Genomic DNA, 53,381 nt, shown 5'->3' on the forward strand with positions numbered 1-53,381 from the left:
TGCAAACAAGAGCAAACCCTACTATTAGCACCACGTTCTAATCAACTGTGCCAGATGAGCAAGACCTACTATTACCCCCAAGCCCATCCTTTGGTTGGGAACAGGGTCTAGAGACTTCTGGCCCCAGAGGGTGGCTTTATTCTGCTGGATGTTTCTGCAAGTGACTTAGGAAATCACTCTTCTTGGGACCCTCTCAGGCTACTTGGAATGTGTCTGCAAGACTCTATTTCTGGCTTGCAAGGCCTCTTCTTAATGACTTGCTCTGAACTTGTGTTCAGAGTGTTTCTGATGGATTTCCAGAGTCTAAGAAGGTTGGTTATCTGGAGGCTGTTAACAGAAAGCATCTTCAAATACAGAAACCCAATCTCTTTCTTTCTTTCTTTCTTTCTTTCTTTCTTTCTTTCTTTCTTTTTTTCTTTCTTTCTTTCTCTCTCTCTCTCTCTCTCTCTCTCTCTCTCTCTCTCCCCCTCTCTCTTTCTCTCTGTTTCTTTATTTTTCATTCCTTCCTTTCTTTTTTTAATTGTGAGATATTTATCCAGAGAAACAGAAAATGTGTATTTAAAAGTAGCTATAAAGCCAATACTTGTACTCCCTTCACACAGGTCAGGGAGTAGGATATTGCAGCCCCTCAACAACTTTCTACATTGTCCTCTCTAGTCACTTTGTGTGGGAGTTGCAGATAAGATTTCCTTTCCTAAGCAAGTCTGGAAAGTATTTGTTCTAGTGGGTTCTTTCCTGACACATACAGGCATGGATAGTGCTGTCTTCACTCTGAACCTCTCAAATCATTCTCTCCTTTTATCTGTGTTCCGTTAGTCCCCTTTATCCTTTTCTTCCTCATTATTAGTCCCCGTCATGTGTACAACACATTCCCTCCTGTAGATGCGTCATTAATTATAGACACACACACCAGTTACCACATCCCAGAATCCATGACATATAGGAGGAATTTAAATACATATTTGTTGATGAATGGGTTTCTTGGATTCATCTTTATTACTCTGCCCTAGAATTATCTTCCCATGGACCTATCAGATCCCTAGCTATTCCTTGTTTCTCCTTGTTGGCTAACCTACACATCCTCTATTCCTCTTGGCCTCTCTGGGTGGCCGTACAGTTCAGAGTCTAGTTGGTAGCAGAGACAATACTAGGAGGTGAGGGAATCTGATACAAAGACCTAATGACAGGAATTTATCCTCTAGAGAAAAGGATAGGGGAAAACTCTGCAATGTCATGGAAGCTGCCACCCTAGGAAGCTATCACTCCCCTAGGCTAGAGGAACAAGGGAGAAAGTCTACATTGTCAAAACTCAGAAACATTGAGGAGGGGGGCCACTGAGCTGAGGAGGGGTCTCAATTCTGGTGTCTCTGATGCTAGTATCTCTGATCTTGGAGAAGGGGGTTACAGACATCTGAAAAGAGGCTGGTGTTAGGGTTTCAACGGGGGAAGGGTGTATGAATGATTGTGTCTTGGGGAAACTCAGCTGGGTTCATTGGGTGCCATGAGAAGGAATTGCTACTGTGATTACAGAATGAGGTGGGAGGCTGGGAGTGCTTGTAGGATGGGAACCAGTCCCATAGCAAGCGGCAAGCGGATGGGGGAAGAGGTGAATCTCTTTCCGAACTCTAGGACTGTGGTGTTCTGCATTTGAACTGCATTTCATAGGGTAGAACCAACTGAGCAAGGCGGATGCAGCTGGGCAAGGAAAGAGTTCTTGCCCAGTGTGGTAAGATCAGGGCACTGAATATGGGGCTGAGGGGTAGATTTTATAGACTGGCACAAATGACCATCAGGGTAACCCAAGACCAGCCCTCCCCAGACCACTAGCTTGGATCATATCTTCTCTGCTTCCGCTCACACAGACCAAACATTTCTCCAAGTCTAGAGAGGGGGAGATGCCTTCAGGGACTTACAACTTGTCATCAGAGGACATATGTGCTCAGACCACTATGGTGCCAGTTGCATGTGAAACATGCTCTTCATTCATGTGAAGTATGTCCCAGTTAAAGTCACCCATCTCCCCACCAAAGAATTGCTCTATTTTAGAAAGAGTGATCTGAGAGACCCCTACAGAGGAGAAATAGACTTTCAAGTAGTTCTGAAGACTGGGAAGCAATCAGCCATATAAAGGCCATATGGTAGACTGTGACATTCATGTATGTTTGTTCTCTGAGAATGGTACCTGCCAGGCCCATGTGAGAAAGATCAGGAAGGTGACATGTTTGAAAAAACAAGGGAGAGGCTGAAGGCCAGAGAAGATGGAGAAGTCAGTAGGTCCTAGGCAAGCATGGCCCAGAAGCCTTATGAAATGTGTGGAGTTGAGCCGGTAGGATAGGTGAGTAGAAGCACTTCACACTCAAGTCTGGTGGTCTCTGATTGACCCATGGAACCCATTTTATAAGGATAGACCAACTCCTGAAAGATATCCTCTGCTCTTCCCATGAATGCTATGGCCTGTACACACACACACACACACACACACACACACACACACACACACACACACTCACATTAAATACAAGTTTGGATTTTGTTCCAAGTGGGATGAGAAACCCTGGAAATGTTTTAGGCACGGAACAGAAGTGATCTGACTTATGCTAAGAAATAAAGAAACAGAAATTCAAGCAAGCAAACAAAAATGGTTGCTCTATGGAGAAGCAAAGTGGGGGTAGGAAGAGTAAGGCTTGGAAGTGTGTGCACATTCATCATCTCAGGCAAATCCCTCAATGACCCTCAATAACCATGTGGAAGGCTGTTGTTATTTTCACCCTCCAAATGAGGAAAGCGAGACTTAGAATGTCGTCTACCTGGTCAGACCGAGATTCCAGCCTGAACCCCGAGGATACATTTTCTCTGTGCCCCTGTCCTAGGCTGGTCTTCTTCTGCTACTAGGTTCTAGAGGGATGGAGGGATACCTTTCCCCAGAGTTATTTAAATTCTTTAAAAATTAATTAATTAATACATTCATTCATTGTGGGTGTTCATGTGATTGCCGTGATGTATGTGTGGAGGTCAGAGGACAACTTACAGGAATTGGTTCTCTCCCGTGGGTCCTGAGGATCAAACTCAGCTCATCAGGCTTGGTGGAAAGCACCTTTACCTGATGAGCCATCTTGCCAGCCCTCGTGTGAGTTATTGAGAAGCCAGATAGACTGTGAGGAGACCAAAACAAAGGTTTAAATCTAAAATGCTCCCACGGGTTCCTGTTTGGAAAGCTTGTTCAGCAGCTGGCAGCACTATTTTGAAGGCTGTGGAACATCCAGGAGGCTGGGCCAGGCTGGTAGAAGTAGACCACCAGGGGCGGGACTGGAAGGTTACAACTGATCTCCAGCTCTGCTTCCTGGTCTCCGGGGATATCTTCCACTAACTCCCCACCCATGAGCTGAGTTTCTCTGACATGAGATGGTTGGCAAAACCCCACAAAACTGTGTTCTAAAATAAACCTGTTTTTATTTCTGTCAGATATTTTGTCACAGTGAGACAAAAGTAACTAGGACAGAGAGGGCTAAGATCCCCTGACAGCAGACAGTAACCCCGCAGAAACCAGATGCATTCAGTCCCCGGTAATGACAAATTGCAAAGTGAAGATATTGACCGAATTAATACAGCTCTGCAGAAAATAAGAGAGGAGAAGCAGCTCAGACCACAGGTGGCCCCTTTGTATTCTTTACCGTTTCCTTCTTCCTTGTCTCTGGAATTTGCGGGGTATGAATACAGCCTCGATGATGGGTACTCCTTTTGAACTGGTTTATTTATTTATTCTTTTTTTTTTTTTTTTTTTTTTTGGTTTTTTGAGACAGGGTTTCTCTGTGTAGCTTTGGAGCCTGTCCTGGAACTCACTCTGTAGACCAGGCTGGCTTTGAAAACCGAGATCTGCATGCTTCTGCCTCCCAAGTGCTGGGATTAAAGGCGTGCACCAGCAACACCCTGCTCTGTTGTTCTGTTCTTGGTCCCAAAGTGTAAAGTTTCCCTCTTCCTCCATCCCTTATTGTGTCAGCCTCTCTGTCAATCTCTTTCTGTAATTGTCATCAGTGCTGTTGTGATTGTCATCATCACCACCACTACCATTCCTCCCCCCCCCCACTTCTCTACTCCATCTTTGTTGTTCTGCCTCTGTCTCTCCCTTCTTAAACAAAGGGGGCCTTTATTAATTAATACACTGGAGGGCTGAGGTGGAGACGGGTTTGGGTGTGTGTATGATCATACTAAACACCAATATCTGTGTCTCTGCTGTCTTTGGTGGCTTCTGTCTTGGGCTGAACCTGCTTACACATTGAGGCAAATAAGTCCAGGCTTGTTTTCGCCTTCTGAGCTAGCAAACCAGTGTGGGGGAAAGTGTCTTTTATCTAAGACTTCCAGTAAGTCTGGGAGCTAATCTGATGCTCATGGGCAGCCTTGGCAACACGCCCATTGCTGTAGTCACTGTGGCGTTATCACCAGCCAGACCTGAGTCACTTGCTATCCTCTGGGGGAAGGGGGATGTGGGTGGTGAGGTCAGTCTCATGTGAACCACATGATGTTATTAAAAGTGTTTATCCGTAGGAGAATAGGGGTGTTGATATCTGAAGTGGATGCTTGGCAAACCAGTACAGCAGCTATCTGCAACAGCATTTGAGATGGACCTGAGTAGCAGAAAGGAAGAGCACTCTGAGAGGACACGAGAAAAGCACAAGGTGTGGGCTGGTCTAGCAGCCTGGTCCCTTGGGGCTTCAGGATGGCAAAGAGGGAGAGGAGCTTTCTTTGCTCCTTTCAGAATAGCATATGTTGCAGCTCTTACTGTCATTTGGCCATTCTTGTCATCTTTTTAGTTTCATGATGGAAGACTTTCTCTTTTTTTTAAAATTTAATCTTTATTTAATGTGCATTGGGGTGAACTTATAAGATCCCCTGGAACTAGAGTTACAGATAATTGTAAGCTGCCATGTGGGTGCTGGGAATTGAACCCAGGTCCTCTGGAAGAAGAGTCAGTGCTCTTAACCACTGAGCCATCTTTTCAGTCCCTCATGATGGAAGACTTTCAACAAACCCAAAGACAAAACAGACCAGATAACCAACCCACCCGAGCCTGCCACACAGCTTTGCAATTATGAATGTTCTGCCAATTTTAAGTTGCTGATCTTCCCTCATGGAGTGCTTTAAAACAACCCCCAGACACAACATCATGTTTTCTCTAAACCTGGCCGGTATTATGTCAGTCAGTTTTCTTTCTGGTGACATAGTATCTGAGACAAACAGTTTAAGAAAAAAGAACTTTACTCTGGTTTGCAGATCCAGATGTGGTTGTTCCTGGTCACCCAGAAGTGTGTTCCTAGGCTGGTAAGAGGACATGGTGGAGGAAAGCTTCTTATCTGATGGCAGCCAGGAAGCAGGGAGGGCAGCATGAGCCAACAGGGACAAATATGTCTTTCCAGTATGTAGTTATTACTTTTCTCATTGCTGTGGCAAATCATCTGACAATGTAAACATGAAGGAAGATCTCAGTTTGGCCCATAGTTTGGGAATACAATCCCTCATGGCAGGTAGGAATGGCATAGTGGCAGGAGCACGAGGTAGTTGGTTACATTTCATCTATAGTCAGGAAACAGAGATATGGACACCGGTAGTCAGCTGTTTTCCTTCTTTTTCTCTGTTGGGACCCCAGTCTGTTGAATGGCACTGCCCACAGTCAGGTGAGTTTTCTACCTTCAGTTAAACCTCACTGGAAACACCCTTATGAACACACCAAGATGTGTGTCTCCCAGGTGATTCCAAATCTAGCCAAGTTGAAAATTAAGTTTAACCATTACTTGGGGGATGACCCTTGAGACTCACTTCTTCCAATGAGAACCTACTTTTCATAATTCTACCACCCCACATAGCACAGTCCATTAAGCCAGGCATGGTAGCTCATGCCTTTAATCCCAGCACTGAGAGACAGAAGCAGGTGGATCTCTATGAGTCTGACACCATAGTGAGTTCCAGAACACGGCCCGAACAACACAGTAAGACCCTATCTCAAAAAAAAAAAAAAAATCTGTCAAGTTACATCTTTTTGAGTCACTGGCCAAAGGGGTCCCATAAATACCCTCAAACATCACAGATTATTGTCAAGGCTGTTGGTTACTTTTCATAACCTGATGATAAGGCCCTATTGTTGAAGATATGATTTACTTATGTCTTTGAACATAGATAAATCAAGCTGGTACCCAATTAGAAGCTTCACCTTTGCTGACCAGCATTCATAGTGTGCATACACTGGAGGAGAAAAATAAGTGTCAATATCACCCATTTACAAATTCTGTGATCTACAACAGAGAGCCACCTGCAAGATATATTGGTACAATAATCGCAAAACTGTTATAGGAGTAACCAACCACTTTTTAAAATTGGATTTAAGGCCTGCTCTATCAGGTGGTACACAGCCCTGACACCGCTAAAGTGGCCAAGAAGCTGAGACTAGGCCTGGGGGAACCTACTACTATTATTCTGATAAAAGAACATAGCAATAAAATGACTCCCAATGACATATTGCAAAATCCATGGTTAGTTACACCACTCAACTCTCATCAGAGAAGCTTCTTCTTGCATTAGAAGAAATACACCACTGGACAATGTGCAAAGAGTAAGAGACTTAGGATAAACTCATCCCAGAATGGGATGTCTTCATCAGATCCCTTCCTTCTATGCGGAAGAGGAGGCAGAAAGATTGTAAGAGCTAGAAGTTGTGGATGACTCCAAAGACATAGAGTCTTCTACACACAACAGAACCAACACACATATGAATTCATATTGACTGGGACAGCACACATAAGATCTGTACAGGCTCAAACCAGACAAAATCCCAGCACTGAGAAGGGGAAGTGGAAACAAAGCCCCACTCCTGACCAAAAAGTTATTTACAATTGACACGCACTGAGAAAGGGGGAAAACATCACTTTTCTCAAATGGCGTCTCACTAGTTATATTAATCACACTCAAGGACAGTTCCCATGTCTGGGAATATTTGGCCAGCACAAAATGGATTCTGTGAGTGTGTGTGTGTGTGGGGGGGGTGTAAAATTTTGTTTTGCTTTGGTCTTATTAGTTTTCTGTATTCTAATTTGTTAGTTTTGAATTTCATTTTGTTGTTTTGTTTTTGAGAAAGAGCAAAAGAACTTGAAGTTAGATAGACAGAGAGGTGGGGAAGGTCTGAGAGAAGTTGGAAAGGGGAAAGAATATTATCAAAATATATTGTATAAAAATACTAAATTAAACTCACAAATGGATTAATCCATTCACGAAGACAGAGGCCTCAAGATAGAATCACTTTTCTAAGGCCCCATCTCTGCATCTCAATCCTTCATTAACTACTACAAATGTCTCTCTAAAATACAGAGACATTTAAAATCCATAGTCATGCTACATCACCTCATTTAGCACTACTTTTAATTTTCTCTAATAATAAATTTGCATTCAAATTTATTTCATTTTTCTCAAAAAACTTTTATAAGTTGGTTTGTTTGAAGTAAAGTCCAAACCCTGGCCACGTGTTGTATTTGTTGACATGTTTTTAAGTTCTTTATTTTCAATAGACTTCTATAACACTCTTCTTATCTTCAGTGCCATTTATTTGTTGAAGAAACTGGATCTTTCTGGGTTTGGTTGGCCATCATCTCAATAATATGAAGATGTGATTTAACATATGAAGAGAGACTAATCAATTTGAGCTTGTGACTCTGTCAGGCCTTTCCCCAATTCCCTCTGCTTTGCTAAAAACTGTTAGATTACATTCTTGAAGCTAGCTACCAAGGCCTATTCCCTTATTTGATCAATTCTTCCTCTTGAGATTGACTACCAAGGTCTAGCTATCAAAGTATTAAAGTCTAGCTATCAAAAGCCCCCTTTGGCTCACCTAAATTAGCATGCCCAATTAAAATAAGACACCTCATCCTGACACAGGCCTTCCTCTTTTACCTTTACAAACCACCATTTTCCTATGTGCCACATCTGCCTCTGTCAAAGGCAGCCCTTTGACTCTCTGGGACAAATACTCCTTCCCCTCTCCCTGGTTCCATTCACCTTCTCTCTCTTCCTCTATCTCCTGTCTCTGTCCCTTATTTCCTGCCTTTGTCCCTCTGGGGCAAATAAATGTCCTTTGTGCTGAAAACTTGGTCTTAGTGGTTCTGAGTCAATATCAACCCTTTCAACACATTTCTGTCTTTGGATGTTGGTTGTAAACTGGAGGATGGTATAGATGCTCCATTACCTTTTGGGCCCATTTTCTCTTCTTCCTTGTTTTGTCAAGTTGCTTTCACAGTGACATGTTTGCTATGGTGTCCTAGCAAAACACCCAAGGTCTTGATCTTTTAAAGGGAACAATTTCCACTTTTTTGTTAAAATAGTTTCCAGGTCAGGTCCTTAGCTTACTAAGCCTTGTTTTTGTATCTATCTATTTTATTTTCTGATTTTGGAAAATGTTTTCTTTCTTTCCTCATAGAACAAGCCAGGAAACTGCGCCCAACTTTTCCTGTTCTCTGGGAGAGTTTGTGTTGGATTGCAACATTGTCTTTGAGTGTTTTGGTAGGGTTTGCCTGTACCTCTTTCTCCACAGACCTGCTGTTTTTCTTATGGGGGCATTTTAAACCACTTAAGTGGTTTCAGACCTTTTAGGATTTTTTTTACTTCTTGAATTTACTTGGTGAGTTAAATTTTTTATAAATTTGTTTATTTCATTTGAGTTTTCAAAGTTATTGGCATTGAATTTTCATAATTCCTCCTAATTCCACCTTTCCATGCTAACTCTCCCTTCCTATTTATGCCTTCATGCTCTTCAATGCTTCAGATACTGGTCAACATTGCCTAGAGCAGTGGTTTCTCAACCTGTGGGTCACTACTCCTTTGGGGGGCGTCAAATGACTTTTCACAAAGGTCACCTAAGACCATCAGAAAAGCTATTTACATTATGATTCATTGTAGGGAGCTGCAGAAAACCGCACCCAAAAGATGGCGCCGGTTTCCTACCTCTGCCAGCCCGACGGCGTGCGCTCTCTGTGGTAAACAACTCCAAATTAGGCAAAGGTCATGTATCCTCTTAATTCTGCTTGGAGACAACCTATCCTGGCGCGCCACGTAGGGTTAGGTGATTGGTAGATGTAGACTATATCAAGCCCCGTCTCCCTCGGCCCGGGCCGCCGCCGCCATTATACATTGTACAAAGCAAAGAGGTTCCCGATTAAACTGTGTTTGAAGAAGATTCCTCGGTGTGGCGTCTTTCTTGCTGGTCAAGGGTGGACGCCGCAATTCATAACAGTAGCAAAATTACAGTTATGAAGTAGCAATGAAAATAATTTTATCGTTGGGGGTCATCATAACATGAAGAACTGTACTACAGGTTTGCAGCATTAGGAAGGTTGAGAACCGGGGCTGGAGAGATGGCTCAGAGGTTAAGAGCACCGACTGCTCTTCCAGAGGTCCTGAGTTCAATTCCCAGCAACCACAGGGTGGCTCACAACCATCCCTTATGAGATCTGGTGCCCTCTTCTGGTGAGCATATATACATGGAAGCAGAATGTTGCATACTAAATAAATAAATGAATAAAATAAAAAAAGAAGGTTGAAAATCACTGCCTAATATTTGACTTTGTTGACCCTCTTTATTCCAAACTTTCTTCTTAGGAACTGGGCTTGGTGGCACATGCTTATAATCTCAGTACTCAGGATGTGGAGATAGGAGGATCACAGTTAGAGACCACCCTCCACTATGAAGTGAGTTCAAGGCTACCCTGGCATACAGGAAACAGTCTCAAAAATAAATCCCAGACTTTCTTCTTTACATTTTTAATCTCTCTGTCATATTAGTTCTTTCTTTTGAGTTTGCTGTGTTCTGGTTTACTTTTCTATCCTTCTTAAGGGGGCATCCTAGCTTTCTTCTTCATCTAAAATAATATTTCATGGCTACTATTTTTATCTTGCTTCAGCTATATTCCTAAACTTCTGATATAGGCTCCTCATTACAAAATAGCTTGAAAATATATCCTATATTTATTCAAACTAATTTCTATTATAATTTCTTTTTGGAAATGAATTGTTGTCTTATTATTCTTTTTAACCAGTGAGTTTTAACTTGTACTAAGTAGAAGGCACAGATTGTGGATCTATTTGGGCAGGTTCTAACACACATGTGTGTAAATTAAACCTCCAGCACCACAGGGATTGCTCCCATCCTTGCTATTTCTAGAAAACCCACTTGTAGTGACAATACTGATTTCCATATCATGTAGCATCTTTGCCTTTTCTAAGTCTAACCCAAGTGGAACCATATTACATGTAGTCTTTGTATTTTTTTTAACCTCATTGTAATCCGGTGTTTTGTTTGGATCTTTGTTTTGTTCATGTTGTTGCTTCTATTCTATTGTTATACCTCCTCTTATTCTTTTTGTTCTCCTTCCCTTTCCCCTTTCCCTCTCCTGACTCCCCCTCTTCTCTTTACCCTTCTTCCAAGTGCCCCGTATCACATAAATAGCATAAATTTCTCCCATGGATACGTATGTGGATTCTTTCTAGATTTGCTACTTACTTTTTCAGTTATGATAACTGCTGCAAATGTTTTCATGCAAATGTTTTTTGCAGAACTTGTTCCTATTTCTTTTGGGCAAATACTTAGGAGTGGAAATGCTGAGTCATAGGTAGGTGTGTGTTTACCTGTATAAGAAACCAAACTGCTTGCCAAAGAGGTTTTTCTAATTTCAGCTCTTACCAGAAAATCCTTACCAGCATGTGATCTCTCTTTTTTTTTTTTTTTTTTTTTTTTTGTTGTTGTTGTTTTTCGAGACAGGGTTTCTCTGTGTAGCTTTGGAGCCTGTCCTGGCACTCGCTCTGGAGACCAGGCTGGTCTCGAACTCACAGAGATCCGCCTGCCTCTGCTGCCTCCTGAGTGCTGGGATTAAAGGCATGCGCCACCAACACCCGGGTCAGCATGTGACCCTTTAAGTCCTTGAATTTTTATAACTTTAGAGAATATTCTAGTTGTATTTTTAAAAGGATCAATTATATGACATATAATTTACCTACAATCAAATGCACACATTAAAATGTATGATTAGCATGTCATGACAAATATAAAACCACCACTCCAATCACCATGTGTCCCTGTGAGGTCAAGTAAACCCCACTAACCTCATTTCTACTCTGTGTACTGTTTGTCAGTGTCGAGTTTCACACTGTGTGTGCTGTCAGCTTAGAACTTCACACTGGTGGAATCACACACTACATACTGTCTTTTGAATGGTTTGACTCAGTCAGCAACATTTTCTTTTAGGTTAACCCAAGTGTTTGTGTATAGTGGTGGCTGTTTCTTCCTTTACTGACTGTATTCCATTGTACAAATATGTGACAACTTGTCTTTCCATTCATCTGATGATGGACTTTTAGTTTTGGCTTTTATGCATACCCCTTATATGCAAAATATTTGTACAAGTATTTTGGGGTATATGATTCTATTTCTTAGATAAATTTCTAAGAAGAGAATGATTAAGCATAGGGGAAATGAATGTTTAGGTTTTGAAATAGATTTTAAAATGTATTTTTATTGTATGTATGAGTGTTTTGTCAATATGCATGGGCACCATGTGCATGCCTGGTGCCAGTGGAGGTCAAAGGGAGCATTTGGATCATTTGGAACTGGAGTTAGGGTGGTTTTGAGCCACCATGTGGGCTCTGGGAGCTGAATACAGCTCCTCTGTAAGAGCAGCAAGCACTCTTAATCAGTGAGCCATCTCTGGAGCCCCATGTTTAACCTAAGAAACCATCAACCTGTTTTCAATGTGCTTATATAATTTTACAATCCTACTAGCAGTGTATGAGCATTTCATTGCAGTAGATCTGCCAATGGTTGCTATGGCGATGCCAGTTTTAACTTTTCTAGTCTTCAGGTAGTAGTTTGCATTTGCATTTCCCTGATCACTAATGATAGTTGCCATTGTTTCCCTACTACAGTGTTCTTAGTGAACTACACCTGAACATTTCACACATTACTGCTACCTGTTATCTTCCTGTTGCTGGTTTTCAAGAGATAGTTATATATTTTATTTAATGTGTATGTGTGTGTGTAAATGAGTCACACACACACACACACACACACACACACACACACACACACACACGAGCACATGCTGAAGGAGCACAAGGAGGTCAAAAGCAGGTGTCAGATTCCTTGGAACTGAAGCTGCTGGTGGTTGTGAGCTGCTTGATGTGAATTTAAGTTACAGCTTTTCTACTGTCTCAGCTGGTGTGATTGACAAGGCTAAATTAGTCAGATTTCCAAAGAGCCTCACTACTGTGCATGCTCAGTGTGTCTGTCAGCTCAGTGTGTGCCTTGCAGAATCAACTGCTCATGGAGAGGTCTGTGCAGATTCTTCCTGCCCAGTGCCCAGTTCCAGCTGCATGGTAGCCCCAGTCCCTGACTTCTTTTTCTTCCACCTGTGGGACCACTGCTCTTTGCAGAGCAGCTGTTCTCAGGCTGTGGGTTGAGATCCCTTTTCTGGGTGTGTGAGGAGGTTTGCATATCAGATATGCCATAGATCAGACATTTACATTACGACTCATAACATTAACAACAATACAGGTATGAAGAGGCAAGAAAAATAATTTTATGGTTGGGGTCACTACAACATGAGGAATTGTACTAAAGAATCACAACATTAGGATGGTTAAGAACCACTGCTAGAAACTCTTGTTCTCTGTACAGGGGTTTGGGAAGAAGCCTTGGTCAGGAAGATGAAATGGACCAGGTGCTTTCCTCTTGCATGCCTACTGCTGATGTAGCAGCTGCTGGCAGCTGACCATTTGATGGATGTGTGAACACATTCAGTGGAGTCCTCACCCTCCCCATTAGATGTTGAAACATTTCTATTTCTAGAAGAAGAGAGCTCTTTGAGTAAGGGTGGTGATGGATGATGGGGAGCAAGTAAGTTCCAGGCAACCTGAGGGTGGGGCAGGCTTGTCTGGGGGATGGAGAAGATCTGGAATTTCTTCTGGAGAAGGAGCCATAGGTTACAAGTGTGTGAAAACCATCCCATGAAGACTCTTCCACCATTTCCTATCAGAGGCAATAGAGGTGGCTTCAGTTTGTGCTATTCAAATGACCTGATCTTTTAAAGGGATGGCATAGAATTGCGGAAAAGCCATATGAATAAGTTGCAGTGTTTAATACAATTTTCTCAGTGATGGAGTTGAGTCTGCATTTTGGTGAAGTTGGGTGATAGCTCCCATGGAGGTGGGCACATTACCCCCTTTGAGAAGTCCTCGGAATCTCATGGTAGGATGCACCCTCCTTTGTTTAGCTCCTGCAAGCCCCTTGCTCTGGTATTTTGCACAAAGCAATTGAAACTGGGAGGGCTGGCAGTACTTTATTTGGGGCCTTGTAAGTAGCTTGCTTTGAGATCTAGAGGAATCCCCTTTCTGTGGATTTAATAATCCTTCTCTGAAATACAAAGCTCACTGACTCCCCAGCCCTACCATTCTTAAAGAGACAAGCTCAGGAAATATCAGTAAAACCTCCAGACATCTGACTGCACATCTTTAAAAAAAACATTTAGTATATTTTTTTACTTATTTAAGAGTTATTATCTCTATGTGGGAATATGTGCACATAAGGGCAGGTGCCCATGGAGGTCAGATGGGGGTGTCCGATCACCTGGAACTGGAGCTACCGGCAGTTGTCAGCCCCTAACACTGGTACTGTCAACCGGATGCCTTCTACAAGAACAGTATAAGCTCTTAACCAGCCCCCATTCAACAACTTTAGGTTATATATGTTACTCATCATTTCTGAGCTTCTGTTTTCTGACCTATAACATGCCAGTGTACTGTGCTCATGAAAATGAAACAAGATAATAAACAGAAACTGAAAAACAGTGTGTTCCTTTCTTCCTCTCCTACACCTGTGGATCTCAAATTTATGAGGCATCATAATTCCCTGGGTCTTGGTCTGTAATGCACATTACCTCCTACTCCCAAATTCTCATCCGTCTCCACGGTTCTGCACCAGTGGGTTTAGGATGCAAGCACATGGCGTGCATTTTTCTCTAGGTGGTTGTACCATGGTAGGTGGTTCCCATTAGGAGGCATTGAGTAAGGCTCTAAATGTCCCCTGACCCGTAAGCACGGCTCTTGCACTTGGAAGTTTAAAAGAAAACAAAAGTAGTGGACAGGCAAAGGTCAGAAAACCAAATGGCCTATCCTTCCACAGTCAAGCAGCCCTCAAGAAGGCTGTTCAGTCACCCGTAGGGTAAGGCTTTCGGGAAAAGCCAGCCCTTGGCAGCCCAGCCCTGGTGGAAAGTTCGGTGTGGTCAGATCATGTTTTTCAGCTCTTGCTCGACTCTCCAGTGGTTCTGTTTTGACAGGTGTATCCAGGGTTGGTGCAGCAGAGGTTGCCAGCTCAGCCCTGGCCTGGGGAGGAGAGCTGGGGGAAGGGCAGGTTTGCCCAGCCCTGTCCTCTTCTGCAGGAAGAAGGGAGAGGTTGCCAGGATGATATGAGAAAGCAAGCCGGGATTTCTCAGAGGTCCTGAGAGACTGTGGCTCAGGTCTGTGGCTTCTAGGAAGCCCGGGAATAATCTCAGGGTTTTGTAAATTTTGGAATTAAAGTCACATCAACAGCAAAACCTGTGCTTTGCATGTAGTAGCTGCAATCTCACTGGCTGTCATCTCTCCATGAAGAGTCAGACTTAATTATCCTGGCTCTAGTGAGATACAGTGAAGCAATTGAATGGAACAGGAGAAAGACAGCTTGGTTAAGGCAGATAAATGTGAATCTCCAGGACCAGGGCCGTCAAGACTGCCCACTCTGTTTTCAGAGGAAGAATTTGACAGTCCAAGAGGTCTGTGCTGGGCCTATAGTCCCACAAGGAAGGAGAGACCAGCATGGTTGGAGCATGGCCTGTCCCAGCTCCATGTCTACTGATGGACCCTGTCAGGTAGCCCACCCAATCCCCAGTCTCAGACAAGTGGCATCCATTTCACAAGATCCCATGTTGAGTCATACCATTTGTTTCAGGCTTTATGGTTCCAATTGCCCATTCGTTCCTAAACCCCAGTAACTTCTTTGGAGTTTCAACACATTTGAAAAGACGTTGAGATATTCTAAAGGACTATGTGATGACGTGGCACAGGGGGTGAGGGTTGAGAGAAAGAAAGGGCAGAAGGGCTGGGCCCAGCTCTTGAAGTGCAAGGAGTGTGCTGGCCTCCTGCTCTGGCTGTTCATTTGCAGAAGAGTGTAGAGTGTCAGGGATGCTAAAGAAGCTTAGATTCTGTGTAAAGGTCACCATCGGATGGTGGCTGATGTCTAAGGAAGACATCTGGGTACCTGGATTGATTGACTTATGCAGCCATCACCTCAGTGTGACTAACCGGAGCCATGCTCTTCAGGAAGTCATTAAGCATCAACGAAGCCATAGGGTTGGGATTCAGACTGTGTATGGAAAAGTATAAGTCCTTGTCTACCATGTGAGGATGTAGCAGCAGAAAGGTGGCCCTCTGCAAACCCGGAAGAGTTGGCACCTCGACTTTAACCTTCCTGGCCTCTTGAACCATGAGAGAAGAAATTTCTATTGGAAGCATGCAATCTGGTGTGTTTTCTGGTGGCAGCTGAGCAGACCAATACAAAAGTACTTTCCAGGAATCTCATGGAGGCAACTAAACAGCAGTTAAACAGCTTGTGCAAGGCTGTCTCAGCGTAGATATGTCTAAAAAACTAGTTATGTCTGTAGCCCACAGAAGTCAATGCACTGCTCCAAAACTCTGTGAGGCAGAGATTCACATTATACATTATAAATGGTAGTAAAGACTGAGTTACTATTTGTGAAGTGCCCGGGGTGGTATGTGGCCTCTGCCTGACTGTGCCATTATGATTGCTTTCATTGTCTGATGTGGACCTCTGGGCTCTGGCATACCATGACTGTTGCCACCTTGTAGTCTGAGCAGCTGTGATTACTCACAAGGGACTTTTATGAGATTGGGCCCACCTAAGATTTTCTTATGGAATGGAAGGGCAGGAGGACTCACAAGGTTCACGAGGTTCTCAGTCCTTTCTGGAGGATATGTAAGTGGATAACAGTTGTGGGAAAGAGAGCATGTTTCTTTGGTGGCGGATGTGCCTGTCTGTAAGTAATTCAATTAGACTTAATGATTCTCTAAGCTAGAGTTGGATGGAGCTGTTTCTGTGCTTTGTGATTGCTCTCTCTCTGGGGACCAGAAATGGGCTTCTCAGGGAAAGCCATGCAACATTGTCCTGTTGCTCCAGTGCCCACTGGATTTCACCGCTGTGCTCTCAATGGTTTTGAATTGACTGTTTCTTATCCCTATGTCTTTGCTATCATTTTGTTCTCCAAGCCCATTCTTTGGAGTCTGTCTCAGATCTAGCTTTGCTGGGATTTAACTCCAAGACCAGCTTGTGGTAGTTTGAATGCAATTGGCCCCCCGGAACCACATAATCTTGTAGGGAGTGGCACTAGTAGGAGGTGTGGCTTTGTTGGAGTGGGTATGGCCTTGTTGGAGGAAGTGTGTCAGGGTGGGGGGAAGAGGACTTTGAGGTTTGCTATGATCAGGATACCACCCAGTGTGTCAGTTTGCTTCCTGATGCTTTTGAGTAAAGATGTAGGACTCTCAGCTCCAGCACCACATCTGCCTGCATGCTGCCATGCTCCCCACCAGGATGGACTGGACCCCAATTAAATGTTTCCTTTATAAGAGTTGCTGTGATCATGGTGTCTCTTCACAGCAATAGAAAGCCTAACTAAGACGCTGCTGATACGCTCATGCTTTTCTTCATCCCAGGGCCTGACCTAATTCTTTCCCTACCAGTAGGGTGGCAACCAGTAGTTCAAGATTTCTGGAGGCTGGTTCATAGTCCAAGCATAGTGACCTGTCTTTCCTGTTGTCCTTGTGCTACTACCTGGTGTTAGCCTTCTGAACATGTCTTATCACTGAGACTCGCCCCCCCCCCAACTTCCTCTTCCTTTCCATGTCTTGTTTCATGTAAGGCTATAGACATGTCTGCTCTCTTGAGGAAAAGTGGCCAGATTAGGCTTTAGGCCTTACTCACCCTGTGACCCTTAAGCAATGAACTCAGCGGTCCACACATGGCAGGTGCTGTGTGAAGGGTGGATCTCATGCCACACAGATGGGCAAGGCTCATATACTGTGGCCTCATCTCAGCTCTTTCACCCTTTTACTCCCACTGAGCACCCCTGACTCATACATACCCTATATCAAACCAGTACCCAGGCTTTGCACAGGGTGCTGTTTGACTTAGCAAATGAACTTGCTCTCCCTTAAAACTCCTTGTGGAGCAGGCCCAGTCTGATTTCCCGGGAACCCAGCTGACCTCTATTCTTGCAAGGCACCTTGGGGCAAGTCTGGCCTTGTCTTTTCCTCCTTTTCGTTTCTGCTTCTTTGTTTTAGAGACAACAAGTGGATGCACGAGGTATCCCTCTGGGGTCTGGGCCTGTCCTATTTCCTATTTTTCAGTCTCGCTGTAGCCAAATAACTATAGGGTCTAGCTGAAAGCTTTTGGGGATGCACTGTTTCCAGCTTGGCCTTGTTCTTGGTGGTAATTTCTTAGACTCTTGCTTGGGCTTCACTGCCAACCCCTAGAGCTCCAAGAGGTCCTCAGTTCTCAGACTCTGCAGCAGAACCCTTGACAGCGATTCCCCTGTGAAGGTTAACATGAAATGGATCCCAGAAGGAATCACTTCCTCAGCTTGGGTACAAATACCAGAAGACACATCCCTCCTGGAAACAGCTCTTTACTGGGCCAGTGATACTGTGTCACATGATATTATCATAAGTAGACAGGACAATTATACAGCAGGGGGTAGGTGGGTGGTGCAAGCCAGTTGCACACTGATGTTGAGGAGGATGGTGGTACAGAGGCTTTGAGCAGGAAGAAGACAGGTCTCTGAGACAGTACAAGGGAGGAGGCAGCTCTGCCCTTTGCCCAGGAGCATCTAAGTCTGCTGGAGTCTGAAGGAGCAGGGCAGCTTTACAGAAAGTGAGTCAAGACAATGCAGGCCTTTCCCAGCATCCCTTTCTGCCAGTGTATGGAAGACGCTCATGAAAGACAAGAAGTAACATCAAAGGCTCCTTGTGTGTGTTCAGGCTCTTCCCATGCCTAGTCCAGCCTGCTGCTCATGTGGGAAAGAGCTCCAGTCTTCTTAAGTTGTGGTAGGGTGAGGTCAATGTTCATTTATGAATAGGATAACCAAGAGTAGGAGGCAAGAGCCGCCCTGTTACGAGGGTGGGCCCTGCTACAGGTTCTTCCTCCCTGGCCACCACAGAGAAGCCCCACTGGGAACATGGCATGGCAGCCTAGGCTGAACAAGGGCTGGCTTTGCAGAGAAACTTCACTCCTGCCTTGTCCTCCCACCTCCCTCCCTGAGGTCTTCCAGGGAGCTGGATAGCGGACAAGCAGAATGTTCTGGGACCTGCAGGGTCTCTCCCAGCAGATGAAACTCAGCTTGGGTTCTTTCCAGGCCACTCCTGAGATGCAGAGGTGAGAGTGAAGAAAGGAATGTTCTGGACGCGTGAATAAAAACCCTCTGAACTTGTCAGAGGCACCATGCACAGGGCCTGAGGATGCCAGCCAGGCAGAGTTCTCCTGCCCTGTGTGGGGCAGGGCAACTCTTTGTGACTCTGTTCCCATGGCTGTTTGGAGAGGCTTCCTGGAGTGTCACCTATAATGCCCCAAAGGTTTCCCTGGATGTTTTCAAGACTATGGAGAAGCTTCTGCTAGTATGGGTGTTAAGTCACTGCAGAGACTTGAACTAGTTACCATCTAAGATATCTAAGATATTCTTCTGTAGGTAACCACCTCCCCAGCAGGCTGTCACAGAAAGGTGTGTGTGTGGGTGGGTGGGGGGGGGGTGTCTTATTCCCTCTCCTCCTAACCAGCCATGGAAATCCAGTAGGTTCTCCCTGGCCAGCAGAGAAATGGGGATAGGCAGTGAGCTGTTTTCCTTGGGTACAGTCATAATTGGGGAGTTTAAAGCTATACAGTCAGTTCTAAGAGACACCCTCATATTAGGATCAAAGAACAATGATTGTAGATAGCAGGCCCTTCTGGTCCCCAACCTGCATTGCAGCATCAGGCCAAAGACATCATTCAGTAGGGGCTCGAGTTCCCTGGAGGGCCTGGAGGCCCAGGTAATCCAGGGGGACCCTGGATGCCTGGTTCACCCTTAGGCCCTGTGGCTCCCCGCTGACCTGGTGACCCTGTCTTTCCTGAAATCCCTGGCTTTCCCTGAGGCCCTGAGGGTCCTGGAGACCCTGGGGGCCCCTCTGGCCCTGGGGGTCCCACATCTCCTTTGGGTCCTGGCTGCCCCCTTGGCCCTCCAGTGCCAAAGCTGCCCTTTGAGCCTTTGAGTCCTGAAAAGCCTCGGGGTCCAGCTGGCCCTCTCTCCCCGACAGGTCCTGGCTCCCCAGGCGGCCCCTGAGGACCCTGACGTCCGGGGGGACCCAGACTGCCGGAATCCCCCTTGGGTCCTCTGTTACCAAGAGGTCCTTTTATTCCTGCATCTCCTTTGAGTCCTCTTGGTCCTGGAGGCCCGGGGACACCTAGGGTTGGATAGAAGAAGAAACAGGTAGGTCACTCATGAGGAATTTATGTAAGCAGAGTGAGCATAGGGACAGCTGAAGTTCAGACAGAATCTTGGCCCAGGGCAGCTCCCACTAACTATTAGATGATGCTTTACTGTTGCTGGAGTGGTGGTCAGACCAGTAGGTGCTATGCGACATGTGTCAGTGTCCTACGTTGGACCTGCTGTACTGCTAACACTGCCAGTTCTGACATCCAGGCTCTCTGCAGCTTCACACACAGCTAGTAGGACTGAGAGCAGGGTCGTATGTGTTTGGGTTGTGGGGGTAGGTGTGGCAATCCAGGATACTCCCATCCTGCCCAAGGGCAGCCTGACCTTCTATACCTCCTGTGGATTTTGATTGCTGTTTTCACTCCCCGCCCTACCTCCTGGGACCTCTTGGACCTCTGGGATCAGGGGTGTGGAATTGGGGATGCAGAGGAAAAAGTGAAGAAAGTAAGACCTAACTCACAGTAACATCCCAAAGAAAGGGCTACTTCTCCAGCAAGTCCTCTCATCACCCCAACTTCTCCTAGGAGCCCCTGAGGCTGCTTCTTTCTGAGCCTTTAATCAATTCAGAGGAATCAATGCGGGGAAAACCAGCACTAGGTGTGTATCTCATGGACCCTGTTAAACCAGTCTCAGAAAGACAACAAGAGTCATTTCTTACATCTTAGCACTGGGCATCCAGCCTGGCATGCAGTCAGGGGAGCTCGGAGTTTGTGAGAAGAGGCCATGTCTCAATCTGTGGACCTCTATTATAGGCCTGATAATGGGGAAGAGACATGACTTTCAGCATGGATGACACACCAGAAATTGTGTGGCCTCGCACCCCCCCACCTATCTGTGTAAGTCTGAGAGTCACCACTTCTCAGATCTACACCAGCTATTAGGATACATGGCCCCCACTCTGCCAGAGCATGCAGGATGCCTTAAGGCCACAGGTGACAGAGCATGACCTGAGATGGGACAAATGTGGAGAAAAGAGCTCCAGCTATTGTGGAGGCAAGGCTCGATGCAGACCTAGTTTTCTTCCATGGTCTCTGTGTGGGTGAAAGGCAGGGTTGATGGCAACTGTGGGTACCAGAGCCTGACTCATCTCCATAAGAGCTCTCTGGCACCCAAGCCCTTTGCAATGCAGTGTTGTGAGTTAGGTGGGATCTAGTCCAATTCCTTCAACTAAAACCTGGAGAGTGGAGTGAAATCCCATTGGTAGGCTGGAGACTGGTCCCGTTGGTAAAATGCTTGCTGGTTTGAGGATTTGAGTTCAATCTCTAGAACTCATGCTAGGTATGGTGGCCTGTGCCTAGTCCTGGGGGTGGGGTGGGAGTGGGGTTGGAGCTAGGTGGATCCCTTGAGTTTGCTAGGCTAGCCTGTCTAACTTAATTGTCAAACTCCAGGCTAATGAGAGATCCTGTCTCAAAAAACAAGGAAAATGTCTCCTAAGGAACAAAACCTGAGGTCCACACACATCACACATCTGCACACACAAATGGACCACAAGGACATTCTCTCTCTCTCTCTCTCTCTCTCTCTCTCTCTCTCTCTCTGTGTGTGTGTGTGTGTGTGTGTGTGTGTGTGTGTGTGTGTGTGTGTGTGTGCGCGCGCACAATTCTAAGGGCTTCTTGAGTGGAGACTAGAACTCAGTGAGATCTTTGACGGAAAGGATGAGGTGTGCTGATTGCTGAGAGCTCTCTAAGTTTCCAGAATCTTATTCTGTGGTCCTGGATCACTCTCATCCTGGCTGATGTGACCCACAGTCCCTTGTTCCCCACCCTCTGCTGTTCCCTGCATCTCTTTCTCAAAGTGTTTCTATGTAGAGCCAGGTCAGTGAATATCTATTATGACCTAAACTGGAAACCAGAGCCTGGACAGTCAGCCATTAAAGCCAATAAAAACTTTCATGCAGCTCCTGCCACGGCTTGCCATGGGACGAGGCTCCACCTCAGCTCACGTGGCATGCCAGCAGAGGTGGTTGGAGGTTGAAGACAGCTGCTGAGAGATGGTAGCAGCCTGGCATTGGAGAAAGCAGGAGACAGGACCTGCCCTTTGATTCCCAGAGAGTCCCTCATTGCAGTTACCAGCATAGCACAGGCCCAAGCTGATGCCCACACAGGGTCCACATCCCCCAGCCTGGCAGGTCTTTCTGGGAACTGGCAAAATCACAGTGCCTGTCCTTATTCGGCTCCTGGCATCTGGACCAGCTGAAACTTGGAGAAGCAGAGGGCCATTCAGCAGTGGAGAGGCCCTGTGAGGCTGTGTGGCTGGCAGAGCAATGCTGGGCAATCCTTCCCCGTTCCAGAACTCAGAGTTCAACAGAGAGCAGTACTAAATACCATCCGTGTATACAGCTGAGTTAACGTAACACACAGCTGAAGTTCTTAATATAACTTTGCACAACTGAAAGTTAAAGTGCCCTGTGGCTCTTCAGCCCTTGTCCTGACCCCTGACCCCATGACTAGGTGGGCACTTGTGTCATGCCTCTGTCCTTGCTCCTTCTTGGCAGTTCCTTTGGATTTGTCCTCCACCTGTCATGGGAACAAGGTGCCCCAGAGACTTCTCCAAGCCCCCTAGTTCTCCACTCGTCTTTTGGGTGGAAGTGACTGCACCCCATGTGCAGTCTGAGTATCTCATCCTAACAAGGGTACTACGCCCTGCCCCCAGGCCATCTGATATACTTCACCTTCTTGGGGCCCATTTTCTCCAGTGCCACTGTCTCCTGGAAAGGGATTCTCCTCCTTGACCCAGAGGAGCACAGCAGCCATTGGGAGGGTGTGTAGGGTCTCCATGTCAGCAGCAAAGGAGAAAGGGCAGAGATAAAAGTGTGCCCTCCCGGCCACACTACCACTCATTCCCTCTATGCCTTTCCATGGCAGATCCTAGCCTTCTCTCCTAGAGGGAGGAGTGTGTGCCCATCATGCTTGGGTAGACAATTGGACAGAAGCCTGAGTCCCAGTCATACCACTCATCCCTTTGTCCCAAGCATGAGTGCAAGGAGGCCCCAGAAAAGAAAGTCCACCTCTTTCTCTATGCACACTCCTTCGGCCACCACTGCTGTTCCATCTCTGAGAACCCAGATGAGTCTGCGGCAGCAGCGGGAGGAGAGTAAGTAATGGTCCTCTCTGCCAGGCTTCCTCCCACAGCTACCACTTCTGCCCCTCAGCATCTCCCAAAAGGGATTCCTGGGTCTGTTTCATCCAGTCTGGAGTTGTCTGAAGGGGGGGGGCTAGACTCCTCTGAAGAGCACTGAGGGGTCCATAAAGAGTTGGGAGAGCCAGGGATGGTGATGTGCAGCTATAATCTGAGCACTTTAGAAGCAAAGGCAGGAGGATTGGGAGTTCTGGGCTCCCGTCCTGGGTTACACAGAGTCTAGATAGCAAGATAATAAGAGCTTGTCTCAAGAAAGAGCACTTGCCTAGCGTGTGCAAGGTCCTGGATTCTATCCTTAGAACTTACATTAAAAAAAAAAAAGCAAAACAAAATGAAAAACATGAGTGGGATCTTGGAAAGACTCCTTTCTTAGATGTTCAGATGAATCATAAGAATTATGAGATTGTGAGGTGGGGGAGCCCCATCCATCCCAGGACAAAGTCAACAACCAGCAGTTAGCACAATGGGAAGGAAGATGAATCAGGCTGAAACCAAGGCTCTCACCAGAATAGAGTTCCAGTGACCCGTCAGTAGTAATAAGACACTGGTATGGGCTGAGTACAGGGCAAAAATGAAGAGGGCTCAGAACTGCTCTGAGCAGCCAAGAAGCAAACACCAGTATGGTGGCTGAGGTAAGGAGTCCCAGGGAGGCCCATCATTATTCAGGAAGCTACAGGCTGTAATTAGGCTCTTGGGCCCATTAAGAACCAGCCACAACTGATTGCATGTCTGAAGTAAGTAGAGTGGGTGGTGTATCTGTGGTCCATACTAGGGATTAGGGAAGATGAAAGAAATAGGAGTGGCTGGAAGAATTTAGCATCTCAAGAAATAACCCTGCCCATCCATGGTATAGTGAGCCATTGGTAGGAGGGGCTCACAGTGCCTCTTGTAGTCAGACATAAGGAACTGGAAATGGAAGAGATGGTTCCTTGAGTGTCTAGCCCAATGGAAGATGCCCTGACCCTGAACCCTGAGACCTAGGTTGGAATGCCAGCACTAGCATTAGCATGTTAGGTGGCTGGGCTTGATCTCTCTCTGTCTCTCTCTGTCTCTGTCTCTGTCTTTCTCTCTCTCTCTCGTGTGTGTGTGTGTGTGTGTGTGTGTGTGTGTGTGTGTGTGTGTGTGTGTGTCTGTCTGTCTATCTGTCTGTCTGTCTGTCTATCTGTCTTTCTCTGTATCTCCACCTCTCTCTGTTCTGTGACTCCATTGACATCATCCAGGGATTCCCAGTCCTAGTTATAATCAGCAAAAGAGCACCTAGAAAATGCTGATGAAATTATATGTTTGTTGAGGGTGGGCTGGTGTGTAGCATCCTACACCACTAACTAAGAGTAGGAGAACTGTTGGAGATAACGCAGAGCATCTTCCAGGGAGTTCTGGAGTGACAGCAACCACTGAGATCCGGGGAGAAGGCTCTCCTTGGTGCCAGCCTGCCACCCTCTGCTGCTTCTCCTCTCAATGTGCTGTGGGGAAGTGGTCATTCTGTGTAGAGAGACTGAAAACCCAAAAGGAAGAGTGCAGCTAGGACACCAAAGAAAATTCTCAACAGCTTTACAAGGCTGGGCCCAGCTACTAACCCTTCTTCGCCTGCATGCACAGCTCCTGTGCCTAAACAACTCTTTTTCCCTTCTTTAAGATAAAATTATTTGCCGGGTGGTGGTGGCACACGCCTTTAAATCCCAGAACTCCAGAGACAGAGGCAGGTGGATCTCTGTGAGTCCAAGGCTAGTCTGGTCTACAAAGCAAGTTCCAGGATAACCAGAGCTGTTATATAGAAGAATCATGTCTTGAAAAACCAATTTTTTGTATTTATTGTGTATGTATAATATTTGCATACATGTGTGTGAGCACATGCTTGGAGGTCAGAGGACAACTTGCTAGAGTCAGTTTCTCCTTCCACCTCTCAGGCCCTAGCTATTGAACTCAAGTTACCACATTTGGCAGCAGGCACCTTAACCTGACAAGGCTATCTTGTCAGCTTTGGTGTTCCCTTCTTACCCTGTCAACTCCCGAATCCTTGTTGGTTACAGCAGGGTGTAGCAGGTAGTGCTTACGGAACAAGTTTCAAGTTTAAGTCCTTGTACACTTGGCATCTACCCTCCATTCATACTTTCAGTTATTGATTCATTAAACAAACACTTACAGAGTGCCTTTAGGGCCCAAGGACCGCTAGACAGTTGCGAGTAGAAAAAGGAGCTTATGCCATCAACATATTGATATCATCTCATATTAACACACCCTTTTTAGGCTCATATGATTGTTGTCACATTGACCCCATGTGGTACTGGCAGGACAGGTATTAGTTTGGGTTGGTTAGTTTTAACTGTCAACTTGACACAACCTAGAATTTCCTGCGAAGAGAGTTTTAATAAGGAATTATCAAGATCAGGCAGGTCTTGGGACATGTCTGGTGGGGTTGTATTTTTGGTTGCTGATTGACATAGGAAGACACAGTCCCTTGTGGGCAGCACCATTACCTAGGCAAGGGGGTCCTTGACTAGGCAGAACAGTGTAAGGAAGGAGAAACCCAGCTGAGAGTGGACAAGCAATTAAGCTAATAGGCCTGAATGGATTCATTTCTCTCTGCTCTTGACTGTTAATGGGATGTGACTAGCTGCTTGAGTTCCTACCTGACTGCCCCTCAGTGAAAGGCTGTAATCTGGAATTGAAAGTCAAATAAACCTTTTCTCCCTTAAGTTGCTTTTTGTCAAAGCAACAGAAACTAATGTAGGACACGGTGGGTGAGGAGACTGAGTTGAAAGTGATGAAGACCTCCACCCATCACTCAGCTAATGAACAGTGGGGGTTCTTCTTCTTCTTCTTCTTCTTCTTCTTCTTCTTCTTCTTCTTCTTCTTCTTCTTCTTCTTCTTCTTCTTCTTTTTCTTCTTCTTCTTCTTTTTTGCCTCTAACTCAAAAAGGATAGTCCTATAGTCCTAACAGAGACACTGTCTAGCACAGACATTGTCTAGCACAGACATAAAAATTATCCTGGAGACTAGAGAGAGATAAAGATTCTAGGAGAGTTGTAACAAATGTGCATGCACCACAAGATTTCTATTTAGTAAATGGAGGCTTGGAATTAGAGCTGGAAGGGGCTGGTCCTGCCCCTTCATTTACAGATGACAGAGCACAGTTGGAGAGATGAAGTAAGTTGCCTAAAGTCCCAGAGCAAATTATTACCCAGCCTCCTTTCCTTTAGTAGGTACTTGGCAGCCCCTTCACTGCCATCTCCTTACCTGAGCTCTAACTATTAGCTCTACACGGGCCAGACAACCCTTCACTGTCAGCTCCAGTGTCAGAGACTCAGGGCCTGTCTGAGGGTGAGGGATTAGTTCCCTCTAGGGTGGGGTGTGCAATTTACCTGGAAAGATTCTTCCAGATAAGAGAAGTTGTGCATGTGATGACTTAAAGATCAGGAGGAATGTTGGCCAACAGACACAACTTAAAATTGCACCTTATGTGGGCCACACACATGCATCCATCCTCTCAGTGAAACGATGTGGGAAGCTTTCAGTTCCCATGGAAATACTCAGGACCGGACTTTATCGGAAACATAAAATAAAAAAAAACAATTAAACATGTTCTCCCCACCCCATCAATCTGTATCAATGAGAAAATGAGCTCAGTGGCAGTAAAACATGAAGATGTTGAATTGAGGGTCCCAAGTACTCAGATGTCTCACCATGCTTAAGATGTGGTTTTGTAATGACAACTCTGCTATGATCAAGGCAACAGCAAATGTCAGACTCCAAGAATTCCTCCAGGTATTGTCTCTCCATCCCTCCATTCACCATCCCTTGCCCTATAGTGAAGAAGGACCTAAGTAGAAATGTCTGAGCCATTTGCTTCAGCATCATGCTCTCAGCATCTCCTGCCCTGAGAGGATAGTGGACACATCTTTGAAGATCTGAAATAGGGCATCAGGAGTGTATGCGTGGTGTGTGTGTGTGTGTGTGTGTGTGTGTGTGTGTGTGTGTGTGTGTGTGTGTGTGCTTGTGCACATACCAGTACATGCTTGTGTGTTCATGTGTGTGTGGATTTATGTACATGCCATTGGCCAGGGAGCAATATCAGGTGTTTTTCTCAGTTGATCTCCAGCATATGTTATGATCTCTCTGTCTGTCTGCCAAGCTATCAATTAGCTATCATCTATCTTCCTATATTCTACTAGTTCTGTTTTTTTCATGGAGAATTCTGATGAATAAAGGAACTTAGGAAGATATAGGAGAAGACGGCTGAGTGATGGGCCTCTGAGGGACGCATAGTTGGATGGGCAGACAGAAACATTAATGAGGGGGGCAGACAGGGAGAAAGCAAGCATAGATGGTTTCAAAAAGACAAGGTCTGCATACTTGCCTATGTGGACATGGATTAATCAAATTTTCTTTGAAAGGTAAAGCTAGAAATCATATCACCTTCACCCAGAGGCCTATATGAACCTCCCTTCTTTAATTTGCTCCTTTTGTTGTGATGAGGTTTCACTATATGTTTCTGAGACTTAGTGTGTAGTCAGTCCAAGCTAGCCTTGAATCCATGATAATTCTCCTGCCTCAGCCTCCTGAGTGGTGGGATTATAGCTGTGTGCCACTAAGTTTAGCTTTCAAAGATAGAATTCTTAACACTGAAAGATGATTTCTTTTCATTTGTGTATGTGTGCTACTTGCGTGTGTATACCATGTGTGTACATGTGCCTGTGGAGTCCAGAAGAAGGCTTCGGATCCCCTGAACTTAGAGTGAGAAGTATTTGTCAGATTCCTACCATGAGTACTGGGAACTGAACCAGGGCCTCTGTAAGAGCAGTATGTGTGCTTAACCACTGAGCCCCTCAAAGCCATTTCTCAAAGTTGCCTGCTGCCTTGGGAATTGGTTATAGGATGATTTCTGCAATCTATTTCCCTATCCAGCACCCTCTATTTAGCATCTTCTGTCTATGTACACATTATTGGAGATTTCCCTAAAATCATGTGCTCCTGTATATAGAAATAACCCCGAGTCTCTGGAGAACCCTGCCCAATCCCACTCTTACCTCGGATAATGGTGACATTTCGAAGAATTTCTCCATGCTGTGTGTCCACAGCCTTCATCTCCTCCATGATCATGGAGAGGTTTCGGACATTGAAATCCAAGCGAGCACTGAGCAGACTGAAGCGCTCCCTGAGCAAATCTGTGGTGCCCAGCATGAGGGAGACGGACTTATTTAGGTAGTAGAGTTCCTCAGCGTGGGTATGGAAGCCCAGGGTGCAGGACAGCCGCACATCATCCAGGTACTTGAGCATGCTATGCACGTGATTGTCAGTGGCGTTGATATTGGTGAAGATGGTGCCTATTTCGATCTCATGTGAAGCCATGCGTCCTTCCAGAGACTCAAACCTCTCCACTGTGCGGTTCTGGGCATATCGGGTGTGGTATTGGAGGTCATGCATGTTCTCCTCATGGTCATCCAAAAAGGAGGAGATATTGTCCAGCTGTAGCTGCAGGCCCATGACCTGCAACACCAGGTCATGCATGCTCTCAGAATTCTGGCTAATGCGTTGCGAGGAGGCCCCCAGGGTGGCCTGAATGGTCTTGACCATTTCTCCAGTCTTGGCAGAAGTGCTGCGCAGACCCCCAAAGAGCCTTGTGTAGTTCTGCCAGTCCGTGACCATCTTCTGTAGGGTCAGAGTCTCCTCGTCTGTCTTCCGCTGGATCCCATGGATCCACTCAGCCGTCTGGCCCACTGTGAAATTGATCTGGTGTACAGCAGCCCTGACGTCATAGCACTCCTGGGTAAGGTCCTTCAGAGTTGTGTCCATGCCGGCTGTTGTGGCCTGCCAGCCCCTCACCTGTGCCAGGAAGAGTCCCAGGGACTGATTTACCTGGTGGATGGAGAAGGAACAACTGCCCATCTCCTGGGAGATTTGACTGCTTGTGGTGGAGAGCAGCTCATGGGCCTGGGAGGTCTGGTCCAGCTGGACCTCCTGGGCCAGCAGCATCTTCTGAAGCCCCTCCAGCTCCTCTTGGAGCTTCCTGATCTCCTGCCCCAGCTGCCCAGCCTCACGGCAAAAGGAGCAATTGTTCAGGGCTTTTGGGTCTTCAGGAGAAAAGGGGGACAACATTTTCAGTTAAATGGGACAAAGGTGCTTCGTGTGTGTGTGTGTGTGTGTGTGTGTGTGTGTGTGTGTGTGTGTGTGTGTGTGTGTGTGGTACATGTTTATATGCATGCATGCAGGCATACATGCACACGTGTGGAGGTCTAAGGACAACTTTAAGTGTTGTTCCTTGGGTGCCATCTATCTTGATTTTTGAGACAGATCCTCTGGCTGGCCTGGAGCATGTCAATCAGGCAAGGCTGGCAGGCAAGTGAAGACCAAGAATCCACCTGTTTCTGTCACCCAAGCACTATCACCTTTTCCATGTGGATTCTTGGGATTAAGCTCAGGTCACGATGTCTGTATGGCTGAGTTATCCCCCTAACCACACAGGCACTTCCTGAAATGCAGGCACAAGGAACTGGCAATTGGCTTCCAGACCCTGCTTCCTTTCCTGCCATGAGAATCCCTCTCAGAAATTTCTGCTGAATCCCATCTTTACTCTACAGTCTGAAGGGCAAGATTTTGGATATTTTCCCCACAGTATCACTGCATTCTTAAGAACAGATCTTAGTGACTGTTCTGAAGTGACCAAGAACCTCCATTGTTCACTTCATTTAAACATTTCTACACGTATTTTAATATCCATTGTCTTGGTTGATATCTCATAATGTATTTGTGGGGAAGGTAGCCCTGGTGAGATTTTTTTCCCTCTGTGATGCCTGAGAAATAAGACAGAAAAACAGCTTGCCAAACAGAACTCTATTATTAGGTATCAGGACAGCACTTTCTATTTGCAACAGAGATGATCTTTTTAAAATTTATTTTATTTATTTATTTTTGCAATTTTATGTGCATTGGTGTTTTGCCATGGGTGTTGGGTCCCCTGGAACTGGAATTACAGACAGTTGTGAGCTGCCATGTGGGTTCTGGGAATTGAATTCAGGTCCTCTCGAAGAGCAGTCAATGCTCTTAACCACTGAGCCATCTCTCCAGCCCCCAGAGATGATCTCTAAACCCATATCTGCTATGGCTCCTGCTGACTCACTCTCTCTTAGAGTCCTCCTGATTGGAGAACAAAAGAGAGACCATTGTGAGCTGTGCTGTAGCTTAAGGCAGGCGACTCAGAAGGGGCTCATATAGCAGGAGGCTTTGCAAGGTCTTAGAAATCATTTGAGATGCATGAGGGCACTTTGAGAATGGACCATGCTCACTTTCCTTGTCTGCCTATGGTTTGTGGATAGATCAATGGCCCATATAGAAACTCTGCCCCAGATCTTGTTGCATCCCAGCATCCCGGCCCTCCTTGGATGGATGATGCTCAGTCAGAGAGGGAAGCAGGGATCAGTGGCTGGTCTGAGAGAGTAGGCAGCACCTGTCCATCTTTTGATAACATGGATGGAGGGCCTGTGTGCTTGTGGACACTAGAATCTTACCCAGTCCTTGAAGATTTTCTTGCATCGACACAAGCTTCTTATTATAGATTGACTGGGCCAAGGAGATGTCTTCTGAAAGAGAGTCCACCTTCCTAAAAACTGGGGAAACAGAAGAGACACCAGGCTGGGTCTTAGTTCAGAAATAGCCATCATTGGTGAGATCATTTTTATCAGCCTGCCACTGAAACCATTTGTGCTTCTCCCAGGAGAAAGGCTTCACAATGACCAAGCCAAGGTGCTTCTTTCTACCTGAGTTCAGCACATGTCCCATTACAAGAATAATAATTCACTAACCAGCCCAGGTTTTAGAAACAAGACCTCCTCATAAGACAGGATAGTAAAAATTCACAAATGTATATGTTTGTATATAGATAAAATTTTGTATATAGATAAAATTAATCTAAATTTCATCAGCCAGAGAGCACTAGCTGTCATCAGTATCTTCAAGTATCTATTTCTTCTAGTGATGTGTCCATAGATACCCCCTTGACAGTCACATAGATACACACTTTAGAGTATAAAATGCAAAACTGCTGCTCTGACCATCCCATCTGCTTTCTCTTAATTGGCTTTTATAAGTATGGCATCACAGACATTTTTTTTCTTCCTACTACCTTTCCATTCTTTCTTTGGAGGGCATATAGGTTGGTTTTTCAGGAACATTTTTCTATTGAGGTTTAAAACTAACCTTAAAATCATGACCTTTGGTGTCTTCACCATTATTTAAGAGTGATCAATGTAAGAGTACATCAGGGGTATAAAAAAAAAACCCTCTGTCACTGAGGACATTCAAGGTGCCTCCTCTCCTAAGCTTATGAGCAAAATTTGCTGTATAGATATGCCAATGATCCATCTTAGAAATAACCCTTATCTATGATGGTTGCGAGGACATGATTTTTCCCTTGAGATAAATGTTTGGACTCTAACCTTTTGATTTGTACAAATCCTTGATACAAGGTTTCTTCTAGAGCAGTCTATGCTACCTTCCAGTTTAGCTCAACCCCAGTCCTACAAAAGCTTTTGTGTCAACAGGGTTTAGAGTATGTCTCAGTAGAAACAGGATTCCTGGGCTTAGCCAGAAGAAGCCTGGATGGCCCTGGCAGTGGTGAGAGAGTACAGGTTGGACTGATGACTGACACAGATCTTCTGAAGGCCACATCAGGCTGAATGGAATTAGTATCACCCAAAGCAACTTAGCTTCTAGAATCAGATTGATATAAAGTCTGTTGGGTGACTTTGGGCAGGTCAATGAATTTTTCCAGAATGAACACAATCATCTATGAAATGAAATCATGGAGGCAGAGACCTCCAAAGGTCTTAGCACCTCAAACCCTTATGGTTTCAAGTGATTTAGAATCTCTAGGCTCTCATGAACACTGTATATCTCAGATCTGTCAAGAGGTTGAATTAATTAGTAACAGTGACATGTTTGAGAGATCCTAGGGACAATCTCACATACTCCTGGGTTGGGGTAGTGCTTTATAGTTGTCAATAGTTATTCTATTTGAGCCTTCTCTCAATTAAGAGCCCATATGTAGATAAAGGAAAAGAAATAGACCCAATAATTGCTATTATGACTCTAATGCTTCATAACGTCTACTGGATCAACAGCCAGGGGCTCATTCCATGTATTCTCCCTATTCCCTTCATGTTTCCCATTTTGTAATTATATATTAGTTTGTTTAGGCATTTCCTTTATTTTTTCTGCCTTCACATCTTGTTATGGTGTCAATGTGAAATGTGCATTATAGGCTCGTGTTCTTGAACACTTGGTCCTCAACTGGTGGCGCGGTTTTGAAAGGTACGGCCCTTGAAAGGTGGAGCCTCACTTACAGTAGTAGGACACTGGGATTGGGCTTTGAGATTTTTATAGCTGGGCTCTACCTTCCTTCTGCTCTCTGTCTTCTGCCTGAAGAGGCAATGTGTTTGGCCTTGTCCTCCTGCTGTCATGCCTTACCCACCATGATGGACTGCTCTCAAATGATAAGCCAAAATGAATCTCCTCCCTCCCTGAAGCTGCTTTTTGTCATAGGAAAAGAAATGTAACTAATACAGCCAGTGTTGGTCCCCAAATACCCTCAACTAGGAGCAGGACCAAGTGCCTTTCCAGGAGGGTGTTCATTCTCAGGTCAGTACCTTGGGTGAAGGTCACTCAGGCCTCCTCGCTTCTCACTACTCCCAGCTTTGTCACTGGTCTCAAGCAGGTTGGGACAAACAGGTTTTAGTATGATGTGACCAAACTGACTTTAGACAATTTACCTTAAACTCTTAGAATCTAGAATCTACCTGAGCCAGCCATACGACAGCACCATGGTCACACCAACTGCACTGTGTATGAGAAACCCCAAAACTTGGGTCTCCTGGCCTCACCTGCAGAACTCTGATTTTGCAAGTCTTAGTAAGACCCGGGATTTTATAGTTTAATGAATACTGAAGGTAATCTTGATGCAGGTGGTACCCAATCTTATCTTGAACAACACACATAGAGACCATGGACAGTCATAGAAGCCACTTGATACAGGGGTCACAACCCAGGGATCTACAACAGATTCACCGGAGAGTTGAAAATTACCTTGGGAATAGGAGGGGACATTGGTAGTTCTGAAAACTCCCACATGATTCCAACACAGACCTGTCTAACTTGTCTGGTTATTTTCTTCTACTCAAAATCTTACAGCTAACTCTTAACCAGAGATTAGAAGTAAGTCTAATCTCCTAGTGGATTAGCCACAATGATGTCCGAACCAGGATGATGCCTGTCTGGGTGACAGGTGACAGATGTGGAGTGCTTGTCTATGCAGGGGTATTTTTGGTGTAGACACCTAATCAGCCACTCCCCTATAACTAGAGTCAAGGAGTTCTGAACTCACCCAGAGAGGCCAGCACAGCCACGGCCACAAGGAGCAGAGCCAGGAAGAGGTACAGAATCCTCACCGACGTGTGCAAAGACAGGTTCTTTTGACAGCGGCTGCAGCGGGGTCCCGACCGACCTTCAGAGGACAAGGAGATGGCAGTGGCTTGGGTCAGTGGCGAAGGCTGGAGTGGCATGCTCAGTTCCATGTTCCTGTTCTGGCCTGCCTCATTACTTTTCAAGCCAGGCTCCCAACTGGAGTTTTCCACTTCTATCCCTTACTTGCTCCCACCTAGAATGACTTTCTAGAACTTTCTGAAATAGAGGAGTCAGAGACTACCCCACCCCGCCTTATCTGTCATTCTTTCTTGGCAGTATCTTCATTCAGCCCACAGAGTGAGCTACACTGGTCCTACCGATGACCCATTGATGCCAGCAGCCTGCTCGCCTCCCTGCCCAGTGCTATCTATGCTCTATTGTGTGCTCAACATAACCCAGTTTGCCCATGACTTTCTGAGTTATAGCACTGAGACTCTCCTGCCATAAGAATTCTTCAGAATGAGCAAATCCTGATGCTTTACAGAGAGTTTCCGTGTTACGTTGGTCACCAGTTTTCAAACTGGACAAATAAGCTGCGGTTGCCTTGGAAACCAAAGAAGGACTTAAAGTCCACTAGTCGGGTTGCTGCACAGAGGGAAGAGGGAGCAGGTGTTCCTGGGAACTCTGGGAGGTGACCAGTGCCTGCTGAGAATATAGGATGGCCCCAAGATGAGCTCAGCCTAGCTGCAAATGATGATTACCACAAGTGATTACCAACTTAGTGCCTGGACCACATGGCACACTAGAAAAAATTCAAAATTCTGAGGGCAGCCCTGGGGCATCAATGGTAAATACAGTGTCCAGTCAAGGAAAGAACACAGGTGTAATCTATACCAAATGCCACGGAGGGCCCTAGTCCAACCAGCAACTCAACATGAGCAACAAAGCAGAAGAGAGACTTTAGGCACAGTGTCTGGCTAGGGGAAATGGTAGGAGTTCCTATAAGGATTCATGTGGAGCCCTGGAAGCATACGACACATGCCAAATGCTGGCTTTGTCCATCCTGCACAGTCCCAGGCTACACAGCTCTGCCCTTTACTCTCCAAGGGGCAGCAGGAAAATGAGAGTGAGATTTCTGAAGCCACATATTTGGACACGTTGCTCTCCAGTCTGAAGATGAAGGCATGGAACTCTTATCTCACAGAGGACATAGGGGCTCCCTGAGTACTTACCTTCTTGGGTGCATGGGAAGGATGGCATTTCCTCGTCTTCACCAGCCAGCTCCTCTTCAGTAATGCACAGTACATCCCTGTCACTGCCAGCTGATCTCACTGCAATGGAACCAGTTGGGTCAGACTCTACCTCAACCCCAAGATGCTCCCTCCCCTCTCCAATTTCCCATATGGCATCAAGGCTCATATCTCATACCCACCCAATCCCTAGGTCCAATTCAGTCCACCTGAGCCCCAGGTGACCTTATGTAAGCTGAGAAATGGAGGCAAAGGTAAGATGTAGGCCAAGTTGCCAAGATATCCTACCTATCTGTAAAGAGTTGTGCCCATTTTCCACAATCTAGGAAGACACACAGGCCCACCTAGTCTGTATCTCTCTCAGACCTCTGGGGGTGGAACAAAGAGATATAAGAGTGTGCTGATTGGTCCAGCACATGAAACGGAAGCAGAATTTCCCTGCTGCAGGCACAAATCTGAATCTGGCCCTGCATAAGCTCCAAGACTGTGTTCACCCAGTTAGAAAGGAGGAAGCAGGACTCGAGAGATGGGCAGACAGGTGATGAGTGTATTCTGCCTCATGTGTGTACTTCACTGGATACCCACTAAGGTGGGTATCACGGAGGGATAAAGGGATCACGGAGGAGAAAGGGTCCTGGGCCAGGTGACTCCTAAGTAAGACCTAAATGATGCATCTCACTATTGAGTAAACTATTCTCCTTCCCCTCCCATCTCCTTTCCCTAGGAAAATAATGATGAGGAAGGAGCTTTAATATGAGGCAGACCAAGCTGTGGGGCCAACTTGGACTTGGGAAATGGGGATAAAAGCCACAGATGGAACCTAAATTACTTAGAAAAGGCATCTTTGGCACCCCCCCTTTAAAAATAGTTTTATTTATTTAAATATTTAAATGTAAATTATTTTATTCATTTAGTCTGAAGATGTGTATGTGTATGCACAGACATGTCATGACTAGCATTTTTTAAATGAAGAGTTAAAATTCATTAAGATGTGATTTTAACATGAAGAACTGAATGTATCCAAGTGTGACTGTGGGCTTCTCAAAAGAAAGTTCTGCTTATGTGTCTTAACAATAGCCATATATGCCACAAAAATATTTTATTTTTCATTATGTGTATGTGTGTGTGCCTGTGTGTAGTATGTGCATGTAAGTGCAATTCCTGCAGAGGCCAAAAGGAGGCATAGGATTCCCCTGGAGCTGGAGTTGTAGCCAGTGTGAGCCATCTGACAAGAGGGTTGAGAATTAACTCCAATCCTCTGGAAGAGTAGCAAGTGCTCTTAACTGCTAAGCCATCGCTCCAGCCCCAAACCATATATACCATTTCCATGGCATCTGAAGCTACAGCTCAAGTAATTAATTTAAAAAAGTCCCCCCCTTTCTATACATAAAATGACTTTATACAATTCCTGCAAGTGAATTTACTGGATTGGACTATAAAGATATTTTAATGATAAGTTTCTATCAAAGAAGGGTATAAAAATTGTACTTCTAACTACATAGCATATACCCCAATGAGTCTCATAATAAAAACATACATATTTATGAATTTAACTCCCATTGCCTCCATATTTTTATCTTGTACATTGGAAAAATTGTTGGTGAAAGGCTTGTGGTGGAAGGACATTGTACCTCTGGAGTCTGGAGATGCTGGGTTCTCTGGTCAGTTCTCAGCCAAATGGACCCTTTTCCTTAGTTCCCTGGGTCTCTCCTTCCCCATTTTTAGAGGAACCAGCTGCGATACAAGTGGGGTTCAGGCTTTGCTGTGGGAGCAGGGACTCAGCTACCCCTTGTAGGTTTCATGGTCACATGTTCTCATCAACCCTATATTTGTTCCCCTCAGGGTTGAGCTCCTAGATTAAATGTCAGGCCCCACCCCCCATTTCCCTTTCCCCTATCCTCCTCCTCTTGTTTCTCTTCCAAGAATTCATCTTCTTTTGGGGCTTGTTTTGATTAATCCTTGGAGACTTCTGTTTTCTTTCAACTTCAGCAATGCATTTGGTAATGCATTTGTCGTTTACCTCTTACCTAAAGTTTAAAACTCCCAACTATGATGGAAACAGCCACTCCTAGTTTGTTTTCCTTATGTTTCATTTTTGAAATGTGGCAAAGTGTGGGGTCTGGCCTCAAGGCAATCATCATGACAGTCCTATAAATTTTACAGCCTAAAGTATCAGTTTTATGGTGAAAAAGACTGAGAGCCAAAGACATTAAGAATGTTACCAACGGTACACACAATACAAGTGGAGAAGCCAAGATCTGGATTCAAAAATCTTATAACTGGGAGTGAGGAGCTAAAGTTCTGCAGAGTTCTGAGTATTGCTCCTGCAACTACAAGATCAGAGGGTAGAAATGAGAAGGGACAGGTATGTCACTGAGCAGGCAGAGAACTTTGAGGGCTGTGACAATGATTAATAGCTCTCTTGTGTTTTATAAACACAAGAAACCAAAACAGTAGGCAAGAACACTTGAGAAATAGAGGCAACCTTGAGAGGACTCATGGGAAGGAACCGAGGAAGGTCCCATCACTGCCATAAGCCCCCTCTGCTTAGCTCCCAGCTCTGTCACAGTTCAGGTGACGTTGGAGGAAGCCCCTTGATGCATGTTCTCCAGGGTCGTGGATTCACCCCTGTGGAACTCAGCAGCCAACTCTCATGCCCAGGGCTTGAGTTCTAAGGGGAGCATGTTGGTTCACAGAAAGGTGCAGCAAACTCAGCTTTGAAACCGCAGAACAATTTTTCATTTTGCTTTTGCAAGTGATTCTACAGTTATACCTGCAGACATCTGAGATCTAAGGATCTCCAGATCCCAGGACTCAGAGTCCCACCTCCTGAGGAATGCTGAGTTGAGGGAGGCTGAAGATGAAAGTTTTGAGGCTTAAAAGCACTCCTACTCCACTGCCCTAATCCTGACAAATAGCTTGAGAAGGATATGGTGTGAGAAATTAGTCTCTGGATTTGATAAATGGGTGAGGGAGTGTGTGTGTGTGTTTATGGCTGCTGGTAAACACTGTAAAGAATGGCAGGTTGGGAGAGGGAGAAGGGGACAGGAAACATGGTGTATGGGGTACCACACATCTTTTTACCATCGGGGGAAACCAACCTTTTCAGCCTTGCTTTGCAGCTCAGGCTGTGATCCCTTCAGCAATCAGCAGTTTACAAGGATTGCTTTGCCCTGGCAGCTTACAGTTTACAGGGCAATGATTTCTTTCCCAAAAGCTTTGGGCTAGGTGGACTAGAATTCTTTGGGCCATTCTGTGCTTGTCTAACTAGAACCTTAACAGCTAGCGAGGGCGGTGCAGCTCAGCCGAGCTCTTTAGAATACTGCACTCTGGAGGCTTCTCAGATCTTCCCGTTGAGCCCCTCAGAGACAGATTCCCCTTCCTTCCTGTCCATGCCCCTCATTTCTCCCCACTCCTTAGTGGTGCTTCTTGGCCCTCCTTCGTGACAGGGCCTCCTCCCTGTTCTGGCTCCAGAGGCAATTTCATCACTCCACTGTTTATAGCCTTTGCAAGGAATCTGGGATGATTTAAATGAAGCCTGGCTGACACCAGCCTTCAACAAACACCCCTCCCAGAGCAGCTTTGTCACGCCCTTGCTCCCCTAGTGAGAGCCCTTAAATTGCCTGCCATTAGCAAAATGGGAATTAATAAGGACCACCACTTTCCTGTACTGCAAGGAGTGGTCTACAGAGGGGAAGTAACAGTTCTCTCTAGACCTGAGTGTTGGCTCTCTTCCCCATGGTGACATCTCAGCTCTGTAACTCATAGCCCTCCCCAGTCCCCAGAGAGAGTTTCTCCTCTTCCTAGTCCCCTGACTTCCTGCTGTCCAGTGTAGAGTCCTGCCCTTAGGGACTCTGATTGGCCTATATCCGGAACACTTCGGCAGCTTGCCACTTTAGCCTCTCTCACTTTAATGAGAACATAATCCAAAGCATTTGTGGGGCTTCCTCAAGCCAATCCTCTTGTGAGTACAAACTTGGTGTTTATGTCTCATTGAGCTTGTTCTGGTTGGACACCAGATGAACATACAGACATTGTGAGGAAATCCTGGAGGAAGAGAGGGCTGGCGAGAAGATGAATGGAAACTAGATGGGAGCCAGGACACACCCTGGTGCTGGACCAAATGTGGTCCCCTGAGGCAGGAGAAGAGTTTTCCTTCATCTCCCCATTTTCCCAGTCTTCTGGGCCAAGGTGACTTAGTGTTGGGTATACTAGCTCTCAGAAGGGAACTTACAAGGCAGAATCACTATTGTCCCATTACAAAGACCCTAGAATAGTAATGGCTCCTTGGTGTCCAGGAATCTGGGGCCAATACACACGCAGCAGCTATCGGATTGCACATGAGAGCTGGGGCAGGACCCTTCCAGCCAGGCCTGACATCTGGGTACTCATCAGACCCCCCAGCACTGGCGTCATTCCTTCAGGTCAGCCCAGGGCTGATGCTGCAGTGGGAGTCAGTCAAGGTAGCTTGCTGACTCTTGGCAAAGGCCTGAATGTTTTCTGTTGGTTTAATCATGACCTCATTTTAATTTAAAAACAAATGAAAATTAACCATTAGAAATATGGTTTTAATCTGTTTTATTCTTGGTATTCACTATGGCCAAGGGAGTGTTGATGCTTGGGGTTTGCAAGAGCTTAATACAGCAGAGTCAAAGTAATCACTGGGGCGGGGTGTGGGGGTGTGGTGTGGTGATGGTGTTCAGGCTTGAACTGCCAGGAAGTGGAAGGTGGGGAGGTGGGGGCTGAGGGAGGCAGCAGTGTGTAGGTGGGGCTTCTCTCCCTTCTACAGAGCTAGCCAGAGACAGGATAAGACATTCTTTTCCTAGAACTAGAAGGATTCCTGTTTGGGTGAGGAGTGGCAGGGAGGGGTGGGGACATGAACATATATAACATTTAGGACTTTAGATTTACCCAAAGTTCAGTGACCTCTCTGCAAAATGCAAGGGTTGCTGGGTGTCTGGAGCAGCAAGGAAAGCCTTGTTCTGATAGAATGGAGATGTCCGGAGCAGGCTTAGCTTCTAGGAAGGAGTAGCCTCCTCACAGACACATGCCTGCTTTCTGTTTTCCCTCATGCAGCTTTCAGCACCAGGAACAGGATGGACTTGGGCGAGGACGAGGCATGTCTAGACCTAAATACTTTCGTGAAGCTCCTCTGAGGGACACCTAGAACAGCATGGTGCTCTGGGGATCTCGAAGGGACAAATATCTAAGGCTCTGGGAACCAGTCACTGTCTCCCTTGTCCTGAGGCCTCAAGGGTTCTGAGCTGTGACAATGGCAGAGTGTTTTTACCTAGAGAAGACACAGCCAGTGCTACTCTTCATGTAGCCCACATTGTAGGCAATGTGTTTGAAAAAAAAAAAAAAAAAAAACGGGAAAACATCAAACATACTTTAAAGGCCAGCATTGCAAACCAGCTTCATAAGGTAACAGCAAACACTGCAGGTTTGAAAGCATGCTTCTGTTCCGCTGGTACCTGGGGGCATAATCTCCAACTTAATGCCAGAAGGAAGGCCAGAGAGGAAGGATTCCTTGTTTTTAAGCTTTTGCTTGCAAGAGCCAGGTAGAACATTGGATTGATATGGGCATGTCTTGGCACCTGGTTGCAGTAGCTGCTGACTTTTTGGGGGTCAAACCTGGTTCAACTTTTCCCCTCTGTTGGTAGAAAACAGCTTGGATGCGCTAGTGCTAACCATCTGCTAGTTCAACCACCGTCCCTAACACCAGCTTCTTCTGGTTGGCCAAGAAATGTGTGATTGATTCATCCCATTTTCTGTTTCCTTTTCTGGGCCCAAACACTTCCACGCAAGGCAGAAGGGGGAGATTCGAGGAACTGAATAGAAGGTCTTTGGGCACTCCAAGGGACATATTTTAATGATTATCTTCAGCCGAGTTCAGAGTGGGTTTTCCAAACAGCCAATTGGGACAGGAAAAATAAAGATGTGGGAAGCCTTCTCAGGAGCCAATGCTATATTTAAAGTTTCAGGACAGCTATAGTTTAAGGTTGGGGAATGCTATAATTAGGGTCCCAGGGTTGTTTTCATCAGAAACTGCCTGCTATACCCCCTTCCATGGTTTTGTGGGTTCTTCTGAAGCCTGGTGGGAATCCTCTGTCCCCCTGAGCTCCCAGGGAGCCAGGCCTCCTCCTCACCTTCAGATCTGCATGCTCAGCTCAGCCCGCTAGCCTTAGCAGCTACAGCCTCCTGCCCCTGTAGTTTCTTCACTTCTTTTTTAGTATCCACCCTCATACTATGTCCCTTCTATCCCTGTCACTTCCTTCTGGACCTTCCCTCTGTGATCTCTTGCTGTGTTCTTGGTGACTACAGAAACTGTGAGTTCATTCTTGATTTATCCTAACCCTGCCTTTTTCTAAGCAATATACTCCCTCTCCTCTCCCTTGTGACTGACCCACTGTTGGCATTTTGGGTCACCCGGTTTTCGTCGTAATCTTAACCAGGACCTGCCTAAGCCAACTCTAACCCTCTGATAACCCCCTGTGTCTACCCCACTTCTAAGCAGTTCTTCAATGGGTGACATGGCATCTATTTGAGAAGAGAACTAGGACTTTTCGGCCCAGGCAGCATTGGTCCCTGTCACACCCACACTAGAATCTTAAGTAGAAACAGCCCCTCCCCCACTCCCCAGAGCCCCAAGAATTTGGTGGGATGGGAGAGATGGGAGCTGGCAGTCTGCTTGATTCTTGTTGCCTACCTGCTCTGAGAAATGCCACCATCTCTCACTTCTCAAGTTCCCTGCTGCTGCCTTTCCCATGACACCCTTCTCAGAGCCTCCTCTTCTGTAAGACAGTGATGGAACCCTCCCTGTACCAGGAATTCAGCAAAGAGGGGAGTAGCATGAGGCATACTCCTATGTAGAGTAAGGGTAGCAGCCACTTTGGGTAGTCTTATTTTCCTGTCCCGAACCTAATCCCAGCTGTCATCCATTACCACATCCCAACCCCCATCACCCTCAGGACCAATTTCTAACTTCCAAGAAATCCTTTTTACAAAGTGTGTCCACAGAGCATGGTTCCAAAACATCCTTTGTGGGGGAAAAAAAAAAAAGCTCTTAGCAAATATTTCAAAAAGTCTTGAGGGAAAAAGAAGGACATTTAAATGCATGTTTAATTCTGTGTTCTTCAGACTGCCTTGACCTCAGAACTTCCTGTCAATCTGGAAAAACATTCATTGATTGATCCTGTGGAATGAGGATTCAGAGGTGCCCCATGTGGGAGAATGCTGTCCTGGATAATACCAGGGCTGGGATGAATTATTCCTTCATCCCCATGACTGTGAACAGAGCAACCCTGAGGTTGAAGCTCCTTGGTCTCAAGCTCTACCAGGGCTGCAGCTCAGCTTTGCTCCCTGGAGCACCACGGTCAATCCTCCTGCAGGAATGGGCTCCAGCTTCTCTCTTTGCACCCTGCTCCCATGCCTTCCCTGTTTCTACAACACTAAGCCTGTCCACCTGCTCTCCACCTACCCACAACACATCCTGAGCCCCACCAATAGCTTTTTGCAGGGTCAGAAAGTCGGTAGCTCTCTCCTCGGCAGGCTGTCGGTGCTCAGCCTGTTTTCTCTGCACTGTGGAAGACTTCTCCACCCCAGGTAGCAGAAGTTCTGAGAAGTCTGACAACACTGAGTTCCAAGCCCTTTATCTTTCACTGGCTCCTTCAAGACATCTGCATCTCATTCAAGCACAGGTGAACAGGTGTGGAAGGGACTCCACGTGTATTTACTGAACAGATCAGTGTTCGGTTAATCATATGCAAATGAGTATTCTCTTCTGATTCAGTGTCCCTTCTAGGAACTTTATACTAAGAGGATAACAATGCAGCCAGCAAAGTACCTATAGAGTCGACCGCTGCATGCTACAATAAACCTGAGTGGAGATGTGGATGGCCTCAATGCCTGTGAATGAAAGGTTGACTAAACAATCATAGAATTATACTATGGAACGTTACAAAGATGTCCCATAAAAATGTAGATTTAAGTTTACTACCTGGGGAAAATACATGCATCTTTTTAAAAACATCTTTTAAAATATTTTAGTGCTAGAGATTGAACCCTGAGCTTTGCATATATGAAGCACAAGTTCTACCTTCCCCATTACCTTTTGTTAATTTAAAAAACTACACACATGGGCTGGTGAGGCGGCTCAGTGGGTAAAGGTACTTGCTGCCACACCTGATAACCTGAGTACAATCTTTGGAACCCACATGATGGAAAGAGAGAACTAGCTCCCAGAGGTTGTCCTCTGACTTCTGCCTGTGAGTGATGGAGCCCATACCATAGCACACGCTGCCAACCCCACCAGCCCGCTAGTTCTCCCTGCCCCTGATCACCCACCCCCACTTTGCTAGTTCTTTGCCTGTGTCCTAAACCACTGTGAGCTTGCTTTCTTCTTCTCACCCTCTAAAAGTAGGGGTTTTCCAACACAGGATAAAGTTAAAAGAGGGATAAAGTAATGAATGAGCCTGGTGAGAGGCGTCAAATGTGCCTTTTTCTGACAAGCCCTTCAGGTTCTCTGAGGACAATAGGAGATACAGTGGACTCAGAAGGAGTCCCAAAGAGTAAGCAAATGAAGAAAGTGCTTTAGTTATGAGTCAAGGGTAGGGCAACTTGGATCAGATAGCTTGGGGGAGTCCATTGTTCAAGTCACCCCCTTTGTTTTTCTTAACCACCTGCCCTGATTATCCATTGCTGTCCCTGGATGTGCATGCCTGGGGTCTGCCACAGAGTTAGTGAAGCTGCCTCCCTTTCAGCTGCCGTGCCTCATCCCCGAAGTAGGTCTCCCACATATATTTGCTCTCTGGAAGGGGGAGGGTGACATCCCAGAATAAGCAGCTATGCCATTGGGTTCAGATGGGAGTGAAGAAAGGTCTGCAGTCTCCAAAAGAGATGTTGACATTACTGGAAACACAGGCCAGGACCTTGGGGAACTATAAATGGGACAATCATTCTAGGTCCAGTTGGGAAAGTGCCCAATGAGACCCCAGGAGTTCACATCCACGGCCATGGAACATAAAACAAACACAAACAAAAAAACAGCCAGAAGAGTCAGTACCAGCATGCACTCCCTCCTTGACGCCTCGTTTGTAACCCTGACTGCTTCCAGCCTCTTTCACAATTATGGGGTACAAACCTCATGTCGTAGCAAAAGGAAAGCTCCTTGAGAGAAAGGTCAGTATCTAAGCTCTTCTTTGTATCTTCTTGGACCGTAGTCCCAAGACTACAAGAACCCTGGCATCTAACATCTGGTCAATACATGTTCACTAAATAGAAGTATGTATCTTATCAACTTCCTGGGCTCCATTCTGAGGATAGCATGGTGTGAACCTCAATTTAAAAGAACTCAGCCCAGTGTGTGTTTAGGATTAACACATTATACAATAAACAAGTATTGTGAGCTCCCTTGAGAGCCAGAGAATGGGCAGACAGAATGCTCATGAAACCCCATATTCTGACACCTCTCTGTAGCATCATCCAGCCTACTTGATGAGGGGACTGGGGCCTATGGCGTGCAGTGTTTATAAAGCTAGGCTGTGCAAGACTGGGCTGACTGCAGCACACAACACACAATACACAACACACACGAGAGAAAGAGAGAGAGAGAGAGAGAGAGAGAGAGAGAGAGAGAGAGAGAGAGAGCATAATTGAATACAGGTGGAGTATAAGCAAGAGTTCAGAGTCCATCACACCACCCCAGATGCCAATTCTAACACCCAGACCAGCTGTGCATCCATGGAAACTGCCAAGCTGTCTACCAGCGCCTGTTACAAAGCAGCATGCTTTTTCTTCTCTCACAAATTAGCTCTGAGGATATGAGTCTTCTGGTTTTAAAGTTATCCCAGATGGGTAGCAGGGTAACAACCTTCTAGTGAGAATTTTTTGATGGTTTGGAGCTGACCTCTAGCATCCAAATTCCTGTGACCTCTGGGGCTTCTGGATCAGTTGGTGTCTCTTTTCACCTTTGTGCCATTAGCTCCTTGTTTTTGACCCTAGTCTCCTTTCTGGGCTGAGCCACATATCTCTCAGGGACAGAGACACACCAAACCCATGATTCCCACCACCCTCCACCATATCACTTCCGTTCACCAAGTGTTACTGGGGCCCAGAGCTCCTGGGCCTCAAGGAATACTCAGGAGAAAGGAACCCAGAGACAGAAGTGATGAACTAAGACTGGACAACCACATCTGAGCTGCACGTTGGGCATCTTTGAAGTTTGAGCTTCTGTCTTTACAGCCAACCAGGCTACTTCTGGGAGACTCTGGGAGGGCTTTTGGTCAATCCCCTGTCACAGGTGTCTGTTAATGGCTCACAAGTCAGTGGGAAACTCTGAGGTGGGCTTGTCACCAAGAGCAGCTGTTTGCTCCTAGGCTTGTGTGTGAGAGAGGCCAGGTGCCAGCTTAGATAAAAAGACATGACTACCTGGGAGGCCTGGCCAGCCACTGTCAGACAGAAGCCCCCTCCCCCATCCATGATCAGCAGAAACATGGGCTGCCAGATCAGGCCCCCCTCCCACCCCCGACATTGGGGTGCTCTAACGGGCCTGTTTTCTGGTTTAAATGCTGTCCGCACCAATGCTGCCTCCCTCCACAAAATATCTCATCACTGTTTGCTTTGAGCAGGGGACATAATGGTCCTTTGCCAGCAGATGTAATTGGAAGATTGGTGGGGCCTTGAGGAGCCAGAAAAGTCACCCTCCCTTGGGGAAGGGCCTGTTTGGGAAGTCTCCCTCCCTCCCTCCCCTGCTCTGAAGGGCACCATGCTTTTTTTACTCCAGTGAGGAAAAAAAAAAAAAAAAAAAACCTTCACTCTGAAGATCCCAAAGGCCAACTATTTGTTGTTTCCATTTACCCTGCCTGCAGTTTCCATCACAGGTAGAGGTGATGGCTCTTTCTGGCTGCTGGGTGAGGCATGCTGGGAGTCAATCATTTTCTCTCCTGGCAGCTCAGTACCCTTTAAGGCCCTGGGGTGCCAGAATAAATCACTGAAGGTTTCTAAAGGGCTACCCTGAAGCTTGTTGAGGAGAGTTATCCTGGAACCTGGTGACACACCAGAATTGGAGCAGGAGTGAGCAGGCAGGATTCGCAGTTGCCTCTGTTCCTTCCTGGGGACTTCCTAAGAAACATTCATTCACGCTTGCTCTTGTGTCCCCAGCACAGGTTTTGAGCTCTATCTTTGCCTTTTTATATTTTGTCTATGGGGGGAGGGGTGGAGATGGGGATGGGGTCAAAAGTACTCTGAGAATCTTAGCATCCTAGCACCATTGGCAAGGTCCAGGACTTGCCGGAGGGTCCTGTAGACTATCGTGAGATGTGTCCTCAGAAGTTTTAGAAAATGGCCTGCCCAGGACCACATCTCTGGAGAGAGCTCCAGAGATGCAGCAGCTAGGAGCAGGGGCCCGGGGGCAAGGCTCTTCTTCATCTGCCAGCGTCTCTTCCCAGGCATGGTTATAACTGCGTGGCTCACCCAGGTCAGTCTAAGACCCTGTGAAGCCATCAAAAAGCTTTGTCAGAAGGTGCCAGAGGCCTGAGGGAAGGAAGCAGAAAGGAACAGGCCTTTTCTGGACTGCAGGTCAGAGTCCTGGGCTCTAGACCCTTTGGCTAGCAATGAGTTGTAGGCTGCTTTTTCCATAGTATTAGCTATGAAATTCCTGGTGCTCAATGCAATGAGAGGGGGAAGGGGAGAACCCCTGTTAAAAACATTATGAATTTCACGATACCACCGGTGACCCTTTAAACTTAGTGTGGGTCCCATGGGGGTGCTGAACAGGTGTCACATTCAGAGTCCATTCTACTTTCTGGGCTTCCATTTCCTCCGGTTCACAACGCAGGGCTTGAACTGAGTCAGAGAGTTGTCTGTGAAGCCCCTTCTTCACTTGAATGCCCAACCCTTGAATACCAAAGAGACAAACCATAGCTGCTCCTACTGAAGCAGGCTTGACAGATGGGGCCTGACCTCCTGGCACCTTCTCAGAAACACCTGAGAGTGTAGGATTGGAGCCCAGGATACCATCCCAAAGTCCTCTTAGGAAGGGGAAAGCGGTGAAGTTCTCACTGTCGGAACGCAAGCATCCCCTGGGCTGCTGGAGGAAGGTTACCAACAGGTACCAGAAAGAGTACCCCAAACCTCATGACTCCTCCAAAGCCTGCTTCTCCCCTGGCCGGGAAGGGAACTCTCCAGGACCCAGGAGCAGCAGCTTGGAGTCAAGAAGGGTTCCTTTTTCTATTTCAACTCTGTCTGGTCCCCAGGCCAGAGGTCAGGGAAGGTCAGACAGGGTTCAGATGTCAGGAAGGGCAGGACTCAGTTGGGACTCTGACGGGCATGATTGTCTTGAGGGGAGGGGGTCAAAGTTGGTGGAAGAGAGCAGCATAAGCCTGGGTGGGGCCTGAAGGAGCCCCAGCTGTGATCTACACCAAACATCTTTCTGTGGTCCCTGGGAACTGGGATCAGAATCGTCTCTGGACTTTAAACTTGTTTTGAGGGGTAAGCAATGGCGGTGAGGCCGGCACTGCAAGGACCATGTGTGATGATGGTTCATCCTCAGTCTCTTCCCTTTCCAGGACTTAGGACTCTTTCTGTCCTGTCCCATCCAGTTCTGTCCCTACCCCACCCCCACCCCCACCTCCCCGCCCCACTACCTACTCAGGGATAGTAAAAAGAAAATCAGGGGATCCCCGACCTGGAATACCTTCCCCAGCATTGGGGACTCTCAGCCCTCCTGCTCCAGGCTCCAGGGTGCCCCTGGCCCGTGTATGGTGGGAAGGAAAGGGTGATCTCTGTGCTCCCAGGGCCTCTGCTTACCTTTCATGGTCCCTTCTGCGCGGGCCTCTGCAGGGCCCGGTGGTGCTCGAGTAGCCTTGGATGGAGCAGGAAGCCGGGGTCCTCCCCAAGCAACTACCGGCGCCCCTAGGCGCGGCCCGCGGGACTGGGGCTCGCGTGGGGATACATGCGGAGCTGTGTAGCTTCACAGGCGGCGTGGCCGGAGGAGGATCCCGGGGGTCGCAGGCTGGGGCCGCTGCGCTGCCCGCCGGAGCCGGGCGAGCTGTGCTGCCCCGCGCCCCGCCGTCCTGGCCTTGCGCGCATCCCTCCCTCCTCCTCCCGCCCTCACTCGTCGTCACCGCTTGGGCCCCAGCCCAGATCAACTTCCTTGATATTTTCAAAACTGCCGCGGCCGGGGCCCTTTGTGCCCCTGGTGCACGGCGATGGGTGCGAGGGAGGGTTCGCCACCCAGGGCCATAGCACAGTTACCGTTGTGATGGGCGTGGACCGTACCGGGACCCTGGATTTCAGAACTGCATAGTTCCCTAGCCCATCTTGGAGGAGCAAGAATTTTGGGGGACCAGCCCTCTGCCAACTGTTGGTTTTGCACCGGTCTGTGCTCTCCACATCCACACCCCCTGCACAGCAAGCCTCCACTTCCAGGTAGCCCCCTCAGTCCTGGCCAACTGTAGCTGTTACCTCTTCGTTGTCATAGCTCGCTGCCACTGTCAAGCTCAGTAATGTTGAACTTCTGGTCTGCATGGGAGAACTAGACCCTGAACAGTCCCAAATCTTGCTACATGTGGCAGGGTCATTGATGTAAAGGACACTAGAGGGAAAGCTATTTCAGACACCGAGTTGACTCTTGTCATAAAGAGTCTGTGTGTCATTTAGCATTAAATGAACATATGTTAACCATGCATTTACCAGTCACCTATCAACTTCCAGATCCTGCCCTAAGTTCTGGGGGAAGGTGGGGAACACATCACCTGTCAGTAAGGAATGGAAAGCCAGCAATTAAGCAACAGCACAGAGATGTGGCAGAATGAGAGCAAAGAGCAGGGACTCCAGAGTGAGGACGACCTAGCCTGGCCTCTTCTTGTGGTTAAAGAGTGGAGATTGGAGATGGCAACATTGAGATTAACATATAAAGAAAGCTGATTGGTGGAGGAGAGCTGGACACGCCTCCCCCCACCCCCACCGCAAATCTCTGACCGATTTGGGAGACATGGTGTTACATAAATGACCTCCTGGCCCAGCACTTTTGGGGCATTTCCCAAATGGACTTACTAGTCCATTATCATTGTTGGGGTAGAGGGAGGGTTTCTTTCTTTTCTTTCTTTCTTTCTTTTTTTCTTTCTTTCTTTCTTTCTTTCTTTCACTCTATTTCTATTTCTAACATGTGTCCTATTGCCTTGAGGCTCACATCCTGTAACATTCTGATTGCTACAGCCCTGCTGTCCACTCTTGCCCCTGCATGTCTTCCTCATTTAAGGCTGGAATGAAGCACCGAGGGCCTGGGTAAAGAGAGACACTGCTACTCACCCAGCAGACTAGAGAGGGCAAAGCTCAGTCACCTGCACTCTACTTGGCCTTGCCTTGGGAAGTCTACAGTTGGCAAAAGGTGTCCCCTCACTATACCAGCAGAAATTCACACTACCTGGAAGGAGGGACGCCAGGGCACTAAGTCTGCCACAGGAGTCTGGGTTTCTGAGAATCACAGCCTACATCAGGGCATTTCTTTGGAGGTGCCCAGCAGATAGTCATATCCATCAAAAGAAACTTCATCTCAGTAGCCACCTGTTCAATAACTTGTTTGACCTCTGCCTTAGTTACTTTCCTTGTTGCTATGATGAAACAGTGACAAAAAAAAAAGAAAAAAATTATCTGGGCTCCTGAGTTGAGCACACAGTCTACCACAGAAGGGAAAGTGTGATGGCCTCTCTAGCTGTGGTCACAGGAAGGTGGGGCATCTGATTACATTGTGTATAGTCAATGAGCAGAGAGAAGTGGATGCTTAGCTCACCTTCTCTTTTCTTCCCTATTTATTCAGTTGGTTTTTTTTTTTTTTTTTTTTTTTTTTTTTTTTTTTTTTTTTTTTTTTTTTTTTTTTTCCTCTGAGTGGTTTACTCTGTATAGTCCTGGCTGTCCTGGAACTGGCTATGTAGATCAAGCTGGCCTCGAACTCACCCAGATCTGCCTCAGTCAGCCTCCTGGGCGCTGGGATTAAAGGTGTGTACCACCACTGCCAGACTTTCTTCCCTTTTTATTCCATCTAGGATCCCAGGCCCTGGGATGGTGCCACCTACATTTGGGGTGGCTCTTCTCACTGCAGTTAAACATCCCTCACGGATCTTTGTTTTTTGGATGATTCTGGGTCCTGTCAAGTTGTCAAAATTAACCATCACACACTGTCCGGTGTCCTGTGAAATAAACACCACCATTGTCTCTGTTATTCAGACAACTGTGCATGAAAAGGCTTAGCCATATATTTAGCTTGCTGGTCAGTGATAATGGTGGGATTTGAACTTGGGCAGGTTAAATTCACTACTTGTTAAAGTACTGAGAAAAGTGCTTAGATATTTGTGGACAGAATGAGTTTACAAAGGAGACCTTCATTTCATCCGTGTTTTTCTGTAGCTATCAGGGGAAGGGCCTCACCCTTGTGTGAAGGAGTAAGGTGCCACTTCTAGGGCCTTTCTGGGTTTGAGGATATTTGTTTGCATCCTGGCCATTATTCTGACCATGCAGGAACATCAGTTATGAATCCTGAAAACTGACGATTCTGGTTGCAGATGGACCATGAGTGAGCCCCGAAGGACAGGGGTCAGCCATGAGGATGCAGAAGGTATTCTGAGGCCCAAAGGGACTCTGGGGAGAAGAACTCAGCTTTATGGACTGAGGAGGGGTTAGGGTAGTACACAGCAGGAGTTAAAGATCTGTGCTGTTTAGAGTGAGCAAAAGCAGAGTCTTGCCACAAAGCAAAAAGGGGGGCACATGGGGGTCTAACAGAGTCTACACCAGCCTTTGGGTGACCACTTTCATCTGTAAGTCCAGGTAATTTCTACCCATGACCATAGAGATGGGCCGGGGTCGACTGGAACACCTCTCACTGAAGAATGAGGCTACAAGGCCTTTGGGAGAGGGTGAGAGCTTGAAGGTCAGAGCAGAGGCCTGGGTTGTGGTAGTTAGAGAGGGGTGGGGAGACTGTTTGGTACCATTTTCACCTCCATTGGGGCAGCTGTGGATGGCTGCACACACACAAGCCATACCTATGTTGAAAGTCAAAGGAAATGGCTAAAGGCAAAGGTCCTTACCAGGGGGAGATTTGCCCACTGACAGTTGATGTACCAGGGATTTATGAAGATGAGGAGCCCAGTGTTCCTGAGAAGTGTTGCTTTTAAGTCTTCCAGAGAGTTCCATGACACCAGTTCTCTTTTACTTGAAGCAAAAGTCCTTTCTCTTCCTGCAAGCTTCACTCCTCCTCCTTCGCCTCTGGTTCATAACCTCCCAGTCCCGGCTGCTTTCTTGCACACCTCCTACCTCCCATCTCCCAAGGGATGAGGCCTCTGGCAGCATCTCCACTTTTCCTGCTACATGGCACAGAAGCTTTAATGCTCAGAAGTCTCCCCCCTCCTCCTGATTACCACACAGAACAGTCTTTCTGCACACACAGCCTCTTCATCCTTGGGCAATGAACACTATCAGTGGATGCTACTCAGAGCTCTACAGAGAATCAAAACTAATAGGACACACATTTAGCTAACCCCCCTTTTATGCCTAGGGAATAGGTCCCCAGGCCCTCAGTAGAAACCTGAAGCCATAGACACAGCACAAACCACAGATACACTGTTTGTTCCTATACTTAGACCTATAGTAACATTTAACTGGTGAGTTAGATATAGTAAAGACTAATAATAACTACAATAAAATGGAACAATTGTTAAAAATAGTGTTTAAAGTTAAGTAAGGGTTGTCAGTTTCTCTCAAGATACCTGATTGTGCTGTGTGTATGCTAACTGGTATATAAGATTCACATCATGGATATGCTAGATAAAGGCCTAAGAGTATAAAAATGTCATAATGCTCACTAGTCTCTCTGTTAATTAAAAGTAAATAATGACAAAAATACTTTAAGTTTCTTGCAGACATATTCCTCACCTAAACAGGAAAAAAGAATATAAAAATTTGAATATTTCCAAAATGATGTATAAATTGAATGCAATTATAGTATCTCTGTTTAACTCAGAAAAAAATCATTTTTAAATTCATACAAATGATTTCACAATGCAAGAACTGAAAAAAAAGGGGGGGCTGGAGAGATGGCTCAGTGGTTGGGAGCATTGGGTACTCTTCCAGAGGACCAGAGTTCAATTCCCAGCACCCACATGGTGGCTCACAGTTGTCTGTAACTCCAACTCCAGGGAATTCAACACCCTCACACAAACAAGAAGGCATAACACTAATACTTATAAAATAAAAATAAGTAAATCATTTTTAATAAAAGAATTGAAAAAATTTAAAGGAAAAACTATGTAATTAAAACAATGTTTTGCATACTCATAAAGAAACCAATCAGATGAACAGACTAGAAAGTTTGATAGAGATCTAAGTTTGTTTGAGAAACTTCACATTCATAGAAATGACAAATTAACTTGGCATGGACAGGGTAGTGTGATGGTTCTTCCCAGTTGTCAACATGATAAAATCTAGACTTACTTGAGAGACAGGTATCTGGGTACGTTTGCAGGGAGTTTTCTTAATTAGGTCAATTGAAGTAGGAAGACCTGCCCACTGCAGGTGACATCATTCCCTAGGCTGGATCCTGAACTATATAAAAAGAAGAAAGTGGGCTGATCACTGGCCTTCATAGCTCTCTGATGGAGTCAGTGAATGGGATCACCCCACACCCCAAGGAAGAGGGCAACCTGCTGCCACCAGCTGCCAGGCTCAGCGAGTCGCCTTCCCTCGACTAGTCAAGTGGCGGCAGAACCCAGGCAGTTGTCGGTAGTGTTACGAACTTCCATGTAAACTTCACAAAATCTTAAAAAGGGATTTTAGTAGCAAAAGAACAGAGACAAGCAGGTCTTTTTGTTAGCAGCATTTTCTCGGGTGGTCTCCGTTTTGCTAGAGACAAGCAGAGATTCTATTCCTTTAAGAGAGATTTCCTGACTCAGCCTAAGAGGAAAAAACTGTAGGGCTCAGTTGGTAGAGCATGAGACTCTTAATCTCAGAGTCATGGGTTCGTGCCCCACGCAGCTGGCAATGGCAGGGACTGCACAGCTCTCAGAGCTGATGGTAAACGTACCTCCACCATCTTGGAAATCAGTGGCTAAGAAAGCCACAGCTTTAATTTTGGTGGTGTTGTTTAACAGTTAAAAGACTGCATGGCCAGAAAAAGGTAAAGATTTACAATAAAGACAGATTCAGATGAAGAAAAACCTGTAAAGGTTTACACTGTGTTTAAAAGCAAGAACCCCCTGAAGCAATGGCCCAACTGATCCTACATCCAAAACAGCTGAGATGATGCATAGACCACTACAGCCAGAATTTCTGGGTTTTCTCAGGATCCCCATGACATCGCCCCCAACCAGCAGGAAGCAGTTTAGAATGAAAGATGCCCAAATTCCCAAATATTGTTTATAAATGTTTGTTTTCATTTAAATGGGGTTGGTTATAAATGGTAATGATCACAGTCAATCTCCTTTTAGAGAAAAAAAAGGGAATAGGATATGGAGATAAATACTTTACATTGGTATGGATTTTCATTTATTGATACAAGTTTAAGGTCAATTTTGTGATATGCATAATTAAATAAAAATTATATAGTCACCTATAATAGTAAAAAATTATAAGTAGGTTAATTAAGTTTTCTAGATATACAGAGATGTATTTGAGATGGATAGATATTCTTCAAATCTTTCAAAGACCTATAGAATACATGGCATTTAAATGGTTTAGGGTTTTTCTTGACAGTGAGACACAACTGCTCCTGGCACACCAATTACGTCAAAAAGGAGGATGGGCATCGAAAAAGCTCGTTATGGAGTTTGCTTTCAACATGGCAAGATTAACCATTTGGGCAAGAAACTGCTCTTGCCAGGACTGTTTGTTGCTGAATAAACTGGACATGTAGGACCCACAAGAAAGTGACTGCTAAACTTACAAAACAAGACAGTACTGAAGGGTTCCTGTTGAAATGGAGAAGTCTGCCAGACACACTGTGGCCTATGGG

The 53,381-nt window shown here is 46.1% G+C and overlaps 1 protein-coding gene across 2 annotated transcripts; it reads right to left on the reverse strand.

Annotated features, from left to right (window-relative positions):
* Positions 1-17,743: 17,743 nt before the first annotated feature.
* On the reverse strand, positions 17,744-47,471 carry Scara3 (scavenger receptor class A member 3). Of its 2 annotated transcripts, none has more exons than XM_027390303.2 (6): positions 47,189-47,469; positions 34,364-34,462; positions 33,112-33,231; positions 30,242-30,340; positions 27,764-28,807; positions 17,744-19,566 (listed from the first exon to the last, which is right to left on the reverse strand). In XM_027390303.2, the coding sequence occupies exons 1-6, from the start codon at positions 47,193-47,195 to the stop codon at positions 19,115-19,117; spliced, it is 1,821 nt and encodes a 606-aa protein (XP_027246104.1). In that variant the 5' UTR covers positions 47,196-47,469; the 3' UTR covers positions 17,744-19,114. The 2 variants fall into 2 exon arrangements, with proteins under 2 accessions (XP_027246104.1, XP_035308516.1); XM_035452625.1 differs by lacking the exon at positions 17,744-19,566 and adding an exon at positions 25,727-26,539 and having other exon boundaries at positions 47,189-47,471.
* Between the last annotated feature and the right edge of the window lie 5,910 nt (positions 47,472-53,381).

This window comes from Cricetulus griseus (genome assembly GCF_003668045.3).
Source record: "Cricetulus griseus strain 17A/GY chromosome 1 unlocalized genomic scaffold, alternate assembly CriGri-PICRH-1.0 chr1_1, whole genome shotgun sequence".
Taxonomy (NCBI): domain Eukaryota; kingdom Metazoa; phylum Chordata; class Mammalia; order Rodentia; family Cricetidae; genus Cricetulus; species Cricetulus griseus.

What these genes read in the sequence shown, in the direction of transcription:
- Scara3 (XM_027390303.2), bottom strand. An exon ending in GGCTGTGCTGGCCTCTCTGG is followed by an intron (nt 30,341 to 33,111) that starts GTGAGTTCAGAA and finishes CTGTTTCCCCAG; the next exon opens with TTTTTAGGAAGGTGGACTCT. An exon ending in AAATGTCACCATTATCCGAG is followed by an intron (nt 19,567 to 27,763) that starts GTAAGAGTGGGA and finishes ATCCAACCCTAG; the next exon opens with GTGTCCCCGGGCCTCCAGGA.